The sequence below is a fragment of the Pongo abelii genome, chromosome 22, assembly GCF_028885655.2.
Source record: "Pongo abelii isolate AG06213 chromosome 22, NHGRI_mPonAbe1-v2.0_pri, whole genome shotgun sequence".
NCBI classification, from domain to species: Eukaryota; Metazoa; Chordata; class Mammalia; order Primates; family Hominidae; genus Pongo; species Pongo abelii.
In genome coordinates this window covers 28921673-28993761 of record NC_072007.2, presented here as the reverse complement: position 1 = coordinate 28993761, position 72089 = coordinate 28921673, and the positions used below count along the sequence as shown (strand labels likewise).

At 35.3% G+C, this 72089-nt stretch overlaps 1 long non-coding RNA gene across 1 annotated transcript; it reads right to left on the bottom strand.

Annotated features, from left to right (window-relative positions):
* Window positions 1-15646: 15646 nt before the first annotated feature.
* Window positions 15647-71292, bottom strand: LOC129052422 (uncharacterized). The gene is made up of 6 exons (XR_008517448.2): window positions 71187-71292; window positions 69020-69153; window positions 48251-48416; window positions 30305-30389; window positions 24581-24749; window positions 15647-15768 (listed from the first exon to the last, which is right to left on the bottom strand). It is a non-coding gene; the product is annotated as an uncharacterized LOC129052422 (long non-coding RNA).
* Window positions 71293-72089: the final 797 nt, after the last annotated feature.

Sequence of the window (72089 nt, the reverse complement as noted above, 5' to 3'; positions counted from 1 at the left end):
TGCCTGTAATTTAGTGCTGCCTGAATATTCTAAAGCATCCAAATTCAGCAATTCCAAATCTGTCTTCATATTTTTCTCCCTCAAATTAACTTTTTCTTTAGTCGTCCTAATTATTAATATATTGATATCTAGAAGGAATCAGAAAATGTAAACTCTGATTTCTTTTCACTACTTTCTGCTTCCAAGCCTTTTGTATCAAATTGGTTACCATGGTCTATGGACTGAATTGTGCTTTCCTTAAAAAAAATCATATGTTGAAGCTGTAACCCCCTATGTGACTATATTTGGAGATAATTTTAGGAGGGAATTTAGCATACGTGAGGTAATGAGGGTGGGACTCTCATAATGGAATTAGGGTCCTTATAAGAAGAAAAGCAACACATTGCTGTCTCTCCACCATGTGAAAGCACAGTGAGAAGGAGGCCATCTGCTAGCTAGGAAGGGAGCCCTCACCAGGAGCCAAATCAGCCAGCACCTTGATATTGGACTTCCCAGCCCCTAGAACGATGAGAAATAAGTTTGTTTAAGCCACCAGCCATGATTTTTTGTTATAGCAATCTGAGAATAGTAGGACACCGTGTCTTTATTATTTTTTCTTAGAGATCTACTTAATGCAGACTAATTCAAGGTCTCTGAATCACTAATTCAACTATCGCTATATCCTTCTCATTGATCTCTCTGTTATCTAAATCTTTCTAGTCCAATGGATCTATTAAAACGTCAGTCACTAAAGGGGTCCCTGCAGAAAATAAATTGGTCTTACCATATTCCTCTGCAAAATGGATTTCTGTTAGTTTCCTGATATCTATAGTAAAAACAATCTAAACTCCTTCCTCTAATATTAAGCGATCATAAAATGGTTAAACATGTACATTTTTCACTTCAGCAGTGACTAGACAATGATGAAACTATTACGGTTATTATATTAGTTATCCCTGCTTAACTTAGTTGCTTAAAACAATGTAGTGAATACTGCTGGTGCCTCAACATAATTTCCTTTGGTGGTAGATGTGTCCAATCTCCAGCTGCTGTGCATTTTAGCTGATCATTCACAGCTGCCTTTTCTATGGTGATTAGCCAAAAGGGGGTGGGCCTTCTATAACAGCCCTAAAGGCTACTACTCCCCGTACCCTTTTCCCAATCTCATTTCCCTTGGAGGAAAGCTGTCTGCCAATAACTGACTTACACTAGGGCAGGAAATAGCCACTCCCTTTCCTCACTGCAGGATTCATTTTGTGGTGCCATTTGCGTTTCAGCTTCCCCTTTGGATCACAATGCCTGTAGTCCCCAGCTGAGGGACACCTCTGCTTAGTTTTATTCGTTAGTCCCATTCAGCTTCCTTTACTTCTCTTTATGTGACAGAATTCCCTCAATACTTACTTGATCAGGAAAACAAGTCTTAGGCTTTGCTTCTTGGAAGCCCAAACTAAGAGAAGCAATACTACTGATTACAATTCACAAGTCTGCAGTTCAGTTGGATGGTTCTTTGGGTCCTGGCTGACAGTGTTATATTTGCAGTAATCTCTGGGCTAAGGAAGTGGCCCTGCTCTGTCACGTGATGTAGACAGACTGGCTGTCAGCTGCTTTTGGATGGCTCAGCTTCTCTACAGTTGGTCTCTCACCTCTCTTCAACAGGCTAACCTAGACGTGGTTTCAGCAGCTCATAGAGAAGCAAGGGAAAGATGTGCAAACAACCTCCTAAAGTCTTAGAAGTGAATCCATCACTACTAACACACTCAATTGGAGAAGGCAAGTCACAAGTAGCAGGTTACGAGTCAGCTTATATTTTTATGGATGATCACAGAGCAGATGTGCTTTGGTGTTTGAAACTTTTGTAACCTCCTCAGCTTATCCTGTACCTTTGGTCAAGAATGTCTTCGAAAGTATTGAAAAAGTGATGAGTAGAGTGGGAATCGTATTGGAGAAGAAATCCAGAGCTTGGCAATTGTAAGTTTGCATGCTTATCCCTCTTACTAAGTTGTAGAAGTTTCCCTCAGAGAAAGGATCAGTCCTATTAATTATTGTGCTGACTTTATTTGTCCATTACTCAAACATTTATTAAAATCTGATTGTACCAGTCATTCTACAAGGCACTATAAACTTAAATTTAAATCCATTTTCTTCTGCATATTTTTCTTCTCCACTTTTCTTTTGAATTCACTTTCAGTTGACTTCTCTTTTTTAGAGAGAACATCACATTCATTTTACTGTCAAACTTTTCAAAGTTATATTACAAATCTCACTTCCATCAGTCCAGGCTTCATTATAGGTTTATTGTGAAGAGGCCCTAAAATTTAAGTTCAACAATCATATTAACTGACAAGGCAGAGGCAGGAGTAATTAGAGCATGAAATATATACCGCAGGGTCACCTCACATCTTCAGTGTAAATCATGATTCAAAACACTAACTCAGCCATATTTTGACAAGGAGGGTTCAAATAATTCCCTTATCTTTGGGGCAATTTATCATTTGGCTTGTAAGAAGTTGTGCATATTGGAAATGTACAAACCTGCAAGTGCATTTTGGCCTACATGCGAGCGTTGTTTTGTTTTTTTTTTTTTAATGTGGAAAAATCTCTCTCTGCCCTGCATAATATTTTATTTAAAAATCACTTCTGTTTATGTTCTGCTTTCCTGAGAATGAAAAGAAGAAAGGATCATACTCTTTTTTTATTTTTATTTTTTATTTATTTATTTATTTATTTATTTATTTTGAGATGGAGTCTCGCTCTGTTGCCCAGGCTGGAGTGCAGTGGCACAATCTCGGCTCACTGCAAGCTCCACCTCCCGGGTTCACACTGGGACTACAGGCGCTTGCCACCACACTCGGCTAATTTTTTGTATTTTTAGTAGAGACGGGGTTTCACCATGTTAACCAGGATTGTCTCGATCTCCTGACCTTGTGATCCACCTGCCTCGGCCTCCCAAAGTGCTGGGATTACAGGCGTGAGCCACCGTGCCCGGCCCTAGGATCATACTCTCTTAATTTGCATACATGTAATATAATTTGGAAAGATCTGATACTAAGACAAGTCAAGTTAGTTGTTATTAGTTCTATCATTTTTCTTATTAAACCAGGAAACTTCAATCTGAGGCTACTTTTAGAGGAAAACAATGAAAGAGTACTCAAAACTCATGTAAAGGACAAACTGTGATAACTCTGCCTCAACTCCCAAATTCTTATGCTTGTCTTGAGTTAAAGAGTTTCCCGGAGAGTGATATAAACTTGATTAAACAATATTTTTGAAAGTTCCTACCAAGGGCAAATTATAAGATAGTTCACCTTCAGTCCAACTATAAATGGAAATATCACTCATACGAGACTGAATTGTCCATTAAAGAGGTTAGGTTACCCGGATATAGCATATACTAGAATCATAAAAAAGTACATTAGGAGTCTAGACTTATAATTTGTACTTATGATTAAGTAAAAGGAACATAGGTTTTAGAGTTAGACAAACATAGGTTTTGTTTTTGGATAAACTGCTTACCCAACTGGGTACTTTGGCAAATGATTTAACTCCCCGCCCCCCCAATATTCTGTTCTGTTCTCTGAAAATGTGGCCACTGGTACCGGCCTTAAGAGATTATTGTGAGCCAAAGAACAATCTATAAAACACATGGAGCTCCATCACTGTCATAGAATATGTACTCTTGTCATTAGCATTATTATGGTTATTAACTTATTGATATTATTGTTGGAAAAACAGCTCAAAGGGATATTTTAACATGAAATATTATTTTAATGTGTAATTCTTACATAAAAAATAAAGTTACAGAGAAATATTTTATAACCTCATTTGATTTAAAGAAAATCAAGGATAGCCTTTGGAAGAAAAGATAGATTATTTTTTCTAGCAACTTGTTACATACTCCAAAATGTATGTAACTTATGTTGGCCTTCAAAGCAACAATTGCGTAAAACAAAATGATATTGTTTTGATATTCTAAGCTGAAATGACTTTTGCCCAGTTAAGTAAATTGTTACTATTGTTTATTAAACTGTATCCTAGCAATTTTAGTTAATGCAAATCACTAATTCTCAAAAGCAGTGAAAATAGAAAATATACCTCAATATATGTTGAAGACTTAAATGTGGCATTTGTTTGATTCTACTTGCCAGCTTGAGTAAAACAAAATCAGATGTTGAGTTTAACATTTCCCTTTTTGTGAGATGCCTTAAGTTAATTACTTATTTCTTTTATTCTCTATGTGAAAGTATATGGAAGCAAACATTAAAAAAAGTAAAAAGATAAATAAATAAGAGAAAAGAGCCTGGCATGGTGGCTCATACCTGTAATCCCAGCACTTTAGGAGGCCGAGGTGGGCAGATCAGTTGAGGTCAGCAGTTTGAGACCAGCCTGGCCAACATGGTGAAACCCTGTCTCTACCAAAATTACAAAAATTAGCCAGGCATGGTGGCACGCACCTGTAGTCCCAGCTACTTGGGAGGCTGAGACAGGAAAATCACTTGAACTCGGGAGACGGAGGTTACAGTGAGCCAAGATTGCACCACTGCACTCCAGCCAGGGCAACAGAGCAAAGCTCTGTCTCAAAAAAAAAAAAAAAAAATAGTAAAAAAGTGAAAAAGAGATTAAGAGATTATATAGAATCACTCTATTTATTAGTATAACATTTTTAAATCTTATTTTCAGTTGTTTCTTCTAGAATTATCAAATACTGAATGCACACACACATAAATTAGTGCACTATCATAGGATTTGCAAAACAAAATAACTTCCATGGAAGTAATCATGGCTAATAATAATGTTTAAAAATGATACTGGAAAACATACTATATCAAAAAATATTTTTATGTGGGGATATAATTTTAATAAGTTAATAATATATTATGCTTACATACTTTTTAAAACTTAGACAGTACCTCTCTACTTTGTAAATAAATGTGGCAGCATTATTATTTAATACAAAGTTGTTGTCATAATACTTTACTAGAAAAAAATCCATTAATTAGAATACAATTTTTGTAGGAATACAAAGAAAGCAATTACTAGGATTTTATTGCCCGTATATATTTTCATGATGTTATATATTATATATTATTATAATTATAATATAACATATTATAAAAAAGTAAATTTTATAAAGATATAACTACTACAAGAGAAACATAATGTATAAAAAACACTTTTCATCTCATTAGAATATGTTTTATTGATTAGTACACTGTTGAAGTTTAAAACATGAAGTTCAAATTATAAATTCTCATGTATTTCATAATCCATTAACATGGCCAATCAGTCCTAGTCAGTGAAGTATTCAGTCCCCTTTTCCAGTGTATTAAGACATTCTCAAGATTAGACAAAATAATCTCATAATTACTTGAGAGGCATTTTATTCCTTTTGAGATATAAATTATATCATCTGAAATAAAACTCAGTGTTCTAGAAATTTGAAAATAATTGGCAGATGCAACCCATAATTTTTTTAAGATTTTGGCAAACATTAAAATTTTATTAAGGGAATGCTTTTCCTTTACAAACCATCTTCAAACATCTTAACACCTCCACCATTAAGGCAAAGTATAATTTTTGAATGGCATTCAGGTGATCACCTACAAGTAGTAGGAACTGTAAGAAAAAATATGATCAAAATATAGGAAATAATGCAAGAGGATATATTTAAGTCCTTTCAGTGCCACTGCACTATCAACAGGCCCTATTACAGTAATAATCCAAGGATTATTTAATTTTCTAGAAGAATGGATTTTTTTTTTTTTTACTTTGCGTACCAATTGATTGGTGCCTAGTCACTGGGAAGTTACATGTCTACTTGTAGATATCTGCCTAGTAGGAAAGGTATCCCCAAAGATTATGGTTTTAATACCAGTTGGAATATGAACCTGTGTTACATTTAATCTAGTGATCTTATTCTAATATTCCACTTAAATGCCTTTCCTAATAGACTATGAAAACACTTGTTCCTCAAATGTTCTTGGAATCAGTCTTCTCATTTAACTGGTCCTCTCATTAGTTAATGAGTTCAATAAATCTTTGACATGTATTTATTCTATATTGTATGAGGATCATGTTTTTATAATTGGAAAATTATAGACAGAATAAAGTTTAAAAGAAGGGTGATTTCGCAAATTGAAAATAAAAATTATTTTATACCTTAGAATATAAAAACTGATGTAGACAAAAAGGCAGTCTCATTGTTTTCAGTTGATTTTATTTAAGCCTATATTATCTTTCAGATAAGTTAAAGTATCATTTTGGTTACTATTATTTACTTTGCAATAATTCTTAATGTCATCCGTAATCTATTTCTTATCAACGCATGTCTGTTCACAAAATATCTATTTCACTCTGTTCTTACAGTTCAGAATAAAAAAGACCCTAGAAGGAGAAGGTATCTGATTGAAGAAGTCTGATTGCTTCTGGGAAGTGAAGTGGAAGTCTGGCTGTGAATGTAAAGTGCTGCTGGCTACAGCTCTTCAGAGCAATTTTTCTTGCCCTGTCAGGTGAGTTCAACGAAGTAGAAAAGTTATGGTCTGTCTAGAGGCTCGACTTGTAAAGGATGTTTACTTGTAAGGCTATTTGACTGCACTTAGTGCACTGAAAAACAATCCTTTGACCTCATGATGAGTAAAGGAGAGACAGAAGAAAATGTTGCATTCAGAGGGCACCACTCTGTGAGACGTATGGGCTAGCTTGACAGAGATATTCCCCTTTAATTATCCAAAGATATCCCACTGTTAACTTTAAATTGATACAGTCCAGAAAACAGACAGTGATTCAGAGGTAGAACAAAAAACATAAAACGCAAATATTTGTGTAATGTCTCAATGCATTGAGATTTAAACATAACAAATAGGTTTTATTTATAAATTTACAAATTGTACATTTGCGGCCACTTTTATATGTAATCTCATATTCCAGCTGTAAAAGGAGGACACGAATACTTATTGAAGAGTTAATTTGACATATACTTCTCTTAAGATATACATTTTCAATCATTTCAAGAATATATTCACTCTAATTACTTAAATTGTAATTCATTCTAAGCTAAATTTTTACATTATATTTGACTATAAGACCGACATTCTTTTCACTACTGAATGTCTCTGAAACTAGGTTGCTTTATTAAAAGGGATAATGTATCAGAAATTAATTGACAGCATTTTGTCATTCTTAATAGTGTGGAATATAATGGTATTTTGTCTGATGGCTCCTTGGCTTTATTATATGACAGTTGTTGCACCACTGATTTCTCTAGAAAGTCTACCCTGCTCACTTCATCAATGCTCTTAACCTTTATTTTGTTCCCTCCTTGAAGGATGATTCTATAATTTATCTTCCAACTCACAACTCTTACGAAAGTGAAGAGGGTGCTGAAAATAGTTGTGCTAAGGTATTAGGTGATAAAAAGGCCCTGTCCCAAATAAACTAGAACTCTCTCCCTAGAGAAGGGGATACTGGCATACACACATGGCTTCATGACCTGCCTTAGTGCACAAACATATACACACAGTCACAGCCCATCCAGGAACTTCTAATTAAGATGTATGACCTGTGATGGCTATCCTAAGAAATCTCTCTTTTGTTTTTAGGAGAAAAAAGTCTTAATAAAATATTCACTTTCGATGTCTAAATAGATGTTGGATTAAGTTCTTAAAATATGTTTTAGTGATGTAAATGTACTACCTCTAAACTTGTTTAAAATTGTCACTGGCAGAGCTCATAGTATTTACCTATTTATCTATTCATTCATTTTTATATAATTTTGTTTTACAAAGTGTAGAATACACACTAGGTTATTATTATAGAAGGAATAAATGAATTTGAGCTTATTGTAACATCATTTATTTCTTCATTGAGTACGGAAAACAGACCTGAATGAAACTCAGCTTGACATTAGTTACCTAATGATTGTCTTAGGGTCAGGATGAAAGATTTGAAAGCTAAAATTGTGAAGAATTGGAACATCAAAAGGAATTTATTGCTTTATAAATACAATTAATTATATATTGTGTTATTAATATTTGACATTTCTCCCAAATATGTAGAGAAATAACATTTTAGGAAACAGCCTATTGGCAGTAACTGTTATATAGAAATTTGTATTATTTAGAAAAATCAAGATATTATAGAAAATGGGACCTTATATATGAACACTTCAGAAGCTGAGTCTGGTAAATGATAAGATGAATTTTTTTCATTCCAGAAAGAGAAGAGACTAAATTTTGTCGTATTTGATAAACTTAGATGCCACACGTATCGTTTTTGAGATGGTTATACTAGTGATATTGGATTTCATATATAGTCAATGAATAAAAAATAGTATGTGTGAATGTTTGACTCAGATGTATTTTATGCAAATTTAAGTACAGTTTCAGTAAGCACTGAAAATATAGCATTATTCACTATTCTAAAATCTTCTGGTTGATTGGGAAATTTTAACATATTTCAAAAGTCTGCATTTTGGGCTGGTTCTTTATACCCAAAAGAGTTTCCATTTTATGGTAGAAGCAATGGTAAAAATAATTACAAATCTGTTGTTTCATGAGTTGGAAATTTTAGGGGAATTCTAAGATTTCCTTTCAAAAGTCTCTGCATCTCTGTGTGATTTTTTTACCAAGCCATTTCTTGTGTCATCAAATGGCAGTATTCAGGATGTGAATAGTTTCCTATTAGAGGTAGAATATTGTGGGTAGAAGCCCTAAATAGAAAATCTAGAGATCACTATTTAAATTGTAGATCTTCACATTTTGGGGGCAAGGCATGAATCATTGAGTTGGTCAGTATCATAGTCTAAAGGTCAGGATGGTCATTGTGGGGGATAAATATCAAGTATTCACTAAAGCAGGTGGTGATTCTGTGGGTCCCCTGAGAGGTATAGCTAACCAAAACGCAACCTCCAACCTATGAGCAGATATTTTCATTCCTTACAGCCCTGAGATGAAAGAAGTTAGGGCTGGACGCAGTGGCTCACGCCTGTAATCCCAGCACTTTGGGAGGCCAAGGCAGGTGGACCATCTGAGGTCAGGAGTTCGAGACCAGCCTGGCAACATGGTGAAACCCCATCTTTACTAAAAATACAAAAATTAGCCAGCTGTTATGGTGGATGCCTGTAGTCCCAGCTACTTGGGAAGCTGAGGCAGGAGAGTCGCTTGAACCTGGGAGGTGGAGGTTGCAGCGAGCTGAGATCACACCACTACACTCCAGCCTGGGTGACAGGGTGAGACTGTCTCAAAAAAAACAAAAAGAAGCTAGGTGATTCAATTTTTTTTTTTTTTTTTTTTTTTTTTTACTAAGTAATAAGTAATGCAATAACTGGAGGAGAAGAAGACAATGTGACATTCACTATTATGGAGGTTTTAATAAAGACAGGTAAAGTAAAATAAATAAATAAATTTTCTTAGAATCATTTTATAAGAAAGAAGAAAGAGTAGATTTGGACATAGGAGAATGTGATTGACCTCATCAATGACGATAAATGAAATGCCTTCTGCTCATTAATCTGTACCTCTCACGGGACTTTCCTTTATAAAACATTGGTTAATTTGAATATTTATGTTTTTATTTTCATACCAGCTAATTCCAGAAAGAAAAAAATTTCAAATGGATATAGACTTTGCAGGCAGGTTTGGATAAATTGAGGACACTGGCACTTCAGAAGAAGAAGAAGATAAAGAAAAAGCAGTATGAGAGCTTCAACTATATTACTATCCACTAGCTTATCTCTATATTCTTTAGTCTCTGACATAAACTAGAAAATACCATGAATTATGCAGTTCAGAATAACCACAAGATAAATCAGTACCTGAGGAGTAATGCCATCATTTGTGGAACTGAAATTCAAGAAAAATAGGTCAAGTGTGGTGGCTCACACCTGTAATCCTAGCATTTTGAGAGGCCAAGGTGGGCGGACCATTTGAAGTCAGGATTTCCAGACCAGCCTGACCTACATGGTGAAACCCCATCTCTACTAAAAATATTTTTAAAAAAATTAGCCTGGCATGGTGGTGCATGCCTGTAATCTCAGCTACTTGGGAGGCTGAGACATGAGAATTGCTTGAACCCAGGAGTTGGAGGTTGTAGTGAGCCAAGATCATGCTATTGCACTACAGCCTGGGCACCAGAGGGAGGCTCTGTTTCAAAGAAAAAAAAAAGAAAAGAAAAATATCTGTTGAATATGGTGCTGGATACCTCAGTTGGTTGTAATGGTGTATTTTCTTAGAAGTATGCTAAAATTTACTATATATGCATTTAAATGTAAAGTTACAGGAACGTTTTCTGTACAGTAGAGAAAATTTGCATTGTTAATCTGTTTTTATTGGCATGATTTATAATTGATTTTCTGGAATAGATGACAGATTTTCATTGATCCATACTCACTAGCTTTTAAATCTCAAAACTCATGAGTAGTAGTTAGAAGAGCTAAAAAATTCTGGGAAAGAGGATGAGTATACGGAGAGAGACTAAATAGCCTGAGATAAGAAATTAGATGTCTTAACCATTATGAAAATAGAAAAGAAAGTAATTTATATATATATACACACACTATATATATACACATTCAATATATATGCACAAAATATACATTAAATATATATATTGAATGTATAAAATCATATTTTATGTATTTACACACACACATACATATAGGGCAATTCCAGGAGAGGATATAAAATGTGTACAAATACTCTTGAAGCTAATTTAAACATAAAACACTTTTTGTCTAATGTAATCTTATAAACTAGTAATCCATCTTCAATCTATTTTAAAAATGTTGCTTTGAGTGGAGGAATGACAGCTGAAGAATACAAATGTTATATGGACATATGAAAACATAAATATGCTTACAACTGGTGCATATAGATTTATTGTTCTATGAAACTATTATTTCTTAAATCATGTGTATTGATTGCTTTACTCAATAAATATTTGCCATTGTTTTTCTTGTAAGATCTAAGTGTTAAGTCATATTGAAATCTTTCTCTATTTCTACTTTTTTCAATGTATTTATCTGTTATCATATTTCACACAAATATAATTATGATCACAAAATTTTTATGACTGCTACATTTTATTAATATATGATGTTTCTCTTTACCCTTTTTGTTGATTTATAATCTTCAATGTTGCTTTTTATTATTTTTTCCTACTCCCTATGTCATCGTTTTGAAGGTGCTTGTTATTGATTTCTTTCTTTTTAATTGAAAAAAAACTTGTTTTTCAAATATTACATTATAGGGTGTTAGACTTTAATCCAACAAGAGAGTCTTTTTTCTGTTGATCGGTCAGTTGCGTCCTTGCTTTCTTATTCTTTTTCTTTCCTTCCTTTTTTTTACCTTCCTTATTTTTTCCTTCCTGTATTTTTTAGCTTAAAAATTTTAATGACATTTTATGCTACAAATCTTTAATTATATATCTTTTTCAAAAATGTATGAATTTTCCACCCAGTATTCCAGAGCGGAATCATATTGGATTCAACAATGCCAATAAGTGCCTCCAACATATTTTTGATAACTCAAATACTAATTCTTGTGCTAATAGAATAGGAATAATAATTCCTATGCTGATGTATTTTTTAAGCCACCTATTAAGATCAACATTTCTATATTCTATTTCTATACAGGTGTACTAGTTTCTGACTTTGTAACTATAAAGTGGGTGATCTTATCATTGTGTGTTATAATTTATTAAAATAAGCTATTGTATTCCTATAACTCTCAAGTTTTTGTTCATCTGACTTTCCTAGGTTCACATATTTTATAGTATGTATCTGTTTTTTATTTACTCAGTATCTGAAATAACTTACTTGAATCTCTACTTCCTATCTGCTTTAATGTAGAATAAATTCTTTCTTTAACTGAAATACATTCATTTACTGAAGAGGATGCTAAAATTGCCATAAATGGAGCATATCAAACTATAAATTCAGCTGTTTCATCTAAAAGTTTAATACACTTTTTAAAATGTGGGTACATAGTAGGTGTAGATATTTATGGGATAGATGACATGTTTTGATACAGGGATGCAATGTGAAATAAACACATGGAGAATGGAGTATTGATTCCCTCAAGCATTTATCCTTTGAGTTACAAACAATCTACCTTCTTTAAGTTATTCAGGTATCAATATACAAAATTTTCTTGAATTTTGCCTACCTTGAATCTTGGCTGAAATAGTGTAGTTTTTATTAGCATTATCCTAACAATGTGTGCTTTCTGTGAATCTTATATAATACTCAAATCAGACCAGAAAGTATGCACTTAACCACTAATAATTTATTCTACAATATGTATATAATACAGACACAAAATTTATTTGTCTACATCTATCTATCTATCGATTTATTTATATCAATATTTATACTATTCTTCCATCTTCTCTTCATTGCCACATTTTGAGGTTTCAGTTTTGGTTTGTGCTATTCCTTTTTATTTACTTAGGTAATAATAGAGATAGGAAAAACCAAAGTATTTTCTCTACTCTTACGCAATCAACACAAAATATTTCATTCACCTCTAGTCACCAAGATGTGGTGAGTTGTTCCCCAACTCTGACCTAGTAATTCTCCAGCACCAGCTGGATGTCCTTTAATTAAATTCCATTCTGACACTATCAATCCAGAGATATCGACAGATCTCATAGGCTAAGGGCTCAGTCCCACAAGAGTGCCCCTACTACAGATGTTAATCACAAGTCATAGGTTGTGACTTGTGCTTCTACCTAATTGGCTATAAATCAGGGTTCCCATAATCCCCTTTGGGGGATAATTTGCTAGAGCATCTCCCAGAACTCAGGAAAACACTTCTTTATGTTTACTGGTTTATTAATAAAGGAGATAAAAAAAGATATGGATGAACAGCCAGATGAAGGAATACATAGGGTGAAGTCTGAAAGGGTTCCAAGTGGAGGAGCTTCTGTTTCTATGGAGTTGGAGCATGCCACTTTTCTGGCACATGAATGTGGTCGTTCACCCCAAAGCTCTCCTAACCCCCATAGTTCAGGGATTTCTGTAGAGGCTTTGTCATGAAGGCAGGACTGATTGTTAACTCCATTTCTGGTCCATCTCCCCGCTCTAAACAATGGGAAGTGTGGCTGAAAGCTCTGAGCTTATTATTATGGGTTGGTCTTTTGTTGACTGGTCTCCATTCAGGAGCCCACCAAGGGTCATCTCATTTGAGCAAAAGATGCCCTTATCACCCAGGAAATTCCAAGGGATTTAGGAGCTCTGTGTCAGGAACTGGTACAGAGAACAAATATTAAAACCAAACATTAAAACACATAACACTGAGGAAACTACAAGAGTTTTTGAAGTTCTGTGCCATCTGTGCCAGGAACTGGGGGCAGAGATAGATAGATAGATAGATAGATAGATAATAGATATTACATAGATGGGATACTTATATAATACACTTTTGAATTATTGCATATCTTCAAATACCTTTCTGCATCTGAGATGCAAATAATATCTTGAGTAACTGATATTTTATAACTACTGGTAATGCAAATATATTTATTTACTGATGACTTATCCTTACATATACAGTTAAAATTTTTTTCTTTATCATTATCATTAATTTTATCAGGCTTTGCCCAGTTAGAAATTCTTTCTCATTAGTGCAGCCTAGGACTGACCCAGTGAGTATTCTCAATATGAAAACACAGTTCTTCATTTAGTTCAAATTTTCTTCAATCAATTGTTTTGTTATTTCTGATCCTCCATCTGTCCCCTTTGCTCCCTTTGAAGCTCCTATTCTTTTCCTCCAAATTTTCCTAAACCTGTTAAGTCATTAACGTTGGTCTGAATTTTCTCTCATTTAATCTAATTTCTGAATGCATCTTCCTAAATGCTTAAAACAAATCAAGTGTCCATCTGTCTCTTTCAGCAGCTTTTTTCCCTTGCCATGTGTTTCAAATTTTCCATCTTATTTTTCTCTCTCTTCTTCCTGAGGCCTATCAGAAAAGCTGCAATTTCATTATGTCAGTGAATCTAGACTTCGATTTTAATGTTTACATATGTTTCATAGCCAGAACCCTCAGGATCTTAGAGGTACATGGGACTCCTTCGCTGGGAGGCTACAGATGAAAGGCTCTCACCGCTACTGAGCTAGAGAAATAGAAGAGGGCTTTCTGCTCTCAGATATTGTTTTACTTCCAACCATCCTATCAATGAAGAAGTAGCTCACTTCTTGTTTTGAATCCAGACTCATTGAGGCCCTTCTGAAAAAGTCAACCTTCGATCTTCACTTCCAACACTCTCTCACCAGAGTCCTATAGATCTCCGGACACCAAACTCAATAAAGGAAACATCATACAGCATTAAATTTCCTTTAAAGAGATAAGAATAAAAATCATGTGGATGATGAATTTGAGTTAGTAAATCTAAAAGCAGGGATGACATTTTGATAGATACTGAAGAAATAGGATGATATTTGATTATTTGGAAATGAACTATAGAAATATACAATATTGCAGAGAAGATTTAGCTGTTTAATCTCTTAGGAGGTAAAAGAAATCATGACCAATTAATGAATATGAAGGATAAGCAAACCACAGTTACCTGATATGATGTTTAAGATTATTTTTTGGAAGTGAAGTAACAAGTAAGTTTGGTGCCAATTTATGAGAAACTGAATAATATACTATTTGGGCAAAATTGGCAATAGAACATACTGTTGATTTTCTCAAATCTGAATTTGATTTGAGTTGAATTTCCATGTATTCATTAGCTCTGCATTAAGAGACAAAACTTGACAAAATAATTAAAAGAAAATAAGGATCATAAAGATTATCAGCAACTTTGTTTCTCAGTAATTTAACTCTATTTTGAAAAAAATGATTTTTTTTCAAAATACAGCTTACAGTGTACTCATTTAGTTAATAAATATTTGTTATCTTTATACCATTAACACAAACTACATAAAGCAATGTAGAATCAGAGATGAGGCAGTCTCTTTCTTCAAGAATTATAGTCACATAGATAACTATTATGAAACAAAGCTCAGTGTTAGAGAAATTCTTGGGATGTTATTAGAGAGAGAACCTGAAATGTGGATTGTGAAGTGGTACTAGATATGATACAGAAAAGATAAAGAGAAGTTGATCAAAGAAAACTCTAGGACATTTCAGGAAGAAAAGAACACTGAGTAAATAATTATGACAAGAAACATCACAGTATTGGTGAAGCAATACAAGTATCTATCCAGAGATAGCGACAGATTTCATAGGCTAAGGGCTCAGTCTCACAAGAGTTCTACGTGGTTAAATATAAAGTGCAAAGCTAGGATTTAAAAGAAAAGTTGACATAGATCAGTAAGTACAAAGTTATGAAAGAAAATTGTTAAGAAGTTTGAGAATTTCTACATAAGGAGGAGCTAAAAAACAATAGAATGTTTTGGTGACAGCAACATGGTCAGGTTTTTTAAAAGGTAGATCACTTTCTCTGCTACGGTATAAACAGATTCATGGGAGATAAGATGATACAGCAGAGGAATGTAGGAAGTTACTGCATTTGATTAAGAGAGAGATTCTAGAGAGGAGGCAGAGCAAGATGGCTAAGTAGACTCCCTTTAAAGACCATTCCCCCTCCCCACAGGAACACGAAACTAAACAACTATTCACACAGAAAGCCACCTTCATAAGAACCAAAAATCAAATGAGCGATAAGAGTACCTGGTTTTAACATCAAGAGGCACTGAAGAGGGTAGGAAAGACAGTCTTGAATTGCGAACAGCAACCCTCGTTCATCCGCTGGCGTTAGCCGTACGACACAGGCAGAGAATCTGTGAGCTAGGGGAGAAAGAGTGCCGTGATTGTGGGACTTTGCATTGAAACTCACAGCTGCCTGACATACTGGAAAGCAACACTGGGCAGAATTCAGTCAGAGCCCACAGAGGCAGCATTTAAACCAGTACTAGCCAGAGGCAAATTGTCCATCTAAGTGGTTGAAACCTCAGTTGTGGCAAGCCCCAACACCATGTGCTAAAGCACACTGGATCCTAAATAAATATAAAAGGCGTCCGGGTGTGGTGGCTCACGCCTGTAATCCCAGCACTTTGGGAGGCCAAGGCGGGCGGGTCACGAGGTCCAGAGATCTAGAACATCCTGGCCGACATGGTGAAACCCCGTCTCTACTAAAAATACAAAAATTAGCCAGACATGGTGGTGGGCGCCTGTAGTCCCAGCTACCCAGGAGGCTGAGGCAGGAGAATCACTTGAACCGGGGAGGCGGAGGTTGCAGTGAGCGGAGATCGGACCACTGCATGCCAGCCTGGCGACAGAGCGAAACTTCGTCTCAAATAAATAAATAAACAAATACGAAAGGCAATCTAGGACACAAGGAGTGCAATTACTGGAAAAGTTCTGGTGGTGTGGTGGCTTGGAGCCAGTAGACTTGGAGTGCCTGTGACCTACTGAGATACAAGCAAGGGCAGCTTAGGGAGTGCTTGTGTCACCCCTCCCCCACCCCCAGGCAGCAGAGCTCACAGTTCTGGGACATTCTCCTTCCTGTTGCTTGAGGAGAGAAGAGAGAGTAAAGAGGACTTTGTCTTGAAACTCAAACACCAGCTCAGCCACAGAAGGACAGGGCACCATGCAGAGTCCGGAGGTCCTCATTCTAGTCCCTACCTTCCAAATGACATTTTTAGACATAGCCTAGGCCCAGAAGGAAATTTGCCATCTTGAAGGGAAGAACTCAGTTCTGCAGTAACTTATCACCCCTAGCGCTGTCTCATGTTAGAATTATCTGGAGATCTGCTTGTTTGAAAGCATCTAGCACCTCCCCTTCACTCTTTCTCTCTCTCTTGCTAGCCATGTGAAGATGTGTCTGCTTCCTCTTTGCCTTCCGCCATGATTATAAATGTCCTAAGGCCTCCCCAGAAGCAGAAGACTGTACAACCCACAGAACAGAGAGTTGATTAAACCTCTTTTCTTTATAAATTACACAGTCTCAGGTATGTCTTTATAGCGGTGTAAGAATGAACTAATGCAATCACCAATGTTGGAGATTGGGCCTGGTGAGAGGTGATTGAGTCATGGGAGTGGATTCTTCATGAATGATTTAGCACCATCCCCCGACGTTGATACTGTATAGTGTGTGAGTTCTCACAAGATCTGGTTGTTTAAAAGTGTGTAGCACATGCCCCGTCTCTCTTCCTCCTGCTCTGGCCATGTGTGACATGCCTGCTTCCCCTTCACTTTTTGCCATGATTGAAAGTTTTTCGAGGCCTTTCCAAAAGATGGAGCAAATGCCAGCATCATGCTTCCCGTAGAGCCTTTGGAATCATGAGCCAATTAAACATCTTTTCTTTATAAATCACCCAGTATCAGGTATTTTTATAGTAATGCAAGAGCAGACTAATATAGTCAGTCATGTCATACAAATTCAAGGCTACATTACTAGCTAGAGACTTTGATGCCCCGCTTTCAACATTGGACAGATCTTCCAGAGAGAAAAACAACAAAGAAACATCGAACTGAATCTGCATTATGGAGCAAATGGGCCTAACAGATATTTACAGAGCATTTCATTCAATGCCTACATTATTTTCCTCAGCACATGCATTATTCTCCTGGAGATACCATATATTAGCCCAAAAATTAAGTCTTAAAAAAGTAAAAAAAAAACAACAAAAAACAAAATGAAATCACATCAGGTATCTCCTCTACCTACAATAAAATAAAACCAGAAGTAAATAATAAGAACTTTGGAAACTACACAAAAACATGAAAACTAAACAATATGCTCCTGGATGACTAGTGAAAAAATTAAGAAGGATGATGGTCAATGAAAAAATTAAGAAGGACATACAAAATTTCCTGAAACAAATGAAAATGGATACACAACTTACTAAAATCAACAGGATACAGCAAAAGCAGTACTAAGAAGAAAGTATTAATATACTTTCATGTGACAGACAGCAGGATGCCAGTTTTGATCTGGGCTTGTACACAGTCAGTCTTTCTTTGGCAACCCAGCAGTGTGTCTGTGCAGGTGTTTTAGTATTAGTCCAGGGATTACAGCACTTGCTATGGAGCTGGCTAGTAACTTCCATAACCAGAATTAAGTGACAAGTGTGGAAAGTGCTCCAGGTGTATGCACTGAAATGGTGCTCTCTCTCATCACATGTGGAACAGGAGAGCCATTGCTGCCATAGTTTCTCCTGGGTGTTGAGATTTGTAGCTAAGGCCAACTGGGCAACCTGGAACTAGTCTGTATGTGACATTCCTGGCTGTCTCAGCCTGCCTCTCGAAGAACCTGGTTCAGTGGGGCCCTCTCTGCTCCATGCCCAGGCATATGTCCAGACACTAAGAGTGCCCTTTCACATGAATTAAAAGCTTAAGCTGTCCCACTCTTCTTGTGCATAAATTGGGGTGCAGCAGGACCCTCTCTCTTCTGCACCTAGGCAGATATTCAGGCATTCAGAGCACTTGCTCTCCAGGATCAGCAGCCTGAGCCACCCCACCATTCCTACACATAGATTGGGGACTGGTGTGGCCCTCCCTGCTCCATGCCCAGGCAGATCTCCAGGCAGTCAAAACACTCCCTCACACAGGGAGGAACTAGCCTGTATGTGACATTCCTGTGTGTCACAGCATGCTTCTCTAAGAAGCTGATGCAGTGGGGACCTCTCTGCTCCATGTCCAGGCTTAACCCTCCTTTCCACCTTAACCCTCCTTTCCATAGATTGTGGTGCAGTGAGGTCCTCCCTACTCAACACTCAGATAGAGCTCCAGGCATTCAGAACACTTGTACACCTGAATCAGCAGCCTAAGTTGCCCATCCCTCCTGTGCAGAGATTGTGATCCAATGGGGCCCATCTGTAGTGGGCATGGCCAGTCTGGCCTTGCCCATATGGGTCCCCACCTTACAGGGATAAGCAGGGAACTCAGACCACTGTGCACTCCATGGATTAGCTCATTGCCTGAAGCAACGAGACTTTCTCCCAGTAAACAATGACTATATGTTTACCCATTTGCATTGGCCACAGTTGGCTCATACCCATCAGCTCAATCTGGTAGCCTGTAGTTTGAACCATACAGCCCAATATAAAACCAGCCAACATCAGTGCATAGAGATATAGAAGCAAAGCCAAAAGATCCCATCCGACATTCTGTGCAGTCATATCCTCTAGGAAAGAGGTAGAGGTAGAAAAATAATAATAAGACAGGGAAAGAAAAAAGAAGAAAAATGACATCTCCATAAAAACAGTTACAAAACCTAGAAGTGCCAGCATCTCCAGATGGGAAGGAACCAGCACCATGTAAAATCTGAATACTGTGACACCACCATGGGATCATACTAGCTCTCCTGCAATGGTCCTATACCAAAACAGAAACTCAGACATGGTAGACAAAGAATTCAAAGCAAGGAAGCTCAATAAGATTCAGGAAAATGTTCAAAATCAACAGAAAGGAACTTCTAAAACAATCCAGGAAATTAAGGAAGAGCTAAATATCTGGAAATAAATCAATCAGAGCTTCTGGAATTGAAAAACTCACTTAAGATATTTCAAAATTCAATTGAAAGTTGTATCAATATACAAGACTAAGCAGAAGAAATGATTTCAGTGCTTGAAGACAAGTCTTTGGAAGTAATTTGGTTAGATAAAAATTTTAAAAATAATTAAAGAAAGGGACAAGGTGTTTGAGAAATATGGGATCATGCAAACAAACAAACAAAAAACCCTGTATATTACTGGCATTCCTGAGAAAGGAGGAAAAGTAAACAACATGAAAAACACATTTTATTTGAGGGATAAATAAAAAAATTTCTCTAGTCTTGCCAGAGAAATAGAGATTCAGATATAATAAATCCAGAGAACATCAGTGAGATAATATACAAAATAAACACCACCAAGACATATAGTCACCGAGACTTTCCAAGGTCAGTGCTAAAGAAAAAATCTTAAAGTTAGAGAATAAGGTCAGGTCATATACTAAGGAAACCCCATCAGGCTAACAGTAGACTTCTTAGGAGAAACCAGAAGAGATGGGGGCCTAGTTTCAGCATTCTTAAAAACAAAAAAAGGAAAAAGAATAAGAAATTCCAACCAAGAATGAAGCTGTCAAACTAAGCTTCATAAGTAAAAAAGAAATAAAATCTTTTCCAACAAACAATGGCAAAAGGATTTTTTTTTACCATTAAACCAACCTTATAAGTCATCTTCAAGGGAGTTATAAATGTGGAAACAAAAGAAAAATACCTACTACCAAAAAAATCTTCCCACATGTAAGTACATAATCCACAAACTCTATAAAGCAACTACACAATGGAAACTGAAAAGCAACCTGCTAAGAAATCCATAAGATGATCAAAACCTCACATATCAATTTTTTTTTTTCTGAGATGGAGTTTTGCTCTTGTTGCCCAGGCTGGAGTGCAATGCCGTGACCTCGGCTCACTGCAAACTCCATCCCGCAGGTTCAAGTGATTCTCCTGCCTCAGCCTACCAAATTGCTGGGATTACAGGTACCTGCCCCCACACCTGGCTAATTTTTTGTATTGTTAGTAGAGACATGGGGTTTTGCCATGATGACCAGGCTGGTCTCCAACTCCTGACCTCAGGTGATCCACCCACCTTAGCATACCAAAGTGCTGGGATTCCAGGTGTGAGCCACTGTGCCTGGCTGCACATATCCAATATTAACTTTGGAGGTAGACAGTCCTATTGCCACACTTAAAAGGAACAGAGTGGCAAGTTGGATTTAATAAAAGACCAAACTGTTGGTTGTCATCAAGAGACCCATCCCATATGTAACAACATTTATAGGCTCAAAGTAAAGGGGTGGAGTAAGATTGAAGTCTTAGGGGTCCTAAATATATATGTACCCAATATTAGAGCTCCTGGATTTATAAAACAAGTACTTCTGGACCTATGAAAATACTTAGCTACACAATAATAGTGAGGGACTTCAATACTCCACTGACAGCATTAGAGGAATCACCAAGAGAGAAAACCAACATAAATTTTGAACTTAAATTCAATACTTGACCAATTTGACCTAATAGACGTCCATAGACTATTCCACCCATCAACCATAAGTACACATATATACACAACCAAGAATACACGTTCTTCTCATCTGCATAGAGTACATATTATAAGATTGACCACATTCTTGGACATAAAATCTTAATGAAATTTTAAAATTGAAATCATGGCAACCATAATCTCAAATGACAGTGGAATAAAAGTAGAAATGAATTCTAAGAAGATCTCTTAAAATGACACAATTAGTTGGAAATTTAACAAACTAATCCTGAATGACTTCTGGATAAATAACAAAATTAAGGTAGAAATTTTTAAAAAATGAAAACAGATACAGAAATATACCAAAATCTCTGGGATGTAGCAAAATGTTAACAGAATAATTTATAGCTGTAAACGCATTTGTCAAAAATTTAGAAAGATCTCAAATTAGCAATCTAACATCACACCTAAAGGAACTAGAAAAACAAAACCAAAATAACCCCAAAGCTACCAGGACAATAGAAATAAATAAGAGAGCAAAGCTGAACTAAAATGAGACCCAAAAATTCTTACAAAGGATGAGCAAATTAAAAGTTGATTTTTTAAAGGATAAACAACAATGATAAACTGCTAGCTAGATTAACCAAAAGAGAGAATCAAATAAGCACAATCAGAAATGACAAACGTGATATTACAAGTGATCACACAGAAATACAAAAGATTCTCAGACTATTATGAACACCTCTGTGCACACAAACTAGAAACTATAGAGGAAATGAATAAATTTATAGAAATACCAATCTCCAAATATTGAATCAAGAAGAAATTGAAGTCCTGAACAGAACAATAGAATTCCACAATTGAATCAGTCAAGAAAGACTACCAACCAAAAAAAAATCCTGTATGAGTGGATTCACACCTGAATTAGACCAGACACACCGAGAAGAGCTGGTACTAATTATACTAAAAGTACTCCAAGAATTTGAGGATGATCAACCCTTACTTAACTTACTCAACAAAACCAGCATTACCCTGATATCGACAACTGGCAAAGACACAAGAAAAAATGAAAACCACAGGCCAATGTCCCTGATGAACATATATTTGAAAATCCTCAACAAAATTGTAGCAAACTGAATCCAGCAGCACATCAAAAAGGTAATACACCATAATCAAGTAGGGCTTATTCCTGGGATGCAAGTTTAGTTCAATATATGCAAATCAATTAATGTGATCTTTGCATAAGCAGAATTTATAACAAAACCATAAGATTATTTCTGCAAATGTAGAGAAAGGTTTTCATAAAGTCCATTATCCTTTCATGTTAAAAACCCTCAACAAACTATGCATCAAAGGAATACACCTCAAAATAATTAGAGCCATCTATAACAAACCCACAGCCAACATCATACTGAACAGGCAAAAGCTGGAAGCATTCCCTTTAAAACAGGAAAAAGATAAGGATGCCTACTCTCATCACTCCTATTCAATATAGGAGTGAAAGACCTACCCAGAACAATCAGGCAACACAAAGAAATAAAAGACACGTAAATCGGAAAAGAAGTCCCATTCTCTCTCTCTCTTTTTTTTTTTTTTTTTTGAGAGGAGATCTCACTCTGTGTCTCAGGCTGGTGTGCATTGGCACAACCTAGACTCACTGCAACCTCCGCCTCCCAGGTTCAAGCAATTCTCGTGCCTCAGCCTTCCAAGTAGCTGGGATTACAGGTCTCCCTGCCACCACACCCAGTTAATTTTTGTATTTTTAGTAGAGACGGGGTTTCACCATGTTGGCCAAGCTAGTCTCGAACTCCTGACCAGGTGATTTGTCCGCCTCAGCCTCCCAAAGTGTTGGGATTATAAGTGTGAGCCTGGCAGAAAAGAAGTTCCACTCTTCCTTTGCTGATGATATGGTTCTATACCTAGAAAACCCTTAAGACTTCACCAAAAGCCTCTTAGACTTGAAAAAATGACTTAAGTAAAGTTTCAGGATATAAAAATCAATGTAAAAAATGATTAACATTGCCATACACTAATAACATTTAAGCTGAGAGCCATATCAAGAACTAAATCCTATTTACAATAGTTACAATACAATAAAATAACATATCAAGGAATACATCTAACCAAGGATGTAAAAGATCTCTGCAAGGAGCACAACAAAACACTGCTGAAAGAAATAAGAGATAACACAAATGGAAAAACATCTTATACTCATGGACTGGAAGAATTAATATTATTAAACTGGCTATACTACCCAAAACAGTCTACAAATTCAATCCTATTTCTATCAAACTACCTACATCCTCTTTCATAAAATTCAAAAAAATTCTAAAATTCACGTGGAACTAAAAAAGAGCCCAGATTACCAAAGCGATCATAAGTTAAAAGAAAAAAGCTGGCGCCATTGCACTCCAGCCTGGGTGACAGAGTGAGACTCCGCCTCAAAAAAAAAAAAAAAAAACAAAGCTGGAGACATCATATTACCTGCCTTCAAACTATACTGTAAGGCCACAGAAATCAAAATGGCATGGTATTGGTACAAAAAAAGGCACGTAGACCAATGGAACAGATTAGAGAACCTGGAAATAAAGTAACATACATAAAACCATCTGATCCTTGACAAAGCCAATAAAAATAAACAGTGGTAAAAAGACTTCCTATTTAATTAGTGGTGCTAGGATAACTGTCTAGCCACAGGCAGAATAAAACTGAACCCTACCTTTCACCATATCCAAAAATTAACTCAATCTGGATTACATATTTAAATTTAAGACCTCATACTATACAAATTCCAGAAGAAAACTGAGGAAATATATTTCTGGTGATTGACCTTGGCAAATAACTTGTGACTAAATCCTCAAAAGCAATTGTAGAGGCATGGCACAGTGGCTCACGCCTGTAATCCCAGCACTTTGGGAGGCTGAGGTGGGTGGATCACCAGGTCAGGAGATTGAGACCATTCTGGCTAACATGGTGAAACCCTGTCTCTACTAAAAATACAAAAAATTAGCCGGGAGTGGTGGCGGGCGCCTGTAGTCCCAGCTACTGGGGAGGCTGAGGCAGGAGAATGGCGTGAACCTGGGAGGTGGAGCTTGCAGTGAGCCGAGATTGTGCCACTGCACTCCAGCCTGAGCGACAGAGCGAGACTGTCTCAAAAAAAAAAAAAAAAAGCAATTGCAGAAAAACAAAAATTGACAAATGAGAATTAGTTAAACTAAAGAGCTTCTACACAGCAAAATAAACTATCAACAGAGTAAACAGAGAACCCAAATAATGGGGAAAATATTTTCAAACTATGCATTTGACAAAGGTCTAATATTCAGAATCTATAAGAAAATTAAACAACTCGACAAGTGAAAAACAACTCCATTAAATAGTGTCAAAAGACTTAAACAGACCCCTTTACAAAGATATACAAATGACCAACAGACATATGAGAAAATACTCAACATCACTGACCAGTCAGAATGGCTATTATTGGAAAGATAAAACATGCTGGCAAAATTGTGGAGAAAAAAAAATGCTTATACACTGTTGTTGGGAATGTAAATTAGTCCAGCTTTTCTTGAAAGTAGTTTGCACAAAGTGGGTACATTTTTTGCTAATGGTCTGAAAGCAAGGTGCCTCACCTGAAGCTTAAGATCTTCTTCCAGACTGATTTGGCTTGTTAGAATATTTTCTTTTGGTCATAGGACTGAGATTCCAGCCTTCCTGCTTGCTGTTGGGAAGAGGAGGCCATTCTCAGCGCTGGGAGATTGCCTGCTGTTTTCTGCCCTCTCCACAACATGGCAGTTGTTCCTTCAAGGCCAGAAAGAAAATATCTTTGTTGCTTTTAACCTGAAGTTCCTTCACTCTGACTTCTAGACCTATATACAAAAGACTCACATAGGTCAGGCCAACATATATAATCTTCTATTTTATTTATTCAAGATCAACTAATTAGTGACCTTAGTACATCTGCAAAATCTCCTTTTTCATGTAATATGGCATAATCATGAGAGTTTTATTGCATCAAACTCAAAGGTTCTGAGTACATTTAAGATGAGGAAATTATATAAGTCATGTGGAACAAAGGTTGGAAATCTTGGGGTCATTTTACAAGTATTATTATGTTACAATGATAGTTATTAACCTTCAAAATATATATATATATACTATTCAACATACATGAAAAAAGTAAAACATGGTATCCTCCATCCCCGTCTCATTGTATTTTCTGATATTATCATTCATCTGATTACTTTTCTTTAAAATTTTCTCCTACATTGTATTAAATGTGTATCCCACTTTGAAATTCATAAAAAAATTTTGAAAATTGATGTGGAAAGAGCATGAGACAACAAAGGCATCCACGGGAGGAAAAGATAGAAGGAGGTATTTTTTACATAAGGGAAACATATGATTCTATGAACTCCCATGATGACTTAAAAGAATATTTTATCTTCTGTAGCCATGGGATTGATATAAAAAAAACCAATTACTTTCCAAGTAAAGATGTATCATGCAAATGAAATGAGGAAATTCTGTGGGGTTCTTACGTGAATGTGAGAATGTTTATTAGGAAAACTTGAAAAACCCTGAATATAGAATGAGAGAATTCATACGTATTCTTATAGAGATGATTACTTACACTCTCCACTCCCCCATCTTCTTTTACTTTGCTTTTAAGAAGAAAGTCACTTCCCCGACTAAGAATATTAACATTCCTTTGCTTTAAAATGTTTTTTTAAAATAGTGCAGTATTTATTTTTATAAAAGTAAAATCACTTTTTTTCTATATATCCTTCGGTGAATAGCTTTTTCATCTAACAATGTATCTTGGATAACTTTCCATGTTGCTACTTATGGATCTATATTTTTCTTTCTTTTTTTATATATATGTGTTTTTTTATTGTACTTTAAGTTCTAGGGTACATGTGCACAACATGCAGGTTTGTTACATATGTATACATGTGCCATGTTAGTGTGCTGCCCCCTTTAACTCACCATTTACATTAGGTATATCTCCTAATGCTATCCCTCCCTCCTCCCCACAACCCACAACAGGCCCCAGTGTGTGATGTTCCCCTTCCTGTGTCCAAGTGTTCTCATTGTTCAATTCCCACCTATGAGTGAGAACATGTGGTGTTTGTTTTTTTTTGTCCTTGCGATAGTTTGCTGAGAATCGTGGTTTCCAGCTTTATCCATGTCCCTACAAAGGACATGAACTCATCCTTTTTCATGGCTGCATAGTATTCCATGGTGTATATGTGCCACATTTTCTTAATCCAGTCTATCATTGTTGGACATTTAGGTTGGTTCAAAGTCTTTGCTACTGTGAGTAGTGCTGCAATAAACATACATGTGCTTGTGTCTTTATAGCACCATGATTTATATTCCTCTGGGTATATACCCAGTAATGGGATGGCTGGGTCAAATGGTATTTCTAGTTCTAGATCTCTGAGGAATTGCCACACTGTCTTCCACAATGGTTGAACTAGTTTATGGTCCCACCAACAGTGTAAAAGCGTTCCTATTTCTCCACATCCTCTCCAGCACCTGTTGTTTCCTGACTTTTTAAGGATTGCCATTCTAACTGGTGTGAGATGATATCTCATTGTGGTTTTGATTTGCATTTCTCTGATGGACAGTGATGATGAGCATTTTTTCATGTGTCTGTTGGCTGCATAAATGTCTTCTTTTGAGAAATATCTGTTCATATCCTTTGCCCACTTGTTGATGGAGTTGTTTGTTTTTTTCTTGTAAGTTTGTTTGAGTTCTTTGTAGATTCTGGATATTAGCCCTTTGTCAGATGAGTAGATTGCAAAAATTTTCTCCCATTCTGTAGGTTGCCTGTTCACTCTGATGGTAGTTTCTTTTGCTGTGCAGAAGCTCTTGAGTTTAATTAGATCCCATTTGTCAATTTTGGCTTTTGTTGCCATTGCTTTTGGTGTTTTAGACATGAAGTCCTTGCCCATGCCTATGTCCTGAATGGTATTGCCTAGGTTTTCTTCTAGGGGTTTTATGGTTTTAGGTCTAATATTTAAGTCTTTAATCCAACTTGAATTAATTTTTGTATAAGATGTAAGGAAGGGATCCAGTTTCAGCTTTCTACATATGGCTAGCCAGTTTTCCCAGCACCATTTATTAAATAGGGAATCCTTTCTCCATTGCTTGTTTTTGTCAGGTTTGTCAAAGATCAGATAGTTGTAGATGTGTGGTATTATTTCTGAGGGCTCTGTTCTGTTCCATTGGTCTATATCTCTGTTTTGGTACCAGTACCATGCTGTTTTGGTTACTGTAGCCTTGTAGTATAGTTTGAAGTCAGGTAGCATGATGCCTCCAGCTTTGTTCTTTTGGCTTAGGATTGACTTGGCAATGTGGGCTCTTTTTTGGTTCCATACGAACTTTAAAGTAGTTTTTTCCAATTCTGTGAAGAAAGTCATTGGTAGCTTGATGGGGATGGCATTGAATCTATAAATTACCTTGGGCAGTATGGCCATTTTCATGATATTGATTCTTCCTATCCATGAGCATGGAATGTTCTTCCATTTGTTTGTATCCTCTTTTATTTCTTTGAGCAGTGTTTTGTAGTTCTCCTTGAAGAGGTCCTTCACATCCCTTGTAAGCTGCATTCCTAAGTATTTTATTCTCTTTGAAGCAGTTGTGAATGGGAGTTCACTCATGATTTGGCTCTCTGTTTGTCTGTTATTGGTGTATAAGAATGCTTGTGATTTTTGCACACTGATTTTGTATCCTGAGACTTTGCTGAAGTTGCTCATCAGCTTAAGGAGATTTTGGGCTGAGACAATGGGGTTTTCTAAATATACAATCATGCCATCTGCAAACAGAGACAATTTGACTTCCTCTTTTCCTAATTGAATACCCTTTATTTCTTTCTCCTCCCTGATTGTCCTGGCCAGAACTTCCAACACTATGTTGAATAGGAGTGGTGAGAGGGCATCCCTGTCTTGTGCCAGTTTTCAAAGGGAATGCTTCCAGTTTTTGCCCATTCAGTATGATATTGGCTGTAGGTTTGTCATAAATAGCTCTTATTATTTTGAGATATGTCCCATTAATACCTAATTTATTGAGAGTTTTTAGCATGAAGGGCTGTTGAATTTTGTCAAAGGCCTTTTCTGCATCTATTGAGATAATCATGTGGTTTTTGTCTTTGGTTCTGTTTATATGCTGGATTACGTTTATTGATTTACATATGTTGAACCAGCCTTGCATCCCAGGGTTGAAGCCCAGTTGATCATGGTGAATAAGCTTTTTGATGTGCTGCTGGATTCTGTATGCCAGTATTTTATTGAGGATTTTTGCATCGATGTTCATCAGGGATATTGGTCTAAAATTCTCTTTTTTTGTTGTGTCTCTGCCAGGCTTTGGTATCAGGATGATGCTGGCCTCATAAAATGACTTAGGGAGGATTCCCTCTTTTTCTATTGATTGGAATAGTTTCAGAAGGAATGGTACCAGTTCCTCCTTGTACCTCTGGTAGAATTCGGCTGTGAATCCATCTGGTCCTGGACTTTTTTTGGTTGGTAAGCTATTAATTAATGCCTCAATTTCAGAGCCTGTTATTGGTTTATTCAGAGATTCAACTTCTTCCTGGTTTAGTCTTGGGAGGGTGTATGTGTCTAGGAATTTATCCATTTCTTCTAGATCTTCCAGTTTATTTGTGTAGAGGTGTTTGTAGTATTCTCTGATGGTAGTTTGTATTTCTGTGGGATCGGTGGTGATATCCCCTTTATCATTTTTTATTGCATCTATTTGATTCTTCTCTCTTTTCTTCTTTATTAGTCTTGCTAGTGGTATATTGATTTTGTTGATCTTTTCAAAAAACCAGCTCCTGGATTCATTGATTTTTTTGAAGGGTTCTTTGTGTCTCTATTTCCTTCAGTTCTGCTCTGATCTTAGTTGTTTCTTGCCTTCTGCTAGCTTTTGAATGTGTTTGCTCTTGCTTTTCTAGTTCTTTTAATTGTGATATTAGGGTGTCAATTTTAGATCTTTCTTGATTTCTCTTGTGGGCATTTAGTGCTGTAAATTTCCCTCTACACACTGCTTTAAATATGTCCCAGAGATTCTGGTATGTTGTGTCTTTGTTCTCGCTGGTTTCAAAGAACATCTTTATTTCTGCCTTCATTTCGTTATGTACCCAGTAGTCATTCCAGAGCAGGTTGTTCAGTTTCCATGTAGCTGAGCAGTTTTGAGTGAGTTTCTTAATCCTGAGTTCTAGTTGGAATGCACTGTGGTCTGAGAGACAGTTTGTTATAATATGTGTTCTTTTACATTTGCTGAGGAGTGCTTTACTTCCAACTATGTGGTCAATTTTGGAATAGGTATGGTGTGGTGCTGAGAAGAATGTATATTCTGTTGATTTGGGGTGGAGAATTCTGTAGATGTCTATTAAGTCCGCTTGGTGCAGAGCTGAATTCAATTCCTGGATATCCTTGTTAACTTTCTGTCTCATTGTTCTGTCTAATGTTGACAGTGGGGTGTTAAAGTCTCCCATTATTATTGTGTGGGAGTCTAAGTCTCTTTGTACGTCTCTAAGCACTTGCTTTATGAATCTGGGTGCTCCTGTATTGGGTGCATATATATTTAGGATAGTTAGCTCTTCTTGTTGAATTGATCCCTTGTTTGAGGCAGATGCCTTTCAAGGGGATGCTGATTGTTTTTAAGACTCACAGGTACCATCCCTCATGTCTTCCTGACCCAGAATTAAATAGCCAGCATATTCTCAAAAGAATAAGGATAAATCACAACCTGAAAGGGGATAGAAGAAAAGCCAAAAGATCTGCCTGATTTTTCTCAATTCGTATCAACTGAAACCTGGAAATGCATGTGGGGAAGAATTCTAAGTGTGTTATTTTATGAGGAAAAAAATTATAATATTAGATGGGATTTAATTATTAATATTGGTTACAGCTTGAGCAACAATGAGTATCTATAATAGTTTACTTGATGAATAACTGAAATCTGGATGCTATGTTGGCCTACGTTAAATAGAATGGAAATACTAGAACTTAACTGGCATGTAAAGCAGGGGAAAAAATGAAAGTGCTTAGGAAGAGGAAGTAACTACAGTAGATTCAGCATGGATTATTCACTTATCCAAGCTAATCATATTTCCAAGAAAAGCTCGGAGAATATCTCCTTCACTAGTGAATTGAGAAGAATCCAGAAGATAGTTCATTTATAAGTGACTTGAAAAGTTAACAACGATGAGAACAGTACCAACATGCTTGGAAAGGATAGCCCTATAATGGCTATCTTTGTCAGGTCCATGATAACAGGTGTTACGTCTTAATTTAAGTAGTGGTAATGAGATTGTGCAGTGGCGTAGGCCAACATCTAATAGCTCTTACCTGTATCTTTAAGCTGGGTGTGGTTAGCAGTAATCACAATGTTTTGGTCTGCAGAGACTTGACGAAGTGAGTATTCGAGGTGTTCCTGGGAATGAGAACAATAGATATGATGGCTTTGTTATGTGCTCACTTGGCTAAGCTGAAGAGTATTTCCCAGAATTCCCTTTTTATATGCTTCTAATAAGGGTGCCAGCAAGGCAGGAAGCAACCGTTTTGTAGGATGTGCATGGATAGTCTGTTAACTCACCTCATTAGCATAAAGCAGCAGCTAGGTCTTCAATTCTCTCTTGCTATACCTTCATTTATTTTGTCTGAATCTTAAGCCACATGTATTACATGCTACTTCTATAACAAAGGACTCTTTGTCACCTTAGGCCACCTCTATGGCAAAGGACTCTGTTTTCGAGGATGCCCTCATCACTAATGTCAGTGGTAACAAGACGAAACATGACTTTCAGTCTGTCCTCCTGTGGTTCCAGACTTCTTGTTATCTTTTCTCCCTGCCTGTCTGTCTGTGGACTTTGGCCTCCAGCATTTGATATAGAAATATCCTTGCAAAGACTGGCTAGTCAATTTCCATTTCCCATAAACCATTTCCCATAATAAATGTCCCGCTTGTTCTGGTCCTCTGAGTGAACCCTGATTGAAACAGAAGGAATCAAGTAAATTATTTATTAATAAGTAAAACAGGGAAAACATAGATTAAAAACAAATTTTCCATAGTTTGAAAAATAATATCTCCTTCAAAATTCATGTTAAAATTTAATACCCAATATAAAGGTATTAAGAGGTGTGCCTTGAGGGCGTGATTAAATTGTAATGGCGCCACTCTCTTGAATGGGATTAGGACTCCTATAAAAGGGCTCAAAGTTGCCTTTCCATCCCTTCTTCCACGTTTCTCCCAGCTGGAGGATGCAGCAATAAGGTCCATCTTGGAAGCAGGGAGCAGCCCTCACCCAACATCAATCCCACTGGCACTCTGAACTTGGATTCCCTAACATCCAGAACCATGTGAAATAAATTTCTGTTCATTATAAATTACCCTATCTCTGGTATTTTGCTATAGATCCACAATCAGACTAAGACAAAATGTAAGTGGGCTGAAGATACTTGAGGGAATCGCCAAGTTAAAGAATCAAGGACCTCTAACCTACTTCCCAGATGTGATTCAAAAGACAGATTCTAGAGCTCCTGGAATAAAGTAGAAACTGGGTTCCCCCTGAAGGTAGACCCTAGAAACAAACCTACAAATATGCAATGAAAAGAGTCTTTCCAACTTTACCCAAAGAAACCTGTGAACATTTTCCAAAGTAAATCGCTTTGAATATCCAGACCTTTTAAGTATTACTCAATACACTGACTCTGAGCTGACATAAATTTTTCATGCTTCAACAGGCCGCTGCTGTCCATGACTCAGAGTGGGGGTTTATGGAGGTCATTTGAGAAAAGGAATGTTGGTCTGAATCCATCTGTAAGTGGGCACAGTAAATCTGCAAAACCATTCTGTAGTTACCTCCCCAAGTTCTGAATGCATAGTTGAAATATTCATACTCCATAGCTAGCAGAATCCTCACACTGCTTTCTTGGCCTATGGTGAAAAGGCTCTTATGGTACAATAAAAAAGTAGAGGTCTTTGATCTCATTTTACATGAATAGCAGAAAAAAAAAGTCATATGTCATTTGTAGTACAATCGCAAGGAATTATGCCACCATCAAAGATACAAGAAAAGTGAGTTCTACTTTATTTTCACTTAACATGCCACTTGGGCTTGTGAAGAAATATTGATGCTATAGATCGAAAGGAACTATTGTAAACCTAATTAGCAATTGCCTCCAATTGCAGCTGTTGTTTCAAATGTTGTATATATATTGGAGCAGATAGTATGAAGCTCCGTAGTTGGTGTAAACCTATTGTTCTGGACTGGACACGGTGGCTCACACCCGTAATCCCAGCACTTTGGGAGGCCGAGGCAGGCGGATCATGATGTCAGGAGTTCGAGACCTGCCTGACCAGCATGGTGAAACCCCGTCTCTACTAAAAATACAAAAAATTCACCGGGCATGGTGGCGTGCACCTGTAGTCCCAGCTACTCAGGAGGCTGAGGCAGGAGAATTGCTTGAACCCAGCAGGTAGAAGTTGCAGTGAGCTGAGGTTGTGCCACTGCACTCCAGCCTGGGCGACAGGGTGAGACTCCATCCAAAAAAACAAACAAACAAACAACAACAACAAACTATTGATTGGCAATTGCTTGCATCTATGTATTATAAAGGACCACCACAAAGTTTGCTTTCATACTGTGTGGAATGCAGCACATCTTCTCTGTATTACCTCAGGAATGTGTCGTCTCTGTTCTGTTTCATAAAATAGTGCACTGTGTCACTTTTTGTGTCATAACATAGCACACTTGCTCACCTCAACTGTGTCACCATCCCTCAGGATATATTATCTTATTATGTCAATAATATCACAAAACTTGCATTTGGTGAGCAAGATATAGCAAATAACCTCTAGATGTATTTGTAAAATCTATATGTCAAATGGTGGGAAATAAAACCTGTGAAAATTCAGAAGGGATGAATGTTACACATGAGGTGAACAACAAGATCTTCCCTTAAGTAAGACATATCTAGCTGAGTGACTAATATTCAAAACTGCCATTTCCCAAGAGGACCAGTCTGACACCCAATGGCCGTTTAATTATATTGAATTCTTCTCATCACCTTGTGGAGAAGGATACAGACAATAATCCATCTTCACTGAAATAGTGATTCAGTGTATCACTAAAAACATCTATCAAATATTATATTACAGATGCTTTTAAGTTGCCCAGAATTATTTTTAGCATGACTTTAATTGGTTTTGTTTCATACTCTTTCAACGTCATGGTATTCACACATCACTGCCCCTTAACAACGAACCGTTTTACAACTGAAGCAGCAAAGGAATGGACTTAGACTATCAAGAAATTCACTGATCTTGCTATGTACACCCTCCCTGGAAGCAATAGTACTGATAAAATGTTGGGATGAACTGTTAGGGGCTTGTTTACAACCAATGCTGGTTTGATGACAATAACTTGTCATGCAAAAATAACTACTATATAGCTGGAAAAGCATCCAAAAATATTGAAATTAATGTAAAAGTCTTGGATTCTGGTCTTCGCCCTATCCCTAATTAGTTGGATGGTACTAAATAAATCAGTATGAATTTGTATATTTTTAAAAAGAGAAAATTGGAATATGTGTGTCTAGAAACATCAAAAGTAGCCAAGGTGTTCCAGAACGACCTAGGCTAAAAGGTAACAACATTAAAAAAAATCAACATAATTTTAAAATATAATACCCCTACCCCAACATTCGAGAGCCTTCTGTGGATGTCAGGTGTTATGTGTGTTTATTAGTAGGTATCAGATAACCATAGCTGATTTTATCTATCATTTCACTTGTTTCTTATGTGAACAGTTTTTGATGTGTTGAACTTTTGACCATTAAGTCATTTTAATGTATGTTTGTTTTCATTTCTATATATTTAATTTGTGTTTATTATCAAAGTTAATAATAAATCTTAATGGTTTTGGTCAAATTTCATGCTTTAAGAAAGTCTGGAATATTTTGTATTTACTATACTTTTAAAAAGCTTGATGATTGAAAAAATAATGACTATACAGTAAAATCCATGGTTCTAGTGAATAACGAGAAATTATTCTTTCATTTATAATTGATTAAAATATTATAGAAATCGCCTATTTTTGTCAAGCACAAGAAAATCAGGTTTGAATAATTATGATGGCAAAAGGAACAGCTGGTAAACATTCGAACATGAGCATAAACCTAACAAAAGTGTGAAGCTTTACAAGTCAATATTTACCTATGTAACACACCTGCACATGTATCCTTGAACTTAAAAGCTTTTTTTAAAAAGTCAATGTTGGTATGGGACTTTTACATTCTTAGGAAAGAGCTACTAAATGAAATTAAAATATGTTAGACAAATGTATTCATAATGAAGCAGGAATAAAGATAGCAAGACAATCAAAAGCAACTGCTGTGAACATTATAAATCACACAATTTGGACTTTAATTATGAATGTCTTTGACAACACTATGTACTGATAAGCTTTCAGAATGGATCAACCTTATCAGTATGAGTAAGACAATCATGCAGTTTATTTTTCCTCTGCTTCAAAGATTAACCCCACTGAATTTTTTTTGGAGCATTTGTACCCCACCAAAATGCTTTCCATTCAATGGAGTTTCACTGTTAGTTCTAAAATACTAATGTTTAAGAGTACAGAAATAAGACACTGAGATATTATTTTATCCTTTCTACAGTTTATTTGCCTCCAAAGGAGACTGCTGTAATTTAGAATGACAGGTTTTTAAATAGAAGTAATCCTGTTATCTGCTTAGTGAAAATTTTATTGGAATAGTCTCTAAATTTAAGAAATGAATACATATATACGGAATTACTAGTGTCATCAGATTAATAATAGGTAAAGTCTTATAAACATGTTGGCTTCACTCAATAAAGTGAGCTTTTGAATTTTGAAGGAACAGTGGTTCGTAAATTTCTACTATCTGAAGAGCTCTTTCCTTGTGCTTTTAAAAATACAACATATGACATGAAGAAAGGCAAAGTTACTCTGGTTAAAGTTTGTATGAAAATTGTGTAATCTATTCTACTGGGCTCCATCCTCAATGGGCCTTTATGCAGATACAAGAGACCCAATGGCTTGGCAGAAAAGTATGAAAACTCTATTTTTAACCATTTATATTTGTAACAAAAATAGTTGGTTAAAAATGTATAAGGATATGGATTTACCCTCACAGCCAGACACACACATACACTCCTCCAATGAGGTCCAATTGTATGAGTGTCCTTATCTCCATGAAGGAAAAGGAAGCATGAGATGCTCCGCATGGTGACACATATCTGTCCTGTACTACCAGCTACTCAGGACGCTGAGGCAGGAGGCTCACTTGAGCTCAGGAGTTCAAGGGTGCAGTGAGTTATGATTGTGCCATTGCTCTCCATCCTGAGCAATGGATGACAAAGTGAGACTCCATCTCAAAAAAAAAAAAAAAGCACAATAGTGCTTCACAATAGTGAAGGCAAAGAGTAAGGACAAATAAAACTGGAAACAAATGTTTTAGAATCTTGTCTCGAATTCTAATGCATATAGCATATATATCTGTTCTTAGCATTTTGGAGAAAATGGAAATATAATTGTGACTTATATTTAAAACTTACAGATCAGCATTGCTTAACCTGGTTATTCCTCTCTATTCCTTTGATCAACATGATTGATAATATGACATGTAAAAATGTCCCATCTGTGTTTGCAATGCCCAATGGTTCTGATATGATATTAAAAACTGTAAAGTATCTAAATTTTTTACCCTATTTGCAAATTAATAAGTCATCTTGCCATAGTTTCAGATATGTACAATCTTTATTAGAAACAAATAATAGTTTATTACTCACTCCAACACCAATAACCAGAATATTAGCATTTGCATTTCAATTTTCACCAGCTGAGGCAAAAAGAACAAGTGACACCTGCCCACGAAGTGGATTGTATTATAGAAGAGAAACACTAAGTTTACAAAACCCACATTTTTAATGCTGGGTAGTATTCATAGATAGGGGAGGAAAATTTTACTTTTAACTTCTTGGGATCCTGACTGAGCCTAAAAATTAAATTGACATAAGATAGATTAACAGAAGAAAAGCATACAAATTGAATATAAGTTTATATGACATGGGAACCATCATAATGAAATAAAGACTCAAAGAAGTAGCAAAACCTAAACGCTTTTATATTAGGTTGAACAAAAGGGAGAATTGTGAAAAAGCAACTAAATTTTCCACAAAAGGCTAAAGGAATATAATAATTACTTTAACAGTCCGTTTATACAGAATTTTCTTAGCTCTGATTTCTCATTGAAGAATATTGCTTCTTTTTGGTATAGGGAGGACATTATATATTTATTTATTTATTTTTTTTTTTTTATTTTTTATTTTATTTTTTTTTTTGAGACAGAGTCTCACTCTGTCACCCAGGCTGGAGTGCAGTGGCACAATCTCGGCTCACTGCAAGCTCCGCCTCCTGGGTTCATGCCATTCTCCTGCCTCAGCCTCCCAAGTAGCTGGGACTACAGGCGCCCACCACCACGCCTGGCTAATTTTTTTGTATTTTAGTAGAGACGGGGTTTCACTGTGTTAGCCAGGATGGTCTCAATCTCCTGACCTCGTGATCTGCCCGCCTCGGCCTCCCAAAGTGCTGGGATTACAGGCGTGAGCCACTGCGCCCGGCCTAGGGAGGACATCATTTATACGAGGAGTTTTCTTCTCAGGTTTTTATGATGAAGGAAATTACAGTGTCTTTCTTGTATCTGCTGTTTTTCAAGTGCTAAAGCTCAAAAGAATCTCTATACCAAAATGGTATATTTTGGGATGCATATCCTGCCAAACTTGCTCCAGAGAGACCAATGACTGCATGCATGCCACTTGCTCCAGAGAGAGGTACTTTATCCTTTAACATTTTAAAAATCCACGGTTTGCTCTGAAGTGAGGTGGGGTGGGGTCAAGGTGGACACTAGATCATCCAAGGCTGTTTGCTTTACAGACATCGTTGAAAAGATAGATCAGAACAAAGCAGTTAGTTATTTTCCTTACAAGACATAGAAAAATGTAAGAAACCCATGGATAATTGTCTCCTTGTGACACCAGTTTTTTAACCCTTTTGAAGATACTATCAGGGAAATGTAAAATGAAAAGAGTAAAATCAAAATAGCAATTTTTTAAAAAGAGCAACATCTGCATATCAACTGATTGTAGCAAATCATTATTTTGTGAAATTATAGCAAAAACATCTGTTCTAGACAGAAGGTGAACCCAAAAGGAACACATTCTATGGGTACACAATAAACTTTTAATATATTGAAAATCCAATTATTTGGCTGTCCCCATTATGTTTCTAAATCCCTCTGTTCTTCCATTTCATGAAGTATACTGGTGTGTGTTTGTCTTAAAAATGTCCCTTTCCGTTAAACAGGAAGCTCCATGAGCTGTGTTGATATCATGGATATCATGAATCCATGATGAAGCACTGTGTTGATATCAGTGACAACTGGATCCTAAGCACCTTGCACACTGCCCAGCACATGATCAGCATTTGATTAATGTCAGTAGGAGAAATAAATACCACACAACAGATTATAAGACAATGATGATATTTATAAAGTTTAAAATTATTAAATTGGCATTTCTTAGAGATTCTATAGATTCTAAAAATACTGAGTTTTGCAATGAGTCCTACTCATTCTGATGCTCACAGTGCAATGTATAAACACAGCACCTGACACATGGTATGTGTCATTTTAAAACTTGAAGGCTGTAAACAACCTCTTGAGAAAACTAAGATCAAGAAAAATGTAAATTTGCAGAGTGTTACAGAATTCCAGTCCTAGTTAGTGGCTAGAACACAAATTTCCACATTTTATGCTATGTTCTAGAGAATCATTATTTCTTTTCTTTCTAACTTAAAGGATAGTGGCTTGTCTGACAACATTACTTGAGTATTAAAATCAATGTTGTGGAGGCATCACAATACCTGACTTCAAACTATACTACAAGGATACAGCAACAAAAACAGCATGGTACTAGTATAAAAATAGATACATAGACCAATGGAACAGAATAGAGGACCAAGAAATGAAGCCACATACCTACAACCATCTGATCTTTGAAAACCTTGACAAAAATAAGCAAATGGGAAAAGCCTCCCTACTAAATAAATGGTACTGGGATAACTTACTAGCCATAGGAGGAAGAAGGAAATTAGACTTCTACTTATCACCATGTACATTAACTCAAGATGGATTAAGACTTAAAACCCCAAACTGTAAAAGAAGAAAACCTAGGAAACAGTCTTCTTGATATTGGCCTTTGCAAAGAATTAACGGCTAAGTTCTCAAAAGCAATTTCAACAGAATGAAAATTTATAAATGGGACCTAATTAAACTAAAGAGCATTTTCACATCAAGAAAAACTTTCAAGGAAGTATGCAGACAACCTACCAAATTGGAGAAAATATTCACCAACTATGCATCCAACAAAGGTCTAAAATCCAGAACCCATAGAGAACTTAAACAAATTAATGAATAAAAACCAAAGAACCTTATTAAAAAGTGGGTAAAGAATATGAAAAGACAATTCTCAAAAGAAGACATACAAGTGGCCAACAAACACAAAAAAATGCTGATCATCACTAATCATCAGAGAAATTCACATCAAAACCACAATGGGATACCATCTCACACCAGTCAGAAGAGTATTTGTCAAAAAGTAAAAAATAATTAAAAAAAAACAGATATTGGCAAAGCTGCAGAGAAAATGGGACTCTTACATAATAGGTGGAAATGTGAATTATTCCAGCCATTGAGGAGAGGAGTTTGGAGATTTCTCAAAAAATGGTAGTTGACCATTTGACCCAGCAATCCCATTACCAAGTATATACCCATAGGAGGATAAATTGTTCTACCAAAAGAACATTTGCACCCATATGTTCATCTCAGCACTATGTAAAATAGCAAAATGATGAAATCAACTCAGGTGCCCATCAATGGTGGACTGGATAAAGAAAATGTGGTACATATACTATGTGGCCATACAAATACACAAATACACAGAATTATTTCTTTTGTAGCAACATGAATGCATTTGAAGGCCATTATTGTAAGAGAACTAGTGCAGAAACAGAAAACCATGTACCATATGTTCTCACTTATAAGTGGGAGATAAACATTGGATACTCATGGACATAAACATAGGAACAATAGACACAGGGGACTATTAGACTGGGGATGGAGGGAGGGGAACAAGGGCTGGAAAACTACCTATTAGGTACTATGCTCACTACCTGGATGATATGGTTTGGCTCTGTGTCCTCACTCAAATCTCACGTTAAATTGTAATCCCCATATGTCAGGGGAGGGACCTGGTTGTAATCCCCACATGTCAGGGGAGGGACGTGTTGGGAGGTGATGAAATCATGGGAGCAGATTTTCCCCCTGCTGTTCTCATGATAGTGAGTGAGTTCTCCCAAGATCTGATGGTTTAAAAGTGTGGCACTTCCCCCTTCACTCTCTCTCTCTCCCACTGCCATGTAAGATGTGCTTCCCTGTCACCTTCCACCATGATTGTGAGTTTCCTGAGGCCTCCCAGCAATGCAGAAATGCAAGTCAATTAAACCTCTTTTCTTTGTAAATTACCCAGTCTCAGGTAGTTGTTTTTAGCAGTGTGAAAATGGACTAATACACTTGGTGACAGTTTCAATCACACCCCAAACCTCAGCATTATGCAATAAACCTTTTCAACAAACCTGCACATGTACCCCATGATTCTAAAAATTAAAAAGGAAAACAAATTTTAAAAGTAAATTAAATTAAATGTAAAAATCAATGTTAACAGGGATAACAAGCCAAATTGTCACCTGTTTGTGGTAAATATTTTTTCTAAAATTAATTTTGAAATGGAACATATCTGATGCAAGATAACTACATTTAATTACTAAATAGTAATTAAAATTTAAAGATAGTAACAAAAATAAATAGAATTGTTCACAGAAGAGAAAAGTTCTCCAGAAGAGTTGTGAAGGAAGGACCCCAATCTTCTGGAAGATACCAAAGCATTACAAAGCTGCAAAACATGTAACTAGGCATGAAAACAGGTTGGCTTGCTATAAAAGCATGGTTATTCTGTGGAAAGTGGACAAGAAACTCAATGGACCAGGGCCAGATAGTTTATTATTCAAGGAACTGTGTACATCAGGAGCATAAGCAAAGACACTACCTCCATGTCTCCAAGGAGATACCACTAGCCCAGATGAATATTAGGCAAACAGTGGGCTGTGTTGCAGGTGAGAAATGCAGTCCCAAGGCCTAGCACTTTTTGAGCAAGAACCAAGCATCATAGCAAGCAACAAATATTTTCACAAGCAACAAGCAAGCCAGTACGAAGGGAGGAGCAATTATAAGGTATTTATACTTCAGTCGCTTTGAATACTTCATTACCTATGTGACTAAATGTAGAGACTGGTCAGTTTCAGGAGACAGACAAACCTTGCAGTGTAACACAGTTACTGCACAGTTACTGCTGGGATGCTCAAGGACCACTGAAAATTGCCTCATCCAACAAGTCTTTTAGCCATCACCCTTTTCAAATAACAGTAACGCTAAACATATTTCTCGGAGTATTTGCCACTAACGAAGACTCTTTGTGTGACAAACATTAGTCATGCTGCAGAACCATCTCTTAGCACCATCTATGAACTTTCTTGTAAAATCTTGTTTTAGCAAAATTACAAGTCAGTTTAACAAGCATCACCCCTCACCTTTAGTATCTGATCACCCTCATGATCTGACTGGGTTCCTCATTCTCTTCAATTCCCCAGCTGATATCTGATCGTTCTGGCCTGTCTTCAGGAAAAATACTGTTAGGTCGGTTTAGTTACACTCCATCTTACCCCTGATGTTTCCTCTTAGTAACTTTCTATCCACTGATCCCCACCCTGTCCCTTGACTATAAATTCTCATTCTCTCATGCTGTATTCAGAGTTGAGCCCAATATCTCCCTGACTGCAAAATCCCATTGCAATGGTGCCTATATCTATCACGATGGTCCTGAATAAAGAAGTCTTCCTTTTTGTGCTTTAACAAGTATAATTAAATAATTTTTCTTCAACACCACCAAAAGATTCACCTTCTGATTTATTTTAAAAGAATGTCTTACTATAGTAAACAATCATTCTGATGCATACTGAATTCGGAATGATAAGTAATCTTTATATTTCACAATCCATTAATTTCCAATGAAGTAAAACCCTATAGTAGTGACATTATAATCAATATCCATAATATTAGGAAATATTAACAATTGTTTTTACATACTTGCCTTTGATATTCTACAGTCACTGCTTATGTATACAAAACAGAATCAAAACATTTTATTTATATGACTAATTATATCTTTAAAATTCTAGGCAAGAAGAAGATAGCTAAACCCTGAAGACCACCAGTAGCATTTTTTCCACCAAATATTGGAGAATATCACATTGATTAGATAATTCAATAATTTGGGGAAATTATCTCTAACCATGACTTTTAAGGTTAAGTAAAATATATGAAAATATGCAAATATGTTTTTAAATGGACTAGCTAATTGATATAGGTTAACATCATAATCACATAATTGTTAACTCTATAATTGATTCTTAATTGCTTATATGCGTATTATATTCATTGCTAATCTGCATCATCATAATAAAATATTATTAAGTTAAACAATACAGTTTAAATTTCTTATAATGTTATGACCAGTATCTTATTTTATTTTTCATAAAACACTTGGGGAGGTATGGTTTTGTCATACCATTTTAGAAATGGTAGAGGCTGGCATAGATCATAGTTTTGCCTATTACTTCAGCAGTTATTTAAAGGGTTAATGTATGTATCTCGTATGCCAAATCTGAAATTTAGATTACTCTACCATTACCATTGGATCCTGCTCACTGGAGCCTGGAAAATATGTTACTACTGAGCTCGTAGCTCAGATCTCCTTGGTTGGGTAAATATGCAAATAGTTATGATTTGTTTAGGAGACTCAATCTTTTAGGATTCAGAAAAATAAAGCTTTAGAATAATGAAGATTGTTATGTACCATACAGAAGAACTTAATAAATTTGAGAATATATGCTTCCTCCATAAATGGAGAGGCCATAAGCACAAAAATGCTTAAGTACAACAAAGTAGATGACCTTGGCCCCCAATATAAGTCCTATTATTTTTAATTTGGCAAAGATTATGATAAATATGTTAATTTGACTATCCTGATGAAAATTTGTTTCATTTTTTTTCAGGAATTTTATGAAGAACCCGGTTTAGGCTGGGAGCAGTGGCTCAGACCTATATTCCCAGCACTTTCGGTGGCCTAGGTGGGAGGATTACTTGAGACAAAGAGTTCAAGGCGAGCCTGAGACAAATAGCAAGACCCCATGTCCCATGTCTACAAAAAATGAAAAACTTAGCCGTGCATTTAAAAAATTTAAAAACTTAGCCCAAGAGTTTAGGGTTACAGTGAGCTATGATCATACCACCGTACTCCAGCCTGGGCAACAGAGCAAGAACTTGTCTCTTATAAAACAAAAGCAGAAAACCTGGTTCAATTCTAATCAAAATTCAAGTCAGATAGTTCACTAATTGCCAAAGAGATAAAGGGCAATAAACTGTAGTTCTGACCTCAAGAAGCTTATAGATGGGAAAAAAATAGCAAGCAACTAAAAAAAAAAAAATTGTCTATTGCATAACAAATGATCTTCCCTGTATAAGCTTACCAGTTTTGCTCACTATTATTAGCGATAGAATTTCTTCAATTTTTTTTGTCTCCTATTCTCAAAATAATTACAAGACTTAAGATACATAGCACTTAATTCTAAAAATATATGGAATTTTTATCCCAAAAACATCCACTACAAAATGATAATAATAAAACATTACATGCTGTTAGAGAAACAAAAGTTGTTGAAACCTAGTTCACTCCATTTATAAAGTCATTCAGCAAAGGCATTTTAAAGAAAACTACTGACTGGCCGGGTGCGGTGGCTCACGCCTGTAATCCCAGCACTTTGGGAGGCCAAGAGGGGTGGATCACAAGGTCAGGAGATCGAGACCATCCTGGCTAACACGGTGAAACCCCGTCTCTACTAAAAATACAAAAAATTAGCCGGGTGTGGTGGCGGGCACCTGTAATCCCAGCTACTCGGGAGGCTGAGGCAGGAGAATGGCATGAACCCAGGAGGCGGAGCTTGCAGTGAGCCGAGACTGTGCCACTGCACTCCAGCCTGGGCGACAGAGTGAGACTCCCTCTCAAAAAAAAAAAAAAAAAAGAAAAGAAAACTACTGATTGACAGTTTTACTTCAATTTTTGCTTGCTTTCACTATATTAGAACAGTCTCAAAAACATCCTGGTGAAAATGCCATTATTTTCCAGTTTACTCAGGTCTTGTGACCAATTAAGTGTTTAAATAGCAATTGATATTAAATTACAATGCAATCTACATTGTGAAAATGGAACATAAGCGATGCATTTGCTTTGTTTCGCAGAAGTCATTATAAAAGATATATCTATTAATAAACAAAATATTTCAGCTACCAATATCATTAATAACAGAACATGTAGGCTAATTTATTAATTAGTGAAACAGATTTTAGTATCTTCAGTGAAATAAATAAAAAAACTCCTGGAATAATACCATTTATTCTAAAACTTCAAGTATAGCAAAAATAAGTAATTCAATTAGTATCATTGTTTCTCAGTGCTATCATTGATATTAATAAAAACTCATAAAACTGCAGTAAATTCTGGTTCATATTTTCGCTGCTACCACTACTAAAATGCAATTTTCTCTGAATCTGACCTTTGTTTTATTGCAGTCTAAAATGTAGTTCTCAATGAAATTAAAGCAAAGGAAATCTATAATGTACTTTTTTATTCAACTCCACACAAGTTTTAGATCCTATCAAGTAGGAAATTGTGTCCAAATCATTCATTTTACAGTATTTTATTATAACATTATAGATTTCTAAAAAGCTATTATATTAAAACAAAATCTAGTTTTAAATTCCCACTTATGCTTTTATTGTCCATAAAATTTTCAATTAATTTTATTGCAGCTCCATTAATATAGTTCAAATCATTTCCTAGCTGTATGATAATAATTTTGATTGAAAAACCAACTTATTTAAGCTTCCCCATCAAAATTTGAAATATATCTCAGAAAATTCACAAAAATAACCCAGAAAATTCATAGGAAAGTTTAATTATAAAATCCAGAAATATTATGAAGCAGAGCTCATAGATATATTAGCAGTTTTGTGAATGGAGATCATTAAGTGTCTTTTTTCTTAAGAAGGTATATTTCCCACATGATCCTCACTTCTTTTTTGACCTTCAGGCAAAACAAAAATTGAACATAGGTATTCCGTAAATATTGATGACTATTTACAAAAAGAATGGCTCACTTAACCTCTTTTCCTAGCATAGCATTCCATAAGTATCAATACAGTTCCAAATTTGGCACATATATATGGAACATTTCTAACATCTTATAACTCAAATATTTGTGGCAATCACACACTTGATATTTGGATTAGTGCATCCACAGATGTTTATTGTAAGGGAATGATCACTGAGCAATGAATAAAAGGGCCTGAACTCCCATCTGGTCGCTGCTATTTACTGACCTATGTGATTGTGAGATAAATTCTTAACAGCACTTGGCATAAGACTTCAAAAAATATCTGTTGAATCAAGATAGAAATTATATGGAAACATATGTTGCAGAAAGAAAAGTGATATTGTATTAGTTTTCTAACTGTAGTTTTACTACAGTTCCTTGCCACGTGGCCCCCTCCGTATGCTCTCTCACAACATGGAAGCTTCTTCAAAACTAGCAATAGAGAGAGAGAGAAAGGAATAGAGACAGGGAGAGAGAGAAACTCTTACTTCAGGGATGATCCATTTTCTCTTTGAGTTCTTTTATCAGTAAAACCAGACCCACCTAGATTAATCTCCCTTTTGATTAACTCAAAAGCAACTTAATTGGGATCTTAATTACATCTCCAAAATTTCTTCATCTTTACCGTATCTCATTGATGAGAAACAATTAACATTCAAAGGGAGAAGATAATGCAGGAAGTGAACACCAGATGGTGGGAATTACTGGGGTCATTTCAAGGTCTACTTGACGAAGATGGAATTGTGATAATCAAGTATAGAAAATATTCAACTTATTCTTTTTATATATGAAAAAATAGAGAAGTAATCCACTGAAGTCACAGTGTCCTAAGTTCAAATAAGATAAGGGCTGGGATGAAAGTTAGTTAAAATCATTAACAGAACACTGACAATAGACAAACGTTTTCTTCATTTGAGTTATGTTACTTTGCCTAGATATCTGCTACACTCAGCCAGCTGTCACTTATTATAAGAAATAAATATGACGGGTGGGGACCGCGGAGAGAGAGATGCAGGTTGCTCCAGGCAAATTCACATTGGTAATTGGTGCTTGAAAATTGTCCACATTGTAAGATGTTGGGCTCATCTGGGCAATAATGGCTCTTTACTCTTTCCTTTGGAAGTGACTTTTATTCCTTACAAGAATCAATTCAGGATAAATAAAAGTATTTATTTGCAACAACCCCTCCCACCACCCTAGGAGAAAATGAAAGTGTTTTTATTAAGCCCCACAGGAGAAGGGAAGTGTTCTTACAAATTAGATTTGAACATTATTTGATTTATTTTTTAAAAGCCAACAGAGTTTGGCACTTGTTTTTTTTTTTCCTGCTAAAATAGAAAGATCTGAGCCCACTGTAAATGTGGCAGAGCTTTCATCTTTTCCAATGGAAATTTAATCTTACATGTGCTCTTCAGAATGACAGAGTGACACCTTTGAGCAAAGGTTGTTTATCAAGCATTTGTTAAAGGACGAGGTAGGCCAACAGTCAGCAGCCAATTTCTCTTTTCCAAAGTTTTGGGCTAAGCAGAGCTCATGTAATTCCCAAATTCTACCTCTGAAGTATAAGAACAGGAAAGAAAATTACACAATTTTATATTTTTTCCTACAACAACCTTCTCTATAATATAGCATAAAAATTGTGAGATAATCACATGAAAAGTAATGTATAATTTATTTGAATTATTAATTATAACAATGAAAACCTAGAAAGTTATTCTTTGAAAATAAATGTTTTTACTAAGCATCTATTTTGCACTATATAATATTCTAAATTCTTGGGAGAAGTGGAGAGAGTACCTTAACCCAAATATCTAATAATGGAGAATCATTAGGCATCTTATATTATGTTCACATTGTTAAATGTTAAATAACCATTACAGGGCTATTTGTGAAGAATTCCTATTAACATTTTAAATTGAAATTTTAAATAAAAATATTCAAATTAATATTTGCATAGATAAATTGTAGTATATTTATATAATAAAATGTGATACAACAGTTGAAATAAAGAATCTAGAATAAAAAATGTTGACTTGGATAAATCTCAAACACAATGTTAAGCATAAAAAATAGGTTGCAAAAGAATAGTTTTAGCATAATCATATAATACTACACAGCAAAAGTATAGAAAAGGCACATAAACAATAAAAACCAAATTCTGTTTAGTGTTTAACTATGTGGGAGAAGGAGAGAGATTTGGGAGAGGAGAACAAAGACTTCATTCATTTTTGTTAGATTTGTTTCTTCAGCTTCACGAAGGCACTTGGGGTATAGTAATACTTTCCTCAAAATCTATTTGCGTTCTGAAATAGTTCACTGTTAACTTAAAAAACAAATAATTTTTTGTTCCCATATATTAGAGAGAATATGTAATATTTGTCTATCTGTGCCTGGCTTATTTCATGTAACATACACTTTTAAAAATTGTACTTTTAGAGACAAAGAGTAGAATAATGGTTACCAGAGGCTTAGAAGGGGATTGTTGTGGGGGAAGACAGAGAGGGGTTCGTTAATGGGTACAAAAATACAGCTAAAAGTGATAAGACCCACTGTTCAGTAGCACAATAGGGAAACTAATAGTTAACAATAATTTATTGTGTCTTTCAAAATAACTAAAATAGTAGAGTTGGAATGTTTCTAACACAAATAAATAATAGCTGCTTGAGGTGACAGATATCCCAGTTACCATAATTTGGTCATTACACATGGTATGCTTGTATCAAAATGCCACGTGTACCTCATAAGTACATACAACAATTATATATTCATAATAACTGTAAATTACAAATAAAATTTAAAAATATAGGAATAAAACTACTAGTAGGAAAACAACCAGCATATCTTTTGAATTTTGTTACTATCTTTCTATTCAATGTGCATGTATTGGCTTTGTAATTGGAGAAAAAGCTATCATTCAAGTTAGTCTAAATTAATGACTATTCTACTTTTCAAGGTCATTCAGTTACCAAATTCCGTTAGTATCTAGATTTTTATATTTTGTGCATTATTTCTGTTAGTGCTTTTTATGTTTACATGGTGATCATAATTTGTATTTAATAGTATGTTTAATTATGTCTCAAAACATATCTGTACAATTTTATGTCTCTAAAATTTGAAAGTGCTGTCAAAATTTGTATTCTCTAAATTTCTGTATCTTAGCTTTAGTTTATTTAGAAAATAATTATGGAAATAATATAATCTTTTCTATTCTCAAAGACAGGTCTCACTCTCCTGTAGATGCATGTAAAATATTATGAACTAGGATGTTTTATTTTTATGAAACATAATTAACTCCTCCAATCTCCTTTTCTATCAGAGTAGTTGGTAGAAGGATACACTATAAATAACTTGTGCCTTTAGAAACACTTGTTCTTATTTAGGATAATACTAAATTTAGTACACGTATGTTTCAACCAGTTGGAGGGTGAAATTTGAAGTTTATGCAGATTAAATTCAGGTAGATGTAAATGCAAAAACCTTTGTTAAGAAATCTTAATTGAAATAAGAAATTAGTTACAGTTTCATGTGATTTAAGTTACAACTTGTCTTCCTTTTAATGTTTCTGTTCTTTTCTTCCTGAATTTGATTAATGATGGGCTTCTGAAGCTGACTCAGTTCTGAAACACTTTCTGAAAACAGAAATTACATTAATAGTCAATGACTCCAGCTGCTGGTTTCTCTTCTAACCCAACACATATTCTTCATGATCACCAGACATTGCACACCAGCATTGAGTCTGGGTGCCCCAGCAGTGTATGAGATTGCACAACTGATCCTCCCTGTTGTTCAACTCAGTCTATGTTCTTGCTTCAAAATCAGGTAGTTTCATTTAAAAACTTCTCTAGGAATGAGACACTGGTAATCTTACCTTTTGGAAAGACTCTGTTCTCCAATCCCCACTTCTAGTAAAGTCCTACTGTGGCTTCTTCACTCCCATAGTTCAGCAGGATGGAGTGATACAGCTCTTTCACTCCTGCACTTCAGCAAGTTCTGAGTTCTTGTCTCACGACCAAGAGGAATGAGGTGTGCAGACACTGGAGAGTGAGTAAGGCAGAGGAGAATTTTATTGAGTGACAGAAAGAAAGCTCTCAGGAGCAACAGGGAACTTGAAAGTGAGTTGTTGGCTGCGAGGTGGAGTCCAGGGTTTTTATGGGCTTAGAATGGGAAAATGTATGCTGATTTGTTTGTGGGTAGGCTTGGAAAAACACCGTTTAGAAAGAGGTACAAGAGTGTAAAGAATCAATAGAGAGCTGAAGTGAAGGCTTGGCCCAGGACCTTGGCCCAGAAGCAATCAGGGGCTGATTGAACCAAATGGAAGTGGAAGTTCCCACCCTGGTCCACGGACTCTATCCAGGATTGGTAGTTTGGTGTTACACTTCAGAATGTCCTTGGCTTGAAGGTTGAGTTTCACCAAGCACCTGTCCTTGTCTGCCCAGGAATTTCTCTGCTTCCTGTCACTATCACTACCAAATTATAAAAATCTCTCAATGCTGAATATCACTCATTTTTTTACTTCTAACTACTAATTCTACATTTAATAATATATTTTATCTCCTATACTCCATAGTGATACCAAGACCAATAATATAATCAATAATAGCTACCATTAAATGAATATTGAATATGTTCTAGGAGCTTTAAATATATTCTTTCTATTGCCTTAATAACTCAAATTCAATATTATTTAACCTGTTTTACAGATGAAGAAGTTGAAGTTAAATTTGTATAAAACATATCCTATTCCATAAGCGAATGTATGTTTTATCAAAGATTGCACAATTTCCACTAAGATATAATGCCTGCCATCAAAAATAAAATAGCAGCCATGGCCCCAACAAAGCTGTTTCTCCCTCTTTCTTTATTTTAGCATTTTAGAGAAGGAGGATAAAATGAACAGGTTAAGGCAAAATGAATCTAAAGAAAAACAGAGAAAATTAAAAATAGATGAAAAATAGGGTAGAATGTTCAAGAAATATCAATGTTGAAGAGTACATTTTAGAGACTACAAACACTAAGAAACATGCAAAAATATTAAAAAATTGTAAGAAATAATGAAACTTCTTTCATCAATTCCTTAGGAAATATACACCCCAATACTGTAAATTAAATGTTAAATTAATTAGAGTATCTAATCTTGAAATGCAGACACTTTTCTTAAAGGATAATGGAAGTGCTGTTCTGAGGTCAAGCATTCTTAAGCCAATCCTCATTATAAATATTTATTTTCTGAATTGTCCTTCATACCTCCTTAAGAAGAGTTGAAAAATAATGAATATATTTAACTCCTATATTTTGACTAACTTTAAAAATTCTTCTGTCTTTAAGATTTCAAGGTAATTAAACTAATAAAAGTGAACATCACTACTCTTGTAGAAAAATCTTTCAAGATAAAATCATAAGGATATTCTTTGAAATTCAATCCCAATTATCACAGGATCCTTTCTACACAGAAATTGATTTTTAATCCTTTGGAGAAGTATATATGTATCATGATTTCTTAATGGAATACAGAAATATTATTGAACAGGTTAATACTTTTTAGCTCTAGTAGAGATAGAAATGCCAGTTAGATATGTATATTATTTAGTATTTATTGCTTTCCCTTCCAGTATTATGCACCTTATGCAAATGATTTTATAATTATTAGAAAGTCAGAAATAATAAACATTTAACCTGTTAACTATTATTCAATCAATAAGCATTACCTGTAAAATCACTAAAACACAAGGACAAGAACTTTAGCTTTATCTGATAGTTAACTGATGTTCTTGGCAAAGACAACTCGTCTCTGTGCAATCATATAGTATTTTTAATTATCAACTTACATTATTTTCACCTAAAATGATTTTAACTACTTACCACTTTTGAATCCCACCCTAAATTCAAAGTCTTTCATCTATAAAGATGAAGTTGAATGTTATTTTTAGCAACTTAATTTTGATCAAAATTATATTCATCAAAATTATTTTCTTTAATTTTCTTTTTTTTTTGAGACTGAGCCTCACTCTGTCACTCAGGCCAGAGTGCAGTGGCGCGATCTCGGCTCACTGCAAGCTCCACCTCCCGGGTTCACGCCATCCTCCTGCCTCAGCGTCCCGAGTAGCTGGGACTACAGGCGCCCGCCACCACGCCCGGCTAATTTTTTGTATTTTTGGTAGAGACGGGGTTTCACCGTGTTAGCCAGGATGGTCTCGATCTCCTGACCTTGTGATCCGCCCCCCTTGGCCTCCCAAAGTGCTGGGATTACAGGCGTGAGCCACCACGGCCGGCCAAATTATTTTCAAAATTATATGATATCTTACTGAGTAACCTGTTAATGACAATTTGATTTTTAAAAAATTTTTATTAGACCTTAAACAAATATAGCCATGCCAACTGTAATTTACTATTACAATGTTTAAAAGGGACAAAATGATTATTTTGGAGATGTTTAAAATTATTCAAATAAAACTGCTTAATACATAATACTATAATAAATATTGTATATATGTATTTCACATATCAACTTGGAAAGAATAAAACAGAACCCATTACAAAACACCATAAACAGAGTATTGTGTTTATACTACATAAGCACTCCATACAACTTCCTGAGCAGGCCCTCCTCCCTCTTCTGAAGAGCAGATGGCCAAGCTGATGTTTTTATCATGCCCTCAAGATTCTTTATCATTTTATGACATATAAATATATATATGCGTACTTAAAATGTTTTATTTATTTTATGTTTATAAAAACAGTAGAAAATTGTATGCAGCCTTCTGTGAAATTTTTCTCTTAATTTTATATTTCTACAATTTATCATGATTGAAGTAGGTATATTTGTTATTTTTAGTACTGTGCAATATTTCATTGTTTTAATGATCCACAATTTATTTATTCATTCTCAAATTGATGAGAATTTAGGCTGTTTCTGGTTTTCTTCCCCTCATGAGTAATATTGCTCTGAACAGTCTTCTTTTTTTTTTTTTTTTTGAGAGGGAGTCTTGCTCTGTCGCCCAGGCTGGAGTGCAGTGGTGTGATCTCGGCTCACTGCAACCTCTGTCTCCTGGATTCAAGTGATTCTCCTGCCTCAGCCTCCTGAGTAGCTGGGATTACAAGTGCATGCCACCATGCCTGGCTAATTTTTGTATTTTTAGTAGAAGCGGGGTTTCACCATGTGGTCAGGCCGGTCTCGAACTCCTGACCTCGTGATCTGCCTGCCTCGGCCTCCCAACCTGCTGGGATTACAGGCGTGAGCCACCACACCCGGCCTGAACATTCTTCTTTATATCTGCTGCTACTAAGTGCAAAAGTTGATTTTGTGCATGAATGATATTTATGAGGCTTAAATTATGTTCATTATAGGTTAAGGTAACTTAACAAAAACTTAACAAATGGACCAAAATATGTAAATGACTCAAATATATTAAACCTCTCTTTCTTGCTTATGTATGAGTTCAAAGCAGGTGCCTGATCTCCATTCAGTAATTCAAAAATCAAAGTTTCTTTCCTCTTGTACCACATAATTATGTGTGTGTGTGTGTATATATATATATATATGATTATCAGAAGTTCAAGAGAACATGAAGGTAGCACATCTATCTCCCAGAAACCTTGGCTCAATAATGGTGTACCCCACTGGGATGAACTGAATTATATTTCCACAAAATTAACACATTGATGTCCCACATCTCAGTATTTCAGAAAGTAACTGTATTTGGAGATAAAAATGAGGTCATGAAGATGGGGTTTTAATCCAATATGACTGAAGTCTTTATAATAAAGTATAAGATACAGCAGACATGCACACATAGAGAAGAATGGCTGTGTCAAGACACAGTGACAAAATAGCTTCCGTAAATCAAGGAGACAGGCCTCAAGAGAAACTGAACTGGGGATGTCTTGATCTTGGAATTCTAGCCTCCAAAACTATAAGAAAATACATTTCTCGTGTTTAAGACACCCTGTCTGTGGTATTTTGTGGCCATCCCTGGCAAGCTAGTACATTCACTGTTGCTCTTATTCCAATAGTAAACAAGTCACATGGCTTTTCTTACCACAGTGAGGGCTGGGATATACAGTCCCTGAGTGCCTATTACAGTCAAAATGCAGTCATTGTACTACATCTCTGTCACAAAGATTATATGAATTTACCAGCCCTAGAGAATAATGCTGTATTTTATACTCAAAGAGACTGTTCATTTTTTGTTCCTATTTTCTATTCCCCTAAGTGCATGAGAGAATGAATCAATCTTTATCTGCTGTGACATTTTGCATTTCAGGCTTCTTATTTAACAATTGAATGGGTATAAAATGACATCGCGTTAGAGTCCTGCTTCCAGCTTCCTTCAGTGTCAATGACTTTGGATGTCTCTTTATGTGTATGTTAGCCACACACATTGACTATTCTGTAAAGAATGTGCTCATTTACACTCCCCAGTAGTCTATTCATACAGTTAGCATTTTTATTTTTGAATTCTGAGGTCTTTATAAAACTATATGAATCCTGCTAATTATTTGTAATACAAATAACTTCTGCCAGTTTTCACTTTTATTAAAGTGTCTTGGATATACAAAAGGCTTTAATTTTAATATACTTGCATTTCTCACTTTCTTATGGCCATCATACATTGTACTCTAACTTCAAGTCCTGAAACATCTTGATTTATTTATTTTTTCAAGGAGTTGCAATTTGCACATTGGTCATTTAACTTAATCAGTCACTGGATTGAGAAGGGAGTACAAGGGATACCTCATGGAGGGAGTGACAGAAACCTGGCAGAATGGAGAGGGTACGTCCAGTGGCAACTAAGAGTACAGAAAAGAGCACCCTGTAATGCTTGCCAGCCTTTTAACCTTTCTAACCACACATCCTCAAGCTACTGGAAGTATCAGTTAAATTAGGATGTGTGTCAAAGATAATTTGATTGCTCTATGATAAAACAAATAGGACCTACAGAATGCTGTTCATAATATCCATGATTATAAAAATGAGGAATATCACAAAATATGAGTAAATGCGTTACATAAAATAGCAGAAGCAAAAACAAACTAAACAGCAAACAACCGACAACTTCCTTAAAATCATTGAGTTATTAAAGAAATTAATAATAAAATTACTTATATAAAATCACAGCACAAAATAACTACCTAAAAGATGTGTAATGTAAAGATAGTAACAGAAGTCAACAAACTGAAACTCAGAAAGATAAAAACTGAAAGAAAAAGAATGAGTGCAATTGAAAATCAAGTTGCTGTTATGAGGAAAAGGCTTCAGAAATCATAGTGAACATAGGAGGAAAGTCAAAATATTAAATCAATATACAGAATATTATTTATATAAAAAACAAAAATGATGTAACATAAGGTAATTGATGTCCCTGAAGTAAACAATACAAATAATATTCAGAGAGATACCTTGGAAAAAAAATTTTAAATTATATAGAAACTAAATTCACAGGAAAAATATACAGATCAATTTTTTAAGAATTCAGGATATATCACATACCCAGAAAGCTGATAAAGATAAGCCAAAATTGAGATTCATATTATGTACACCAAAACCAATGAACTTTAAAGTAAATAATTTTTTAGATCATAAGTAGCAAGAAAACATCAGCTATAAGGGTAAAATCAGGCTAGCCTTTAGATTTCTCTACAGAAACATTCTTTGCCAGAAAATAAGGAAAGCAGTGATTGCCAAGTCTTGAAAAAAAGAAAGTGTGATCCAAGAATATGACACCCATCTCAATAGTCATAAAAGAATTAAAGCAACTGGCTGACATTCTGTAATATAAAAGAGTCAGAAAATATAAAATGAGTAATTCTGAAGAAAAATTCTTGGTAATTAAATTCAACGATCTAAAAAATAATATAAAGAACTTGAGGATGGAGAAGCCTTGGTGATTTATTGGTAATGACTATTAAATTTACTTAAATATAAAGACAAGAATAAATCCTGGTGGAAATATAACTGGATAATATAGTGTTATGATTGCTATCAAACTTAAAATAGTCTGGGCAACAAAATTAGCAGGTCAAGAGAGAAGATGTTGAAGAAATATGGATGCTAAGAGCTTGACATCTTCATTGCAAGGAATTATTAAGTTATTTCATATTGAAATATATATAAGTGTAATTTGGATGCTTTTTAAATTGAATTTATATTTTCTTCTTTTTTAAGATAATTACTGTTTAAGATCTTTATCCGTTAACAAAGTTAAAAAACAGCAAATAATTTGTTGGAGAAAGGTTACAAAACAGTTATAATAAAATTCATATTTAGAAAAGATGTGAAGGAACACATATGTTCATACACAAAAGAAAGGTATACATGTCAATGTTGTTTCTAAATAGTAGATTCATCAATTTTGATTTAACATTTTAGTTGTTTTTTCTAAAATCACTAAGTAATGTTCAAAATGAAACAGGTTAAAGAAAATGTAGGTGATTATGATGAAAAGGTTAAAATACATAAATATAAATGTTAAATAAAAATTAACCAAATCTTAGAAAATTATTTTTGTTTCTGTCTTAAAACGGTATGGAAACATTTTGTGGTTGGATATTTCACAATATATCATACAGTATTAGTTCCTCCTTATCCACGATTTCAATTTCTACAGTTTCAGTTACACATGGTTTGGGTTAACCTCAGTTCAAAAATATTAAACGGAAAATTCCAGAAATAAACAATCCATAAGTTTTAAGTTGCATGTTGTTTTGTGCAGTGTGGTACTATCTTTCACCATCCAACTATGTCCTACCCAGAAATGATAAGATTCATATTCCTTTGTCCAGCAGCTCCATACTCTCTAAGCTGCCTGCCCACCTGCCCCTTAGTTAATTGGTAGTCGTCTCAGTTATCAGATCCATTGTTGAGGTATCACAGCACTTGTGTTCAAATAGTTCTTATTTTACTTAACAATGGCCCCGAAGAGCAAGAATAGTGATGCTGGTAATTCGGATATGCCAAAGAGAAGCTGTAAATTTCTTCCTTTAAGTGAAAGGGTGAAAATTCTTGATTTAATAAGGAAAGAAAAAAAAAACTTACTATAGTATGTTGTTATAATTGTTCTAATTTATTATTAGTGTTCTAATATCTTACTGTGCCTAACATACATTAAACTTTATCATAGGTCTGTATATATAGGAGAAAACATAGTAGATATAGGATTCGGTACCATCTGTGGTTTCAGGCATCCACTGGGGGCCTAAAATCATATGTTCCACAAATAATGGGGGACTCCTGTATGCACATTCAAGCTTGATAAAAGCCCTTTGCCGTGGAATTAATTCTTACATAATGAAAGTCAAGGGCATTGCAGACTGCGGGTGCCAGCAATGGAAGTTTCTCATTAATGTGTACAGATTCACTACACAAAGAAACATTCTCTTGCCTGGTGACAGCTTCTTAGTGGCTGCTTGAAACCTCAGTGGACTTGTACTACATTTGTTATTCAGTCTAAGTTCTGCAGTATTAGAATGAATCCTGCCCTCTTAATACATTCATTGTCTTTGATAAGCTAAAATACACAGGAAATTGCTCACTTTGGGAAAAGGATTAACTAATTCAGGCCACAAAATTCAATTTAGTAAGGGAAAGGTCACTTGTAAACTATATTCTGAGCATCTGATTGAAAACCCTGAGTCAGGTACCAACTAATCAAGACTAATCAAGAGAAAGGTTTTGTTATTATTATTTTCTTTAGAATAACAAATGGTTTTGATGATATATGCCTTGTTTATTTTACTGCAAATTTTCAAGGATGTCTACCTAGATTTTTGTTTATTCTCTACACTAATAGGGATGACACTCTAGTTCCCTTGAATATTTATACTTCATTCTGATTTTATAAACCAAGCCAAAACACCTCTACAAATAAAGCAAAAAGATGTTTCATAATTGCTATCACCTAAAAATGTCTTGCACCTTCATACATACCAAGAATAATCTAATTTTGTCTCATTGAAAATATCTCCCCCTCCTGCTCACATCACAGTGTTCAAGGCATTTGTGTGCCAACTATTCCCAGAACACCTGGTCAATCCTTTACTGCCAGATGGACCTGCTGATGCAGAACAAAACAGGGAATAGTTGTAATAAATAATTCTGTGGGGGATATTGTTGGTAACGTTATTGGTCCAGTCTGCCTTGACTAAAAATTGTAGCAATCCATAGCCTTCATTTATCTGTCTAGAACTAGCAAATTATTCAGAGGTGTCAGAAGGCAAGGTGATAGAATGAAAGAGTACTGGTTTATAAATCATGGGATTGTGCAGTCTGTGCTACTCGCTTTGTTTCTTTGGGGCTCACTTTTCTATCTCTAAAATGAGTGAACTCAAAATTGAGAGAATTGAATGAGATGTTTCTTGCACTTTACTCAGGTTTATAGTTCAAAAGCCCAGTGTGAACACTGAACTTGTTGACACCAGAAAAACAAGAGACTTTTAAATGGCCTATGTTTTTAGGTTAACAGGTGCCTTTCCCCATCATCTTCATTCTCAAAAAAAATTTGGAAAATAGTCATAATAAAGTTATATTATTTTAACAAACTTTTGGGAATAATTACTGCTGGAAGATAATTATTCATGTTGTAACAGCTGAACATCAACTGTGTTACTAGGTGCCAGGCACCATGGCAGGAGCTGAGACCCTTGAGCCCCACTAACCAAGACTGTGAAATGTAGGGTTAAGGAACTCACAGAAGTGCACCTGCTCAACAGATAGAGAAAAGCAGAACATAGATGGTTAAATTGGTTAAATGTGGAAATGGACGCTTCCTGACAAGTGTAAGCTGAACTGGCTCTCACTTGGCAAGAGAAAGAGGAGTAGCATGAGAATTTAATGTAAGGATGTTTCAAATGCCAACAAGTGGATGTGAAAAGGAATTAAATTACAAGAGCTTTTTTTATCAAGTAACTGAAAAATTAATAGAAGAAAGATAAAATGTCACATAGACAAAAATTACATGCACAGAGGCAGAAGCAAATTTTATATAAGATAAAAGCTAACACTTAACCAATCAGTATTCGTGGATTTCCAACTTCAGCTGCAATTTTAAAGAGCTTAATAGTCATCACTTATATTCTTCTAACAAGAAATGATTGTACAAACTGAAAATCAATGGTGGTTCTTGAAGAGCTGAGGTTGTTGGGCAAATTTTTACCTTGAAATCTGGAAATCCTTAAAAAAGTGCCCATGCAGAGAATCAGAGCTGAGATCTGCTTATCAGGAGAAGAATCTCATAGAATCTTAAACAAATGTTACCAAAAAAAGGGGGTTCATTTACCTGGAGTAACAAATGACTCTCAAGAATGCAGGTTTTGATCAATAGGAGTTTCATTACTTTCCACAAGTAAGGAGTGCATGGGGTGTATTCTCCAAGGTAGTGTCTCCCTGAAGGAGGGTTTCATGGGGCAGTGAGAGGGGAGAAGGTGCATCATTGCATGTAGAGGAGAGGTCCCAGTGGGGCAGATGCAGTAAGTCATTACGCTCACACATAGGTTGCATGTTATGATAATGAAACTGTTGCTCTTCACAGGGTGGAGATTTTAGCATGATAATAGGAAAAGTTTACTTGGGTTAATCTGTAATTTGCTGGGATCTGTTAGGAGCTTGCTCCAGCCAATTAGGTGAACACATTCTACACAGAGTTTGGGGGAAAATGAAACTGCCGCTTAAAAAAACTATTACAGTGAGAAAATTATGACAGTGAAGAGATTTAACCTAACTGACTCCATCTTACCTCTAACCCTCAACCGGCCTTGTTATCCTGGGCATAGGCTGAGCTAACTTTGGGAAGAACTTCGTTTATAGTTTAACTTTGAAACAAAGACTGTAACAGCCCTTTCCCAAACAAGCCCCCTTCTTGCCTGTGACCAGATTGCCTTTGTAAGACTAACACATTAGCCACGAGATAAGAAATTATGGTTTAGGAGTCACGCAGCCAGAGACCACTAGATTCAGAAAATCCCCAATTGTTCTCAAGAATAATATCACTACTATAAAATCTAAGATTGGTGCTTAAGATACTTTCCAGATCCTGCATTCTGAGGCACCAGCTGGCACCACTCAGACCTGTAATCTGGCTCAACCAGTTCTGTGAATCCACCCAGGAACAGAAGACAGCAAAAAGTACCCACTTTGACCCTCCCAATTTTGTCACCTACCTGACCAACCAGCACTCCCAACTCCCTGGCCCACTGCTCACCAAATTATCCTTAAAAAACGCAGTCTCCAAATTTTGGGAGAGATAAATTGTGTAATAAAACTCTGGTCTTCCATTTAGCTGGCTCCCTGTGAATTAAACTCTTTCTCTATGGCAATTCCCCTGTCTTCATAAATTGGCTCCATCTGAACAGTGGGCAAGAACTCATTGAGTGGTTACAAAAACAGGCAGCAAAGCCATAAAACAGGCTGATTGCTCAAGTTGATTACATTCTTATAGTTCCTGGCGACTCTCCCTGTCTTCTTACACTGATAGGAAAACATGAATCGTAACTTTTTCACCAGAAACAGGTCCCAATCAAGACCCCAAGAGAGGGTTCTTGGACCTCGTGTAAGAAAGAATTGGAGGTGAGTCTATAAAGTTAAAGCAAGTTTATTAAAATCGTAAAGGAATAAAGGAATGGCCACTCCATAGGCAGAGTAGTGGTGTGGGCTGCTCAACTAATTATACTTACAGTTATTTCTTGATTATATGTTAAACAAGGGGTGGATTATTCATGAGTTTTCTGGGAAAGGGGTAGGCAATTCCCAGAACTGAGGGTTCATCCCCTTTTTAGACCACATAGAGTAACTTCCTGACATTGCCATAGCATTTGTAAACTGTCATGGTGCTGGTGGAAATGTCTTTTAGCATGCTAATGCCTTATAATTAGCGTATAATGAGCAGTGAGGACAACCAGAGGTCACTTTCATCGCCATCTTGGTTTTGGTGGGTTTTGTGGGCCTCTTTAACGACTAGTATCTTGTGCCAACCTCCTATCTCATCCTGTGACTTAGAATGCCTAACCTTACAGGAATGCAGCCAAGTGGGTCTCAGCCCCATTTTATCCAGCCCCTGTACAAAATGGAGCTCCTCTGGTTCAAACACTTCTGACAATTTAAACAAATTAACAAATTACTAGATGCAAGGTGTGGACTAGTGTAAGAATGATAAACTAGGGGCTGCAGTTTTCAGGTGAGTGGGATATATATTTATGGGCAATCTCTCCAAGAATCCCTAGGAAATATCTGAGAATAATCTCCTATTGGTTCTGGCACAGAGAGGGGAAAAGAAACAGTTCTGAAAAACACCCAAAGTCTTCTCCATAACAAAGCCTTGCTCCGCAGAGAAACAATTTAACTAGAGCCTTATTCCACCTTAAGAAAAGGTAATTTCTCCACTCTAAAATCCCTAGATTTTCTGTTTCACCTAAGGGAAGAAGAAAAGCTAAGAAACACTTGTGAAAGTCACAGTACAGGAAAATAGACAGATACATTAAAAGAATGAGATTTAATAATAAGATTACACACTGTTTCCTCTACCCCACAATATACCCCCAGGCCAGTCAAGACTCAGTAGATTATAATCCCAGTGGATTATAGTAGATATAATCCCAGTGGATTATAGCTGAAATAGCTGCAAGGCACAGACTTTATGAGAGTAGTACTTAAGGGACCCCAAAATCAACAGGGGAGACAAAAATAAGGTCACCAAAGGAATTTGAAATCTGTGGTATATATAACCCCAACATTAAATACAGCCCAGCTCCAAGCCAGGCTAACATAAAACCTTCCATTAAAGCCTGTTTAGCTCAGTTACTGTTACCCAATACGTCATGTCCAGCTTTCAACCAAACAATATTAGGTATTGATATGGTTAGGCTTTGTGCTCCCACCCGAATCTCATCTTGAATTGTAATTCGCATAATTACTACATGTCAAGGAAGAGACCAGATGGAGGTAATTGGATTATGCGGGAGGTTTCTCTACACTGTTCTCATAATAGTAAGTGAGTTCTCACAAGATCCGATGGTTTTTAAGTGTTTGATAAGTTACTCATTCTCTCTCCTGCCACCTTGTGAGGAAGGTGCCTGCCTCTTCTTCCCTTCCGCCATGATTGTAAGCTTCCTGAGGCCTCTGTAGTCATATGGAACTGTTAAACCTCTTGGCTTTATAAATTACCCAGTCTCGGGCAGTTCTTATAGCAATGTGAGAATGGACCAATGCAGGCATGTTAATTTGTTTTTTTAAAAAAGCAAGCTTAAGAACCAAACTTAGATAAAACACACACTTTGGGATTATCAGGCAGGACATTTAAAATAACTACTGTTAATTTGTTAAGGGCATTAACAAACTTTACAGATATTAATCTAACTATAGCCATAATAATTTTAAATGCAGATAGTCTAAACATGCTAATTTAGAAGCAGAGATTGTCAGAGATAAAATAATGAATAAACTACACATTCTTAAACAATCAATACATAAAAGAGGAAATCACCTTAGCCTGCTATTGAAACCCGACAAAGACATTATAAGAAAACTACAGACCAATGTTTAATGTGAACATTGATGTAAAAATACTAGCAACCAAACTCAGAACCACATTCATTCAAAGTACTATACAATTTAAGAAAGTACTAAAATTCAAATTCAAAGTACTATACAATTTGAGATTTGTATCTGGAATGCAATAATGACTCATCATATATAAGTAATGTAATACACCACATTCCAAGTATGAAAAAAAACACACACATGGTCATCTCAACTGATGCAGAAAAGCATTTGACATAATTGACACTTTTTATGATAAAAACAACAAACTATGAATAGAAGAAAACTACCTCAGCATAATAAAACTCATATATTTTTAAAAACCCACAGTGATCATCATAATGGTGAAAGACTGAAAGCTTTTCCTCTAAAATCAGGAACAAGGCAAGCATGACTAGTTTTATCCCTTCTATTCAGCATAGTACAGGAAGTTCTAGTCAGAGTATTCACACAAGAAAAATAAATGAAGGCATCCAGTTGGAAATAACAAAATAAAATTATCTGTTTGCAGATGATATGATCTTATCTCTAGAAAACTCTAGAGAGTTCAGAAAAAACTGTTAGAAGTAATACATGAATTCAGCAAAGTATCAAGATACAAAGTTACCACCAAAAAAGTTTCATTTTTACATAAAAATAATGCACATTCTTAAAAGAAAATTATAAAAATAATTCAGTGTATGCTAGCATGTAAAGAATACAATACTTAGGTATTAACCAAGGGGGTGAAAGTTTTGTACAATAAAAACTGGAAGAAAATGCCAGAAGACACTGAAGAAGACATAAATAAAAATATGTTTTGTATTTATCGATTGAAAGATTTAATATTAAGCTGTTTATACTACCCAAAGTGATCTGCAGATTTAATGCAATCCCTATCAAAATACCAATGATCTATTTTGCATAAATAGTCTCAAGAGACTGAACAGTCAAAATAATATTGAAAAAGAACAAAGCTGGCGGATTCGTATTTCCTGATTTCAAAATTCACTACAAAGCTACAGTAATCAAAATGTTATGGTACTGTCATAAATGCAGACATATAGACCAATGAAACAGGTAGAGGTCCTAGAAATAAACATTTACATATACAGTCAAATAATTATTGATGAGAGTACCAACACTATTCAATGAAAGCAACAATAGTGTTTTCAACAAATGGTGCAGGGAAAACCTGGACATTTACATGCAAAATGATAAGTTGAACCCTTTTGTAACACCATATATAAAAATGACTTCAAATGGTCAAAGACTAAAATGTAAGACTGAAACTATAAAACTTTTCAGGAGAAAATGTAGTGCAAAGCTTCACAACATTAAATTTGGCATTGACTTTTAAAATATGACTCCAAATGCACAGGCAACAAAATAAAAAATAGACAGTTGGACATTATAAAAATTAATAAATTTGTGCTTCAACAGACACTATCAATAGAGTAAAATGGTAACCCACAGGATGGGAGAAAATATTTACATATCATACATCTGATAATGGGTTAATATACAGAATATGTAGAGAACTCTCAAAACTCAATCATATAAATCAAACAACAAAATTCAGAAATGGGCAAAGGACTTGAATAAACATTTCTCCAAAGAAGATGAAGAAGGACAAATGGTCAGTAAGCACATGAAAAAAGTTCAACATCACTAAATATTAGGAAAATGCAAATAAAATCTACAATTAGATACTACCTATTATCCATTAGGATGACTACTTTAAAAAATAAACAAATGAAAAACAGAAAATGAGCACTGGCAAGGATGTGAAAACATTGGAACTCTTGTGCACTGTTGTTGGGAATATAAAATGGTACAGATGTTACTTCAAAAATTAAAAATAGAATTGTCATATAATTCAGCAGTTCCAATTCTGAGTACATACCCTAAAGAACAGTTTATAGCAGCATTATTCACAATAGCTAAAACATAGAAGCAACTCAAACATCAACGAATGAAGGAATGAATAAACAAAATGTAGTAAATGTAGTCTATGCAGGTAATACTATTTAACCTTAAAAAGAGAAGACATTCTGACATATGCTACAACATACGTAATCTTGGAGGACATTATGTTCAGTAAAATAAGTAAGTCACAAAAAGCCAGTATTTCATGAGTCCACTTATATGAGATACATAGAGTAGTCAAATCATACAGTCACAAAGTAGAATGGCCATTGGCAGTGGCTGAGAAAATGTAGAGTCATTGTTTAGTGGGTATAAAGTTCCAGATTTCCAAAAATGAAAAATGTTATGAAGATGGATCTTAGTGATATTTGCACAATATTATGAATGTATTTAATACCATTGAACTGTATGCTTAAAAATGATAAGATGGTAAATTATATGTTGCATCTGTTTTACCATATTTAAAAATATTGGAAAAAATACTGCAACAAAATTCTATCAAAAATAAGAACGATTAAACACTATTAAATTTTACAAATTACTAAAATTATGCTGTTTCCTAAGTCTCAATAGTCAAATACCTGATATCCAAAATTAAATAATTGATATGTAAATTCTGCAGCATGCAAATCACTTCCACCTCATCTACATTTCTTAACTTCCACAAACAATCCCAGGTAAATGGGTGTGTTAAATTTTGAAGGAAACAAACAAAAAATATTTAGCTAAGGATTAATTTTTATGTAACGGAAGAAACTACACTAAAACAGATCTTCTGACTCCAAAAGTCAGTGTTAATTCCATTATATGTTTTTTACAATTCTTTCATTTAAATGTAAATACTACGAAACAGGAAAAAATGTCTTTATTGTATGAAAATTTAGGCAAAACTTGTATAAGAAATTAAAATTTCTGAGACATTAATTTAATTACATGTGTCTAAAAATTAATAAATCCATTGAGAAACAATTTTTTGAGGAAATTGAAGAAAATAATTTTTAAAGAAACCAAGTCTTCTCCAGTCTTATGCAAGAGTCATAATTTGATGATAATATTTTGAATAAAATATTGTTTTATTTTTATTGCTGCTTCTGTTTTACTGCTTAATGTTAAAAGCTGATACTGGTTATGAGCTTGTGGAAAACAGTTCAAATTACATTCAATAACTAAATGGCAAAGGGTTGTATTTCATGAACTCAAAAGCTGTCTTCCTGATAATACAACATTTTTATTAACATCATCAAGATTGTATCAACAAAGCATTAAATAATGGGACTTGCATTATTATTTTCGAATGTATCATCTGCACAAAATAAATGACATTATATATTATCGTGAGGATTGGTGGCTGAAAGCAAACAAAAACATGTAGTTTCAATGAATTTAGCTATCAATGAGTTAGGTTCCCGTTGTGCTCGAGGCACACCTGGATTTTGTGAGAGACACAAAAGAGTAAAAAGCTCAATCTCTACCTATCCTCAAGTAACTTAAGTATGAAAGATGTCATCTAAATAGATGGCTGGAGAAAAGGCAAAGTATAAGAAGAGTATTTAACGTCTAAATGTCAGAACGCAGGAGAGGGAGAAATGCCAGTTAATCAGAAAATTTGTCTCATCCCGAGGGTGTGCTGAAGAGAACACGAGGTTTTAGATCTTTACCAAAACAGTGACAGCAAAATCTAGCTACGTATAACCAAAGTACAATGTCCTGGGACCTCTTGTGCTCTGTGTTATTTAAGGCTCAAGCTGCAGCTACTGTTCAAAGTCAGGAGAGAACAATAATATTAATATGGTTGCCCCCCATATGGCTCCTGTTTTGCATCATGCAGTGGATGGATGATATACTGTATCGTACCATGCCACCTTTTTCTCTTATAAATAGTGTGTCAGCTGTAGGTAGCTTTTGAAAATAATTTATTATCTTTACAAGAAAACTAGAAAGAACTTAAATAGAAAAATCTTGGTTAATAAAGAAAGCAGGGACTGTCCAATTCAACAAGGCTGTCTGACTCTCAATTCCAAAAATGTCTATCTGTTGACACTGAGCATATTATTTAATCTCACTCAACCTCAATTTTTTCATGTATGAAATGAAAATGATGCTTTTGTGATTATTACTAATGGCTATTGGTATTAAATAAGAAAATAATAAGTTAGGTATCTGGTAAGTAACCTTTGGTACTCAATAAGTGTTCAATTCATTCTTTCCTTGCATTTAATGAAATTCTCAGCCAGCATCATAACTCAACTTTAGAGTCTATGACTCTGTATAGACCAAAGAGTAAAAGTCAACAATATTGTGACTGTAGTTGTCTCATATTCAGATCAATATCATTGGCATTTCTGCCCTCATCCTCTTCTTGCCCATTAAATTTCATTATTCAGTTTTATTTAAAAAGTATACATGCTGATACAATTATTGTATTTGACATGAAAAGTTGAAAAAATTAGTAATAATAAAATTAAAACATAGGTTTAAATCATTATATTTTATGATTAGAATTTTAACTTAATAATTTCTAATTATCACTAACATTTTGATTTAGTTATTCTTATTACTATTCTACATTACTTTTACATTCCTATGAGGCACCTTTACTGATTGTTAACAATTCACACTTTAATTATACTTTTAAATATTTGTCAAATCTCTTTTTTTTACTAGAATAAATAATTTTTGTGAAAAGGTTGATCAAAGTTAAAGTTATTTTATTTATTTGTACTAAGGCCATTATATTATCAATTTCACATAATACAATGGCATCTTTATTTGAAATATTAAAAATTGCATTTACTATATAGCATGAAGTAATTAAAACTTATCATGCTCTTTATTATTAAATTATTTTTAATTTTTTTGGTAAAGCAATATTTTTGGTTTTTATTTTAATAAAATTTTAAATTTAATTTGGCAGTTGCTCTTAATAGGATTCATTTGTGTTTATTTTTCTCATTTTGCCACCATTAATATTAATTAGATTTAATTATATACTTTCTTGGTTGTATGTAAAATAGTGACATAGTAATGTTTAGAAAATTTACAGTTTTTACAAATATGAGTATTTTAAAATTCTATGTGTAATTTGTAATTAGATAGGCCTTGAAGCCAATGCAATGTCATGTTCAGGTGTATTTTGAATCCTTTACAAATTGTCTGGCAAGTTAGGGGTTGACATAGAGTTTAGGTTGTATTACTTTAATTATTTTTTATAAATAACTACTTTAAAAATAATTATTTTGTAGGTAAAAAAACAGCATTATTTTTGGATTAAATAACTAAATTGGAGATTTCATTCTAGACACAAAAAGTGGAAAACGAGGAATTGCCAGAGAAATCCAAATAAATTTACAAGAATTAAAAAAAATTATTAGCTAATTTAAAGGAACCAAAATGTTAATATTCTTAAGAATTACAATGTCTTTTGATGTGAATTTACTGCATATGCTGTTGTAGTAAACCTACTCTTTATTACCTTTAAATATTAAAGATTTTATTCCTTTCCCTTTCTCAACCAAAATACTTCAGTTAGATAATAGAAGTCTAGTACTATAGCTTATTAACTCGTTATTGCATAATATATAATCTCATTAAATAATATTGTGATAAGATTATTATTATTTTCGTTTTATTAATGACAAACCTGATGCTCAGAAATGCTAATTGAAATACCCAGGGTAATTCAGCTATTAAGAAGCTAAACCAGATATTAAAGTTCTTATTTGTTATTGCAGGTTGGGTTTCCTTGGAAGAAGAGTCTGAGATGGAGGTTAACAAGCAAAAATTTTTTAGGGTATGTTCTTGAAATCAAGTCCTGCTGGGGTTGTGAAGGAAGTGGGTTGAGGGAGAAGCATGACTGTCATGCAGGCTTAACAAAGGCTGTGACCAATCCCATGAAAATTTCTAAAATGGACATAGCTGTTTAGAATTGCTCTGAGAGAACAGGAAGTCTTCCAAAAGTAGTAACCCTTCATGTTGCAAAGTGTGCAATAGAATAAATTGTCCCTTACTGGCTGGGTGCTTTGTCTTATGCCTGTGATCCCAGCACTTTGGGAGGCCGAAGCAGGTGGATCACCTGAAGTAAGGAGTTTGAGACCAGCCTGACCAACATGGTGAAACCCCATCTCTACTAAAAATACAAAAATTAGCTGGGCGTGGTGGCCAGCTACTCGGGGGCTGAGGCAGGAAAATCGCTTGAACCCAGGAGGTGGAGGTTGCAGTGAGCCGAGATCGTGCCATTGCACTCCAGCCTGGGTGACAGGGCAAGACTGTCTAAAAAAAAAATGTCCCTTACTTCAGAGCAGGGCTTTGCAACCCTTAACTATCAACACTTTGGGCCAGGCAAATTTTTTTTTTTTTTTTGAGGGTCTGCTCTATGCATTATAGGATTCCTGGACTCTACTTGGTCAATTCTAATAGTATGCCTCCCTACTTGTAACAACCAAAAATACCCCTAGATATTGTCAAATACACACTCAGGCACAAAATCTCCCTTCCTCCCAGTCAAAACTAGAGCTTGAGAGGACATGTGCTAGAAAGTTTCAGATCATTAGCCTCGAAAATGTCATTGAAGCTGCAGGTCTGAGGCTTCATAGGGCTTATCCCCTGCCCTCTGGAACAATAAATGTGAACTATTTTTGAGTTGTCTTTTTAATATAAATGTAAAGAACATATTTGTTGGATAAATGTCCATTTATCATGTATCTGAAACCATGCACAGAAAGCACATCCCGCACTGCAACTGTTTTTCACTTGGCTGAGTTAGTGGGAGTGTACCGTCATTCTCGACAATCCATCTTCAATGAGCCTGTAGTGGCAAATTTCACAAAATAAATGGTGTTACGAGGTAACCACCATTCTTATATCTTATTATTTTTGCAGGTGTCTCTGATTGATTCATATTTACTATGGTGAATATTATTTCCTATCTCAGATGGTAAGTGGGGGAGTTTCAAAGAATTCTACTTGGTTTTCCCCACTGTGATAGTGTAACCTCATTGACTAAGGAACTAATAAAGAGATTTTGCAAACTGCCAACTATATGCCCATTTTGACTTACAGTTGGAACTCAAAAAAGGATCACCAGGTGAATCCATCAAACAAGTGGATCCACTAGCCAGACCTGGGCCAGGACTCTTATTTATTGTTTGGCTCTTATATGACCCATTCTAATAAGGGATCCATGTTAATGCTTCACATGAACAGTATAAATGTTAGCTTGGATCATGTGTTCAATAGTCCTCAAAACTTGGAGGAGTTTCTTTTTTCACTGTATAATTACCTGAGCAAATGACTATAGATTTCCTAGGGGAAAGGACTGGGGAATTATCATATATTTAGTCTAGTATTGCAGGATCTGTCCTTTTAGAGACAAAACCTCTTCCATTGTCAGTGACAATCAGGTTGGAAAACTGGCTCAGGTCTAAAAATTGATAAAGAAATTATAAATATTAGAGTGGTTGCCCACTTATTTTTCCCTTAAGGACACTGTGCTCTCTAATCCTCCCCACAACTCTCTGCGAGTTAGGCTCCCTGACTATCCCTCCAACCTTGACTCATATTATAATTTCTACTGTCTTGCTTCAGACAGTAATATACTCAATGAGTCCAATTCTATAATAGAGTTTTCTAAAGTTAGCTCTTATCTACAGAGAAGATCCAACACTGAACTTCTTATGGGTGCTTATTTTACTGTTTTAAGCACATTGTATTTATTGTTTTGGTAAATTTAGGCCCTGCTACAGAAAAGAGTCCTTTGTTGAGTTTTCTGACCTTACATTTTATATTCTCTCTAGCTTGCCTATTATTCTGAAACTTGTTATTCATTCTTTTATCATATGACGTGGCAATTTCGGCAATTCTCATAGTAGATCCTCACTCTGTCCAAGGTACTGAAATCTACAGTAGCAACAGGAAAACAACATGTCTAGGGAAGGTATCAGAATGTTAAACATTTAATTCTAGGAAAATGCTTCAAATATACATGAATTAATTATCCCTTATTAAACTATATATTCTGCCTCCTTTGATCTAGAATGTTAATATCTTATGATAGGTAGATAGATGGATAGATAGATAGATAGATAGATAGATAGATAGATAGATAGATAGTAGAGATAGATACTCTTCCATTTCCTACCAGTACATGTTGTTTAGGTCCTGCAGCTTCTTCATGATACTTTGTCTTTCTTAATTGGTGAAATTTACCTTGAAAAGTTATGTTGTCAATTAATCCTAGTTTATGGTCTGGTGTACAGGAAACTATGTAGCAGCAGATCCTTGAAGGGGTGTATGCATTATCTCATCACGCACATTTTCATGGAGCAGAGGAGAGTGCTAGCCTTTAAAAGAGAGAAGTTGATCATTTCAGCAGGTACTGGAGAATATAGAAAGTCAAGATTTTCACATATAACACTAACTAAGGCTCTAATCTTAGGATATCAGCGCACCCTAGATGGAAAGATCAACCTTCTCCCAAGCTCTGCTGTTCTTCTTATTAAACCTCAGACCTGCTCCTCAGGTTTATTTGCCTTCTGACTGCACAAGATGAGTCTCTTTATACACTGTGAGGGAGCCTTTTTAGATTTCTCACCCAGACTTTAGGTGATAATCACACTCAGGCTTTCATTATCGTTGCTCAAAACATCAATTACCCCCTGCAAAAGTACACAATTCTATTATCCTTATAAATATTACTCCTTACCTATATCAGCAAGCCCTGATAATTTAATTTTAACTCATATATAGGATATAAGACCTGTGCCTGTGAAAATTTAAACAACTGCACTACTGCTATGTGTCAGAATATATCTGTGCTCCAATTACTACTAGCAACAGACTTCCTATTGTTATCTAGCCAATAAATGACCCAGCTAGAAAATTCCAATTAATATTCTACTTTTTTTCTCCCACTTCTTGTACCAACAATTGAAGGTAAAGTTCCTTAGGATGTGGACCCAGAGAAGATTAGCATATGAGATGTTGATCAGAGAGGGCTTTCTTGTGCGATTAGAAAAACATGTAGTATTAGGTCAAAGGATAATTTAGGATGCGATACAGCCTCAAATAAGGTGTCAGCCAAACAACAATGGCCCTCGAGAGTTATTCCAAAATGAGGCAAGAAGGAGAACCTTTATACCACTGTATCACAATCTTTGAATGAAGGCTGCCCCTTGTAGGTGGCTTGTCAATACCCATGGTAGCACTCTATAGCCAAGGCACTTTCCATAGAGAGTTGCCAGTTGAAGGCTATCATCCAGGTACATGACAACAACTAGAAAAATAAATTCTTTAGTCTTGAAGGGATATGCTTATGGCCAGTGCATTATAAAATCCACTATAACAAGCCACAAAATCTGTGTGTTTTTAATGGTGCTATGCTGTCAAATAGACTACCACTTTGGTCACATATGACTGCTGTGATTCTTGAAGCACATGGTTTACTTTTTGTAGAAGAATTAATTATCTTTTTTACTGTTAAAGTTCAACCCATCTCACTGAGTTAATGTGAAATTAAAGGAGATGGGTTAATGTTTGGCAGCATAGAACCTGTATTTGGAACCACAGATTTACAGGTCTTATGACAGATGAGTTTATTTATCTAAAAATGTATAAAAATGTCTCTGCTTTTAAATTTATATTTTAATTTTAAATAATAATTTCAATTGTATAAGCTGTAAAATTCTATGATGTGACAAAATATAGCTAATTTTTAACTGAATTTTCTTTTAATTCTAACATTATCATTAGGCTATAGTTCTCAAATTTGCCTGCAATTAGATTGGTTCTAGTCAATGAAATAAATACTCCTAGTGGATTATGCTATGTTTAGACATGACTCATATAAAAATTCACAAACATTATTTCCCCATGTTTATTCTTCTTGAAAGTCACTCATTGAAGTTTGTGGAGCTACGAGATGAAAAGTGTTTGAGTATTTAAACTGCCATTTGGAAGAGAGCTGTTTTCATGTCAGGAAGAGCTACTTTGGACTGCTCATTTGTAGAAAATATATTTTCATTTTCTTAAGACGCTAATTTATCTGTTAGTCAGCTAGTGCTCCCTTGATTAATGGAGATTATACTTAAAATTTTATTTTATGTCTGCTGAGTATTTTTAGCTATTTTTTCCTTTTAAATATATATAAATTTCTTTTTTTTATTATACTTTAAGTTCTAGGGTACATGTGCACAACGTGCAGGTTGGTTACATATGTATACATGTGCCATGTTGGTGTGCTGCCCCCTTTAACTCGTCATTTACATTAGGTATATCCCCAAATGCTATCCCTTCCCCCTCCCCCCACCCCACAACAGGCCCCAGTGTGTGATGTTCCCCTTCCTGTGTCCAAGTGTTCTCATTGTTCAATTCCCACCTGTGAGTGAGAACATGCAGTGTCTGGTTTTTTCTCCTTGCGATAGTTTGCTGAGAATGATGGTTTCCAGCTTCATCCATGTCCCTGCAAAGGACATGAACTCATCATTTTTTATGGCTGCATAGTATTCCACGGTGTGTATGTGCCACATTTTCTTAATCCACTCTATCATTGATGGACATTTGGGTTGGTTCCAAGTCTTTGCTATTGTGAATAGTACCACAATAAACATACATGTGCATGTGTCTTTATAGCAGCATGATTTATAATCCTTTGGGTATATACCCAGTAATGGGATGGCTGGGTCAAATGGTATTTTTAGTTTTAGATCCTTGAGGAATCACTACACTGTCTTCCACAATGGTTGAACTAGTTTATAGTCCCATCAACAGTGTAAAAGTGTTCCTATTTCTCCACATCCTCTCCAGCACCTGTTGTTTCCTAACTTTTTAATGATCACCATTGTAACTGATGTGATTCCCTATTTAATAAATTGTTCTGGGAAAACTGGCTAGCCATATGTAGAAAGCTGAAACTGGATCCCTTCCTTACATCTTATACAAAAATTAATTCAAGATGGATTAAAGACTTAGATGTTAGTCCTAAAATCGTAAAAACCCTAGAAGAAAACCTAGGCAATACCATTCAGGACATAGGCATGGGCAAGGACCTCATGTCTAAAACACCAAAAGCAATGGCAACAAAAGCCAAAATTGACAAATGGGATCTAATTAAACTAAAGAGCTTCTGCACAGCAAAAGAAACTACCATCAGAGTGAACAGGCAACCTACAGAATGGGAGAAAACTTTTGCAATCTACTCATCTGACAAAGGGCTAATATCCAGAATCTACAAAGAATGCAAACAAACTTACAAGAAAAAAACAAACAACCCCCTCAACAA